General features: G+C 32.9%; 1 protein-coding gene across 2 annotated transcripts; it reads left to right on the top strand.

The window, feature by feature from the left end:
* Positions 1–204: 204 nt before the first annotated feature.
* Positions 205–23571, top strand: LOC127736820 (uncharacterized). Of its 2 annotated transcripts, XM_052247410.1 has the most exons (8): positions 205–461; positions 9703–10026; positions 11504–11611; positions 17370–17453; positions 18510–18599; positions 18870–18956; positions 19827–19883; positions 23009–23571. In XM_052247410.1, the coding sequence occupies exons 1-8, from the start codon at positions 419–421 to the stop codon at positions 23026–23028; spliced, it is 813 nt and encodes a 270-aa protein (XP_052103370.1). In that variant the 5' UTR covers positions 205–418; the 3' UTR covers positions 23029–23571. The 2 variants fall into 2 exon arrangements, with proteins under 2 accessions (XP_052103370.1, XP_052103371.1); XM_052247411.1 differs by lacking the exon at positions 17370–17453.
* The last annotated feature ends 37377 nt before the right edge of the window (positions 23572–60948 follow it).

Below are 60948 nucleotides of genomic sequence, written 5' to 3'. Positions count from 1 at the left end.
TAATAAGATATACTTACTGTAGACCTTTTTTCTTCATAACATTATGTATATTGTGGTAGTGAATGTTGTATAATTAGACCAATGAATGTTATGTTAGTATACGTCTGCTAACTGATCCATAACTTACAACGTACTCTCTTTAATTATTCTACCTATTCTATATACCCAGGTAAAGAGAACTCTATTTCCGGCATTGTGTAAATTTCTTTCGATGCACAGGAGGTAATATTTATTTATTCTTACAAGATATGATTAACCTGATCGAATGCAATTTTGCTAAATATTTTGAAAGAGACTGAGCTCTTATGGATACATTTGGAATTTGATAGCAAACGTTTTAAATAAAACTCGTAGTGCCAGATCCTTACTTAGTTGTCCAGTGTATGGAACCCGTTTTATCCTAGTATCCAGGAACAACATGTTTATGCATGTACTCGCCGCATCTATTTTGTGTATAAGAAGTAAGTTTGTTGTAAGTATGGATATCGAGTGGATATATACATGGAAATTATTTAAGCACTTTAAAAAATTATTTTCAATATGTTAACCTTCAAATCGGCAATACGTTTTTATAATAAATGTATTACATATCAATGCAGTAAAGTTTAATGTATATGTGTTTAGTTATACTCCTTATCTTTATCTGTGGTTCTACGTTAAGTCTTTTGTACACAATTGTGATCCATAATTGTCCTGAGGTAGCTAATTATTTCCTTATTATTAGATTTCCGTGTTATCTTTCTGTTCCAATACTTATCCATTACTAATTTTCCCAAAATATACATTTCCTTGAACATGTCCTTTCCAGAAGCCTTACAGACAAATTCATATATTTTTAAATTTAAAGAAAGAAACCCTAGTTCGATGACATCGTGGTAACGTCATCGCACCTTGGGCACTTATATAAATTATATATCGTACCTCCTTAAATGACTTTTTACCAGGCTCAATCAACACGACAAGAAGCACCACTGAATCCAGAATGTGACACTAATGTTTATTTGGAAATATAAAATATATAAGTACTTAGTAAGAAAGATTTTATTTTATTAACATTGCCGTTTCAGCCAGAGGTTTGGCTAGCTATTAAACCAGGTTCAACCCTCTAATTTTGTCTTAAAATGTCCTGTACCAAGTCGGGAATATTGCAGTTGTTATCAAATAGTCCGTTTATAGTATGTTGGCGTTTTTTGTTGTTGCACTTAAGTGTTTCTGTTGTTCTGTTGTTTTCCTGTTATAGTTGATGTGTTTCCCTCGGTTTTAGTTTTAACCCGGATTTTGTTTCTCTCAATCGATTTATGACTTTTGAACAGCAGTATACTACTGTTGCCTTTATTTATGAAAACACAATATATTTGAAATTGATTAGATATCAAACGTGCACTTCATTGTAATTTTAATATTGCGGCCATTTAGTATTATGGCAAATGGACACAGAAATAAAACATTTTGAACAACAACCATGAAAATTCATGATTTATACAAAGCGGCAAAGTGGTTTCTTGTGAAAATACAGATCAACCGATCAAAGGCATCGATGACCAGATTAGAAATTCAAAATTGTCATCATATCAACTTTAAAAGGACTATAATATTCAAATACAATTTTTATAAATTAATATTTAGCATCATTTCTTGTTATTATGAAAAAAGATAGTTGCGTCAATTGGGCAAATCCATGAAAATGATGATGACTAATTTGTGTTTAAATACTAAATATATTCATGCATACAAGCAAAATGAAAAGTAACCGGGATATAAAGAAGAACCCAGATGTGTACTAGCCGAACGTTCGGTGCCAAATATTTACGTGCTTTTTAACAGGGTAAGTTGAATCCCTATCCGGACACATTATTCTGACTCAGAATTGACAATTATTTGCTCTAACTGGTAATTTCTAACAACTTTTTTCAGGCCAGGTTAAACATTGATGAAATTTTCTTTAGAATTATAAACATTAACTAGGTCATACATACTTCAAAGGAAACAGTGCATTCCAGGAAAAGGTATGGGTTTGACATGAATGATTGTCACCTAAGTTAAACTTTAGACAACATAGCTATAAATGCTACAAATTGCAGAAATAAACACATTTATTCGTAGATGCATACTTAGCAAACACTTCACAAGTCAGTTTGCCATGTGTCTTAACTAATTTGTATTTATGCAAGACCAAAATATTTAAAACGAAACTTTTATAGTGAGTTTTTAAGGGGCATTAGATACGAGATAGAAAAAAAAGAAATATGATTTTTTTGTTCAGTCATTAAGGTGTAATACCACCATTGATTTTCCCCTATTAGTCTTTGGTAGATTTACATTTTTCAAAAAAGTGTGCAGAATGTATCTTTGTTTCAAATTAAGAAATACTTGGCATCAGTAAAGTTTTATCCTGTCCAGTACTATAGACAAAATTTCACATCACATTTCTTTGCATACCAAAAAAATAACCATCACTGGAAGTTAACCAATCAAATTTTCACTCCTTTTTTTCCCTGTGTACAAGCTTTAGTAACCATGAAACCTCAAGTTTCCAAAGTATTCTATAGAACCACCAAATAAAAAAAAATGGTGCTTTGAAACACCCAAAGAGATATGTTTATGACTCAGAATTTTTTTACTGCAATGAAATGTAGGATTGATTCCTTACAACTGTCAAATTCAAGGGAATATTTGTTTTACCCTTTTTCGTATGCAACCGGATGTGACGTACTATAATTCGGTGGTATTACACCTAAAGAAGACTTTGTTGAATGAACTGAATGTGATTTTTTTCCATAGTAATGCTGGTTATTTCAAACATTACTATCAAGTTTTGTCGTAATCAGTTTAATAGTTTGAGAAAAATCTAGTATAATGTAAGACGACATCTACATCGATTCGAGCAAAAATTCTTCGAAAAATCCAAGTCAAGCCGCATCATGATAGAATATAGTGTGTAACAATACATGATCAAATATTTATCTCTTTTGCCTACAAACAGTTGAATATGATACAAAAGATGACTCTAGAATGATAAATATCACTAATGGACCTCTTTGTTTTCAATATAAGATCCCTTTTGGTCCATTCATACTTCTCATTTCCTCAAAATTTCAATTTTTTAGGTCAAAAATAAAAATTTCGGGGTAAATTTCACTCATTTATGAAAGAAATGTGATAATAAATGAGTAATTGAATTATGCAAGCTGAATGAACTATCCATATAAAGGTTTACTGACTCCATGGAGGTTTCAATAAGTCCTTACGTAAAACTTAAATTTACGCCGCGTTCCAGAGAGGGACATAAAAATCTTTCCTTTTAATGAATTATCTGTTGTTACTGCTTCAAAAATAATTTCATTTACTTATGACTATATATTTATTAAAGTATTACTTAGGAAAAAGTTTTCTGTTACTTGCCACTCTCTCCCACTCTCTCCCCTCTTCCCCCTAAAAAAACAGCATTAAAAACTGAAGAGAAAGTATATTATAGTACAAGATTATAAAAGTGACGTGCAGAGGCGGATTTAGGGTGGAGGCTCAGGCCCCCCTTTTGAGGAAAAAATTTGGTTGGTTATATAGAGAATCACTGAAGCGTGACGAGAGCGGGTCCCCTCTTATGCAGTCAGTGGGCCCCCATTTATGAAAATTTCTGGATCCGCCACTGACTTGCTTTGCAATCGTAATTTAGGTGGGTATACTGTGAAAAGTTTGGAGAGGAACAGAAACAAACCCAAAGCTGGGGGTGGGTGGGGGAATAGGTAATATGTCCAGTCCTTTCAATCGTTTTGCCAAATCAAAAATTTCAAAATTATGGTTTAGTTTCTCTGTCTGGACAAAAGCAGTCTTTAATTCTAAAAGCCGTAAAATTGTCAACAGTCCGTAATAACTTTTCTTGCGATGTTTCTCACTTAGACCACAAACAGAGACAGGTATTTATGATTCACAGGATTTTATTTCCGAAAACAATTTGACCAATTTATAGGTAGCTGTTTACAAGCAATATTTATACATCTAAAAAATGTCGCCGGTAACTTGCAGCGATAACGTCGAAATTGTCTGCCAGCGACGTGGTGCATTTTAGCGCTAACGTTGATGTTCCAAATGGGGGACTCAATTTTTAGGATAACTCGCGTTTATCATGGAATCCAGCACGGTGACATATATTTGTTATTTAAGATTTGGAGAAAGCATGACAAAATGCAGTTTTTGTAGAAAAATGATAAAAATGACATTTTCAGAAACACATTATTTCCCTATTTTTAGGTTAAAAAAAATACCACTTTGAGCATCTGTTCCGCAATGTCAAGCAAGGCTTGCATAATTGTATAGTCATGCGTGTAGGGATTTATTTTTTTCCTTATTGTGTCTTATCACAGCTTCAAATTGAACCCGATCTTAATAATTTACGACGAAGAATATCTGCTCCAAAAATTTATAACATTGCCTAACTTTTTACAAAATTGCACAAATCCCCAATTTTCAGCCTCAATTTTCTCGAAAACAAGCATGATGACCTATGTTTTATTTTGTGTGTTATTTAAAACTCGCCAAGGCCTACAACATATTTCGAATTATAAAAATGACATTATATCGAGAAACTGTATCGGATGCCCTTAAGGTAAAGATCTTAAAAGATGTATCAAAAATAAAAAGGGTGTCACTCTATAAATTACAGTATAGGTTCAGTATCTTAAGCTTGCTTTTATTATAAACTGCACTTTAGACCGAATAATATGTTTTGTTTCCTTTTAAACTTCGTCTTGTAATCTATTATAGCAATATTTTTTATTTAAATTCTTTAACTGCATTTTTCAATATTGCATATTTTATGCACGTTTTGTAGGTCATTTAATCAATATAAGAAGGGGAGGACTATCAATCAACTTGTGCATACGCCTGTCCCAAGTCACGCCAACAATGAGTGGTAACCTGATATCATACTAGTATCATTATTTTTTTTTTTTCATTGTGTGATTATTTTTGGGGGAGAATTTGTCTTGAATGCGAATCCTTGAGTGTGTTTGTTGAGTTATCATTTTTTTTATAGTCTCGAGATGAGTTAAGACTTGACATTTTGTCACGAAAGACATTAGTCTACTTTGATTTCCTTTGACCTATGTATTTGTCTTCAAGATAAGCATTTATTAATTCATCAGGAAAGTTTGGGAGAACTACTACTGGTTTATACATTACAGATCAAACATGTTTATATTTCAAACAATAATTGTCATAGTGACCTGTTTACTCTTCAAAAAATATAAATAGGAATTTCAACAGGAGCAATTTTCGAATCGCGGATATGGAGTAAAAGTACAATTCACTTCCGAATTTCAAAAATAATTTGATTGATAAAGGTCTTATCATAAAATTAATTCGAAAGTTAAATCCACATATTTCAAAGAACTACATTCTGTATTTATGTTGTCTGCACTGCGATAGATTTTTTTTCACCTGGGTTTTACTACACGGCGACGCACAACAGATATCTTTATTCTTTTAGAGTGTGGCATGTTTAGCTGTCATACGTCATACGTAATGGTACGGGTAACGACATTATTCCGGGGTCGTCAATTAATCTGAATACGTTATAGCTATTGGTTCGTGGTATTCAGATTAATTGAAGACCCCGGAATAATCTCGTAACCCGTACCATTACGTATGACGTATTATGTATATATGCACTTGTCAAAGTTGTAAATATTCGGAATTTTTCTTTTAATCTTAAATAAGACCATCGTGGTATTTTATAAAATGAAATATCTATAACAGAAAAGTTGATGGCTGAAAATTTTAAGATGTTCTACGTTGGCGCTGATGTCGAATTTTGTCCTCAATCATTACAAAAATTGTAGATTTTTGACATTCTTCGTCGTTCGTAACCTTTGCAAGGTTATAAGTTGCTTATTTAAGATACTTTGTTGTTTAAGGCAGCCTAACAAAAACAACCAAAATTTATAATAAACATTATTTTTATTTTGTTTCTGTATTCAGCTGACCAATACATTTTCAGAAAGAGTAAAGCTATATATGACTCGTTATCATTTGGCAAAAGTCTTTTTTCTTAGTTGTGCGTGATCTGTGCGAAATAAGGGGGAGAGGCTAGCTTTTGATTGCTGGAATATATGCGCTGTATAATATTTGTTTCATTGACAACTCGCTTCAATTCATTTGACAAGAGGTCCACTGCAACGTCGTGTTCTACCTGTCATACAGGTAGGAGGTTTAGCTAACTCTAAAACCAGGTTTAACTCATCATTTCTCTCGGGAATGTTCCTAGCCATGAATATGACGGTTGTTTCCATTCGTTCGTTGATTGATGAAGTCTTACGTTTAATTGTGTCAGTTTTAATGAACTTGCCCTTTTTTAATTTACCTTGGAGTTGGGTATTTATGTTAAGCTTTTTTTTCTGTTATTTCTCTGACATTGTTCCTACACAGACAGCAGTACTCAGTTTTTTTCATTATTACTACGACCATTTGACCGAGATGGTATATTTTATCATAACTGCATCTGTTGACATGAAAATAAAGGTAACAGTAGTATACCGCTGTTTGAAATTCATAAATCGATTGAGAAAAAAACAAATCCGGGTTACAAACTAAAACTGAGGGAAACACATCAAATATATGAGGAGAACTACGACACAACAGAAACATAACATTAAAATGTAACACACACAGAAACGAACTATAATATAACAATGGCCATTTTCCTGACTTGGTACAGGACATTTTAAGAAAAAAAATGATGGGTTGAACCTGGTTTTGTGGCTAGCCAAACCTCCCGCTTTTATGGCAATGTTAAATATAACATTAAAATGACAACATTACATGACAGGACTACAATACAAATAAATGGGAGAACATATAGGACAGAGAAACATACGAATAATAGCTAACAAAAGGTACCAGGTTTAAAATTTAAGACGCGCGTTTCGTCCACACAAGACTAACCAGTGACGCTCAGATCAAACAAGTTGGAAAGCCAAAACAAGTACAAAGTTGAAGAGCATTGAGGACCAAAAGTTCCAAAAAGTTGTGCCAAATACGGCTAAGGTTATATGTCTGGGATAAGAAAATCCTTAGTATTTAGAATAATTCATACTTTTGCAAACAGTAAATTTATAAAAATGACTATATAATAGATATACATGATAACACCGAAGTGGTGACTAACTACAGAATAAAAACGGATACATAAAACAACATAAACCAGCACATAAATTCATGAACAACTATGAGTGCCATTTTACTTCATGAAAACCTTGTTTTGCCTTTGTTTAGGTGTCACTTCTGATCCTTAAACATTTTCCGATCGAATACAGAGTTTTTAAAAATTTAGAAAGTCAATGTTTCCTGTCTTCGGACTAGCTATTATGTAAATGAATACAATTTCGAAGATATAGTTTATCACTTAATATTTTTTATATGATTTACATAATAATATACAAATACTTAAATATGACTTAAGTTTGATTGAGCCGTTTGAGTTTTTTTCTTGGGTTACACTTTGATAAACCATGGTGCCGAAACTCCTTCTAAAACCTATATAAACAGTGTTGATTTCACTGTACACGTTATATATGAATAAAACTCAGAGTTTTCAAGAAAATTGAAACGAAATAAAACAAGAATAGAGCTCATGTCCCGCTAACACAAGCATATGTCCATGATCCATAAACTTTGAAATATGGCTCAAAATCTTAAAATCTGGATAAAAACTTCCTTGCAAAAAACAAGTGTACTAAAAGTAAAATAATAAAAATACTGAACTCCAAGGAAAATTCAAAACAGAAAGTCCTTTGTCAAATTGCAACATCAAAAGCTCAAACACATCGAACGAATTGAAAACAACTGTCCTGACTTGGTACAGGCATTTCCGTATGTAGAAACTGGTGGATTAAACATGGTTTTAAAGCTAGCTAAACCTCTCACTTGTATGACAGTCGCAGATAATTACCATTATGTTGACAACAATGTATGAGCAAAACAAACAGATATAATAGGTAAAAATGTCAAAAATTTGGGTACAGCAGACAACAAGTACATACAAAATTGACCATAGCACAATAACACAAAGTTTCCAGTTAATGTGACCACAACGTAATTCATGGTAAACTACATTTACCAAAAACTTTCGGAGAATATACCTTTTTCACACTATCGCATTTTTATGTTCTGTGAAATGTGAAATCGGGTCAAAACCGTTATTCAGTGCATCATTTGAAAAGATCACACCATAATAAACTTGTGAACCAGGTTGCAAGTAGATGGGACCAAACTTCATGGTTAATTATCTTAACAAAAAGTTTTGTCTGATACGGGACGGTCTAGTGGACGTACGGACAGACGCACATACCAGAAAACATAACTTCCTTAATCAAGGACAAAAAGATAAAACAATCTTTGAGTTGATAATTTTTTTTTAGAGGTAATTGGTGTGTTAACCTGGCTTCTGACTTTGCATAAAGGCGTCCGTATTTTATCATATAAGTAACATTATAAACGTTTAAAATATTCTTATCTTGAGCAGTCAAAACTGGTACCCTAAATGATATTATTTAAAACATGGAGTACATTGGTGATTCCAGCGGGATTGTCAAATCAGTCCATTTACTTATTTTGTCTTAAACTTGGGAGAAGGAGGAGATGTTCGGAAGGGGGCAGGATGTTCAAGTTATATATGAGGATAAGACTGCCCTTAATAGCCAAGCGTCAAACGTCCGTTTTCGCTACCATTAGCGTCAAATGAGCCTTAAGTTTTAATTGTCACTCGTGAAATATGCTTATCGTTAACGTTATTTTAACAAATATTTTACCGTCATTCGTCAGGTGTGGTACCCCATTCCGCTCCTCATACATAACAGTTTGATCTATGAAAACTATAAATAAATTGAAAAATAACACATTCATCCTTATCTAATCCTATACCATTTTAGGAATCAAGTGATTCTAATCATCTTGTTCAATCCATTAAAACCAAAGTGTGCCACATTAGCAGACAGCAAATTGAAAACCTGGAATACGAAGGTTCTAAAATCTTGAACCTATTCTTCCTACTCTTGTACAAATGAAAGCAGTGAATAGAAAAATGTTGGTGCCTTACATCATATGGTCATTTATTATTTTTACTAAACGATTTTCTGAGACAGTAAAAAGAAATGAACACGAAGAAGAAAGTCATAGAAATGATAAAGTAAATGATGGGAGTAGAATTGGTAATTTTTAACATGAGCGGACGCAAGTGCCACGATTATATTGCAAACAGTAAAACATTTTCTTCAAACCAACAACCCATACGAATATTGTCGTGGTACTCGCGTCCGCTCATAGCTAAATATTGCTTAAATAGACGCAAATTATCTCGATAAATAGATGCAAACGTTCTTGATAAATAGACACAAACATTCATGTTTTTCATAAAATCCGGTTTTTCGGGAGACAGAGAGAGGTAATGAATCATTTTGAATTACTTAGATTTATGAAAGATGAGTTACTTAACTTTTAAAAAAGTAGCATGGTATTTGACTTATATTTTTTCTAATTTGAACAAAAGTAGAAGGCCAGTTACAATAGCCTTATCATAGCTTGTCCTTTAAAATTATTTCTAAAATCTTATAAAAGCAAAGAAAACAGTATGCCAGTACTTTCTACTTGGCTGATGATTTCCTCTGGGACTAACAGTCAACCAGCACTGTCTATTATTTAATTTTTCAGTTATAATCTCCTGTGACGTCCACGTTTGTTTGACATGGGAGGCTGAAAACGAGAAAATAACCTTCAAATGTAGAGTTAGCCGACTAAAATGGAGACTTTACTTTTATAATCCTGATAACAAAGAAGAAGGACATTGTTTAAATCCAATACCTTTCCCTTTATGTTATTCGTCAAACAACAACGTCATATCTCAAGATCTTCGAACAAACACAACTGTACTTCTCATACATGGACATGTTAAAAAAAAACTCATTGGTACTTGGAAATGTGTTCATGGTACCGAGAGAGATAAGGCATTTGTTAATGTCTCCGTCATAAATACAGGTAGTGTACTTATAAACAGAAAATCTGGAGAAAGGTAATATTTGTATTTTTAACAAAATCATAATTGAATACAGTTATGATATATAAAGTATAATCACTTTACCCATAGGAAAACGTTTTAATTGGCCCAATTTATGTGATTTATTTTTAAATGCATCTCGAGGATGAAAGAAAACAGCTTAGTAAGAAAATACCAATGGTAACGAAATGAAACTGTAGCAAATGTCACCCTTATTTGTTCATATATTTTCAACTTTATGTCTTTAAATTCAATTGGTTTATCTCATTTATATATGTAATATAGTTGTAGTAGTAATATGTTGCTTTTGTGATCATTTGCTGAAGCAAAGTTACAATGTACTTCTGGGTTAAACATGTTAAAATGACACCTATTGTTTTGATGCATTTGTGTATTTAGAGTCGTTTGTTTTATCGGTAAATTGTCTTATGTAGACCTTTACCATATTTCCAATTCTTTCTATCCTAATTCCTAAAAGTCTGACAAGGACATTTATGTCCAATAAAAGTATGCAGATCTAATTAAAAAAAAATTACGTAAGAACTTGTGATGGGTTCCTGACATTAAATAGACAATAATCATATAAGTATTTTTACTTTAAGTTACTTTTTTCAGTACACAATTTTCTAGTAGACACATACGAAAAAATTAAAATGAAAAGATGTGATTAGGCAACTTTTTTTGTCTTCGAGGAAGATTTTTTTCCATCAGATACCTACATTTGTAAATGATATTTAAATGTTCCTGTTGTCTTTTAATGTCCTGCATTTAAATGCAAATTACAAAATTTGCGTTTCTTTGAATGCGTACAGCTCCCGAAAAATATGTAGAAAAGATCAAAACAAGCAAATTAATCCATAAACATCAAACGACAACCCTCAGATATAAATGTCGTGGACTGAGAAAGCATGCTTTTTGTGAGTTAAGGCACAGTAAAATCGTATATAAATGGTGATAAAAAACGTGTGTTGTACCTATTTTAGCTATTCTCACTCGTAAAACATCTTGAACAAACATTGATTTTAACACATCCCTGTTAATGATATATGTATAATAGGAATATTAATACATGTAACGTACCAAATGAAGTATACTAACGCCATACGGTGCGGTTGTGGGTGTGAGACGACACCAAAACGAGAAATTGACGACAAGAAAAACTGAAATCGTTCCGTTTTTACTTTAGAAAATTTTCGGCCAACTACATTGTTTTTAATTAATTGCATATACGGTGTGAACATTTGAACCACTCACCACTGATCTATTAACAAGCTCGAGATAGAACAAAAACAAACACAGAAAAAAAAAAGAAAACAAATCAAGCTTCAAGTATAATTCACATTATGCCAGTATGTAATGCATTATTTTGTTAAAATAACACAAAAAAGATCATGAAAAATTACCAATCTGTTTTACTCTTTTCTTTTTGTTGAACATTGTATATCATTTGGTCTACAGATCACTGTGTTGAGGAACATTTGGCTTGGACATTTATTGGCGGTATGATATGCGTAACTATACTTCTAATAATCAGAATAGCTGTAAACATAAACAAGGACAAGCTTGGTAAGTATTCTATAATTTATTTTGTAATGCTTCCTGAATTTAGTATTCTTTATTATTATTTGTTAACTATGTCCACCTTCCTTTTTTCTTTTGTTGTTTTCTACTCATTTTACTTGGGCTATGATATTCTCTGCGCATCTCTCAATTGTTATTATTATATCTTTATCATCTGGGATCAACTAGCTGTTTTATTATCATGACAGGACGAGGGGGAAATTTGCTTTTAGTTGGTCTCAAAGTTACTAAAAAAGTAACCTACCAACAAATTATGACTAGATTAGTCTTTTATCAACATTTGATTTTTATAGTTTGTTTCTATGTTATACTGTTACACCACTGTCCCTGGTTAGGGGAGGATTGGTGCCTTCAAACATGTTCAACCCAGCCACATTCTGTATGTGCCTGTCCAAAGTCAGGAGCCTATAGTTCAATAGTTATTACTGGTTTATGTCTGTCATATATGTTTTTCGTATCAATTAATCCGTTAGTTATCTCAATTATATTTTTACATATTATTCATATCATATCGGTGCCTTTCATAGCCGACTATACCGTATGGGTCTTTTACATTGTTGAGGCCGTACGATTGCCTATAATAGTTTACATCCACTACATTGGAACTTTGGTGGAAACATGTCTCATTGGCAATCCTCTCACATCTACTTATCTTGATATTAGTGTACATTTCGGATTGGACAAAAAATTGTGCACATGAACATAGAAACTGTATACTTTTTGAAATAATGTTATAAGCTACAAAAAAGCTTCTGAAATCAAAATATGTTGTTATTTTGAACTATACAAATGTGGATTTAAAGACTACATTAATGAAGGCGACAGTTATTAACCGATGTTCACATCCCTTCAATCGATTGAGAACAGACAAATCAAAACTATGACTTGATTCTTAAAGATGTTTTAGTGAGGGATAAATCTTACTTTATAAAAAATATATCTCTGATTCAAACAAAGCATTCTATAAAACTGACATTATCGTGAGTTATGATTGATTTTTTGATTGACAACATAATTGTTATGTTTGGAGGACGTGTTTTTCAACAAACAGTCGGCAGTCCCATGTTAACCAACTGTGTTCCTCTTCTTGTAGACTTATTCCTTTATTAATATGAGGCTGGCTTCATACAGGAGCTTTTGAATAAGAATGAAAAGAAGCTAGAACTATCCTTTAACTTGACGTTCCGCTATATAGATGATGTCCTCTCACTAGATAATTCAAAGTTTGGTGACTATATATATGTTGAACGCATCTATTCCATCCAACTTGAAATAAAGGATAGAAAAGATACAGTTAAGTTTGCCTTATATCCTGACTTAAATCTAGAAATAGAAATGCATGTCGGTTGAGCACAAAACTTGATGACAAAAGAGAAGATTTCAGCAGCACCTACATATGGAGTATATATTTCCTTATTGATACGATATTCTACAACTTGCATTTCCTATCATGATTTTCTTGATGGATGGTTGCTGCTTACAAAGAATGTATTAAACTAAGAGTGCCAAGTGGTGAAGTTGAAACCATCCCTTTGCAAATTTTATGAACGCCATCACGATATGGTAGACTTTTAAGGAATTTCTGTTTCACATATGACGACGAATATGTTCCAATTGTCGTAACTGCAATCCCGTCCCCTTTTCCTCAACTGTTATCTACCGAATTAAACTTGTCACCTTGTTTGTACTTACATGAGCAACACAACGGGTGCCTCTTGTGGAGAAGGATCTGCTTATTTGTTCGGAGCACCTGCGATCATTTCCGGTGTTTGTTGGGGTTAGTTTTTGCTCAGTCTTTAGTTGACTTTGTTTTGTTTTGTGTACTTTTTGCCTTTTTGTTGTCTTTTTTTTCTTTCTTTTTTGCCGTGGCATTGCCAGTTTGTTTTCGACTTACGAGTTTCAATATTTGTGAGATATCTTTCGCCTCTATTTAAAATGTACATTTTCACATTGACAACAGCTTACTATGTACTTTTCGACAAAAAATATATTTCGACAGGTTGTGGATGTTGTCATGGATACCAGTTGATTACATTTATTAACAAACTTGTGTATGTATGAACCACATTGTATTTCTAAACTCAATAAAGATCCGTCTAAACTCCATTTGATTGAAAAATTAAATAACTCTGCTGTCACCTTTAATTTATTTTTGCATTTGATATTCAAGAATCCTTCGACTTATGAATTTTTATATTCCTTTTGTTTCTTTGGCCTCCTTTCTGGTATGAGTATTCCAATTAACAAGGAATACGTTTCAAGTATACACACATTTACATGTACTTGAAAGAGACGTTTTTTCAATCCCTCCTGCTATGTGTGTTTTTTTACGGTATCAATTATTTTGACCCCTTCTAAAACGGTGGTTATAACCCAAATCATTTCCTTCATGTATGATGTGTTTGAAGTGATGTTTAAGACTGCAATAAACGTAGTATTTGCACAAATGGTTAATTATGAAATCACTACACGAAGTGTGTAATACGACAAGAAAATTCTTAAAATATTGCATTATCTGACTTATATACCATCAAAAAATATTATTTTCTCTAAATAATTTTAGGAATGTTATCCTGTGGTACTGATCATAATGAAGTGAGATATTCTTTTCATAAGGGATAAGGCATAAAAATCCCCTACGGATGAATTTAAATGATGAACAAAACTCATTAATTAATCTAGATATCAACGTAAGTAATCCCTGTCCACTTACAATATAAATGTTACAGTAATTGCGTCAAGTAAGAAGTATAATGAATTGTAAGATGATGACATGTACAAGTCACTTTGTAAGAAATTTAACAATTAAGCTAAATAAAGGGGTGCTATATTTTTTTCTCTTCTTTCGCGACATTTTAATCACGGAAAAGCAGATTACTTTTTCAACAATTTTTATAGAACTTCTCAGAGTACAAGTAATTGTTATCTCACTTATGCCTGGCAATACATTTTTTTTTCTTCAAAACTTGAGAATCTGTATCCAACATTATACCCCTTTCCTTTAAATGGCTGTTCCCCTACAAAAAATCGGAGGAAAGGATTGTTTCTGACTAAACTTTAGAAAAAATGTTCCATTTAGTATATTGTACAGTAAAAACATCAATTGGCAACAAAACACGATATAAATGTTTAAGTAATCTGTAGTTTGAATTTTTATCATGCTAAATAATGACCTGTCGCAGGACTTTATTTTACGCCTTGAAGTACATTACATTCACACTTGGTATCGTCCAGGTTGTTTCGTCAAAAGAATGACCTGTGGTTCTGAAAGGAAATAACTACATATAGGTACATAAGACATAAGTATTATAAAGTGTCGTACAGTGTAAAACCTGTGTACCTAAACTTATATTTTGTCATTGCAGAAGGTTTTCCGGATTATTTAAGAAGTCTTAAACACTATCCGTTCAAAGATGATTACTGGTAGTTTTTTAAGTCTGACGAAACATGATTCATTCATTAATAGCAATTGCATTATGCTTTAAAGTAGAATTCAGTAACTGCGAGTAATCTCACAGCATTCACGAACACATTAGATCCCGCACCATTATTCAAACCATTTTGCCAGCTTTTCGTTTATGAAAATATCAGAAATGCAGTCATTTCAAATCTCAATTGAATAGTTTTTTTTTAAATTTATTTATATATTATGGGTCTTGATATGAAAGTTAGAAGATGTGGTATGATACATGTAGGCAATGAGAAGATTCTCAACCACAGATCCAATGAAGCAGAAGTTAACAAATATAGGTCACCGTACAGCATTCAGAAATGAGGAAAACTCCTACCGCTTAGTAACATGAGTAAGCTATAATATGCCCCGAAATGACAAATGTAAAACAATTCAAACGAGAAAACAATAAAATTACAGGGTTTCGGATTGGGATAGGTACATACAGAATGTTGGGGATTTAACATGTTTGCTGGCGTCAAACCATTCCTAAACCTGCGACAGTGGTGTTACAGTACAACATAAGAACAAACTATAAAATCAGTTGAAAAGAGCTTAAGTTATCAGATTGATACAAAGCATAAAAAATAGAAAAAACACAGAAGACAAAAATTATTGATGACCAATCACTACTAACAGAGCAACGATTTATCAAAGACTAAAATATCAACCAGTATACATCAAGTATTCAATGTTTGGTCTACGATATTGGTTTGTTGAAGGTTATGCAGTGACCTTATGTTGTTTGTACTACGTTGTTGATATCGGGTTATTTCATAGCCAGTCATCGCACTTTTGATATATGATTCGATATAATTTGTTATATTTGTTTCGCTTAACTTTTCTGCGAATAATATCTGCTCAGTCTTGTATTGTTATGCTCAGTAAACTACGATGATATGAACATCGAAGTCGACATATATTTTAGAACTACTACATAAGATGCAAAAAAGTTTGACGTTCGTCATAGCGGCTGTTTTTTTACAAAATAAAAACACAAGCGGAGCTCAATTTAAAAAAAAAATAAAAACAACATTTGCTACAAAAAGAAACACTTGAGATAAAGGATACAACAGATACTGTTAAGTCTGCATCATATCTTGATTTACATCTAGATATTGACAATGAGGGTCGGTTGGAAAAAAAACTTTACGACAAAAGAGATGATTTCAGCTTCCAAATTGTGAACTTTCCGTTTCTATTTATGGAGCAGGATCTGCAGTTTGAATGTCCCTCTGGTATCTTTCGCTTTGTTTCTAAGTAATCAAGTGTTTAGAATCATAATAAGTTTTATATAACAGTCCGTTTCTATGTACTTTTAGCGTTTGTTTTCGTTGCAGTTCAGTGATTTTGCTGTTCCGATGTTTTCCTCTCTTAGTTTATGTGTTTCACTCGGTTTTGGTTTGTGACCCGGATATGTTTCCGCTTAATGACTATTGAACAGCGATACACTTCTGTTGCCTTTATTTAGAAACGGTAGATTTACAGAAAATGATCTTATCAAGGATATTCCATGTAAGCACTGGAGCGCTGGCTACTAAACTGGTGTGTTCCTCTGATCTCTGGATGATAACCTGCATAAATTTGGGTTGGTTTTTGCAACAATTTGTTTATAATATAGTACGTCACATGCGTCTTTCGTCGCTAGCGTGGAAACCGAAAACAGTAAAAAGAGAATACACAAAAAATATTCAAAAATGTTTTGTTTATACGATTATGCGATGTATGTCTTAATAAAAAGATCTTTGTGTTTTGGACGGTGCAAAACATATTAACTTTAGAGTTGTATAATTGACCATAAAAAAGAAAATAAATAGCTACAAGTCTAAATTTTCTCAATTGAGGAAAGTGTCTGAGGGAAAAATGTGTTAATCATTTGTCATATTTTTTTTATCTAGAAACGAGAAAAAGAGGCAAAAGGTACCACAGGAACACTTACTCTCATAAAAAACACTGACAACCGCATTGCAAAAAAGACCAAAAGATACGAAATATAACCATTTTAAACAATGTACAAATGATATAAACAGTTTATACAATATAAACATTTTATACAATATAAACATTTTACACAATATAAACATTTTATACAATATAAACATTTTACACAATATAAACATTTTATACAAAATAAACATTTTACACAATATAAACATTTTATACAATATAAATATTTTATACAATAAAAACATTTCATTCACAAACAATCACATTAAAACATAACAGCAAGTTCTTTTGAAAAAATTGTGACTTTTGAATGCTCCTCAATTGATTATTATTATGTAATTTAAGAGTCATTTCTAGAGGAAAGGGAATGTAGAAGAGATGACTTTTGTTGGAAGAACTTCTGTGTGTTTCACTCTAATGTTCGCTTTGGTAATTTATGTCATTACTTTCTCTTCAGTTCCACGATTGACAATGATACTTTAATTAAAACAAAAGGCCATTTGTAATATGTTAAAAACATTATCTAAGCGGACACGACGAACTGTTTGTTGTGAGTAAAAGCCAATATATGACACACATAGTTAAGCGTTAATTGATAGCGAGAACAGAGGATACAATTGGATAGTGTACTACTGCAGCAAGGTTCTGTTAATTCCGCCATCTTTAAATCGCTGAATTGTACTCAAACTTTCATAAATTCAAACATATTGCAGAAACTGATGGTTTCCTTGAATTGTTTCTGTAATTTCCAGATCCGTAATTGATATCAAAGTACAATATGGAATGTCAAAAATCAAAGACAACGATAAGCACTGAATTAAGAATAAGGCTTTTGAAAATATAAATCTGTAATTGATGCACCATCGAAAAGCAATATCGTTCTATAAACAATGCAGGTAATAAAGATATTTTGCAAACAGAGGCAGCAATAGCTTACTTATGTTCAAAAACCTAGAGGTGAGATCATTTACATCAACAGCGAAAGCATCTCCTGATTGGCATGCATTATCCGTCATGCTAGTCCTAGTTTGGTCAAAATGTCAAAACAGGGAATAAGTCATAATCTTTAGATTTTCAGATTACAAGTACTACTATTCCAAAATTAGAAAATTTCAGACCGGGTGAACATTCCTTCTGTTAGGCACATACCCAACGTATCGGGAAACTAAATTGTTTTCGTCCGTTCATTCGTTCTCAAAACCACACCAGGCCGCGAATTAATGCATTCAAAGACTAAAATAAAGAGAAATAATTAAGTTTTAAATAAATAATTACATATTTTATATTATGATAACAAATGCTAAATTAACATCCATGGAATGAAAGTAAATTTGTGTATTCGAAAATAAATTCATGTTTAATTCTTGAGATGAGAAAATGTTTACATTATTTAAAATTAATATGTATTTGCTTGTTGATAGTGAACAACTCATGATTATTATTGAAAATATTCACGTTTAATATTTTTTATTTTTTTATTTTCAGGTCTTTCAAAACTATTTATTGGGATAACATTGTTTAGTCTCGGCATTATTATTCCTTTATATATTGGACTGCTGCAAAAGAATTGCAAAGGTAAGGTCTTTAAAGTACTATATCTTATTTGCAAATGCGTATATTGTTTTTATTTGAAACCTATATTTTAACCATCATGATTTATGAAAACGAAGGGATATAATGCTTCATAAACAAGTATAACAGGAGTCAAAGACAATATACTACAGTTAAGAACCTCAACCGACGACACCCTACTCATACGTTAACATATATACATAAGTATAAATTCGTGAATTGTGTTTCTTCATACGCAATTACGCAATACATATACTGCAATTTTTATTACAGATAAATACTTTTTCCTAATTTATGGATTTTGGGTTGTTCTGATGTTTGTGCTATGTAATTTATTGCCAAGAAAAAGAAACAGATTGGGTTTGTATCTGCATAAAAATTATACGTATTTACAGCAGAATGGTTCAGCTTTGATTCATTTTTATCTTTTAAGTTAATATTACTTTTTTCAATTATGTAAACACATGTAAATAAAGCTATTGTTAATCAGTTTTTTTTGTTAATGTTCAGTCTTAATCATTGAAATTTAGAATGACATTATTTGCGTCCACTAATTGCTACATGATCAGATAAATTATATTCATTTCTAAATATTTATCAATACTTTATCAAAATCCATAAATATTTGACGGTCCGATTTTATAGGCATTTTGTAATATAAAACGTAATATTTAAATGGTACATGTATTATGTTAATAAGTCAAAGGACACATAACTAGATTAAAGTACAACTGCTGCTTTTTTGTTTTAACATAGACGCACTTATCTCAATAAGTGCGCATGGAGCAAATTATTGTAAAACCCAAAGTATATATCAATACAATAAAAGCTCATTAGAAAAACGCAAACCAAGTTCCTTATAAAACCCTTGAATCACAAGTATAGTATTAAAAATGATAGACTGCGAATTGCACAGATGTCAACAAAACGCATGCTTACCAAAATAATTGTATTTAAATTTAAGCTTGAAATTGATAATATAAAAATAGTTCATTGTATAATTAGGAAAACAAATGTAGTATTCATTTTTAATGCACAACTGTGCTCAAACATACATCCTTTGACCCCTTGACATTACGATATACAATTCTGGATCTCTGTACTTTCTGAAAAGTTTCGGAGATGGTTGATGTGGTCTGTTATAATATCAAATATTATTTTATAATTGCAGTAATATTTTCTTTTTTATAACATTCTTCATGTTCTTTGACGCTTGTTTCCTTCTTGTAGGTAAACAACCTGAACAATCTGAACGATCCAGTTTAAACATCGATCCAAATAGTCAAGGTAAGGAAAGACAAAAAATTTAAATGAAGGAAGAATTTCACCACAGAAATATATTGCTCTTATGTCTAACGACATTTTCATAAGTAACATAGGCCGGGGGACGTCCGAGCGCAGTTTATATAGAAATCATGGAAACATTGGACGGCACGTTTCCCTTTCAAAATTTTATTACATGAATTTTCTAGTAAATACGTCATACATCATTTGAGTCCTCAAGTAAACATACTTCCTATAGCAAAAACAAAAGCTTTATTCCATTTCACCGCAATCTTTGTAATCGTCCATTCACTGTGGACATTTTCTCACGTGAGTTCGATATATTCGTGCGTTAAGAGTTTGAGAGGTAATATTTAAATGTAATACCGTTAATCTTGTTGACCCTCTTCAATTATTAATTCAATTAATGTGATTTGCATTTTTGTTCAATCTGTTTCACACAGACACCGCTTATGATAAACTTTTTGCATAAATAAGCCTCCACGATTAAAAATACAGAGAGGAAACAACCTCAGATCACAATTTCTTGCTTAAAGTAAAAGTGACAGTGTGTCACTTAGATAGGTCGTTGTAACATAGCTTTCGTAAAAAGTTACAATTACCCAAATTGGAGTAAAATGACTAAGGAATCGAATAAAGTACGATTTACCTACAACATAAGACTTATGACAGTGACTGCTAGTAGTCTCAGACCTTTGTCTTTATGTTGTTGGGGTATGCAGGTGTCCAACAACGTCCACTGTGTGTTTTGGTTAGATGTATTTCTATTTGTATCCATCTGATGAGTTAGGCCTTTTTCAACTGATGTTTATAGTTCTTCTAAAAGAGAAGGGTTGGGATCCCGCTAACATGTTTAACCCCGCTGCATTCTGTATGTATGTGCCTGTCCCAAGTCAGGAGCCCGTAATTCAGTGGCTGTCGTTTGTTACAATGTTACATATTTGTTTTTCGTTCATATCATAAATTAGGCCGTTTGTTTTCTCGTTTAAATTGTTTTACATTTGTAATTTCGGGGCCTTTTATAGCTGACTATGCGGTATGGGCTTTGCTAATTGTTGAAGACCGTACGGTGGTCTATAGATATGATAGATGTTAATTTCTTTGTCATTTGGTCTCTTGTGAAGAGTTGTCTCATTGTCAATCAAACCAGATCTTGATTAATTCAGATGCGATCAAACTCAATAATCCTTTGAACAAACGTATTTTTTAAGGTAATCAATTTAACACCGTAATAGAATCTTTTATACGTTTTTTTATCGGTACCGATCCATTGAGTTGAGCCATTCGCAAAGTATTTTAACTCTTGTGTGTTTTTAAGAGCGAGGTTTTAGCGCTCACACTATAAAAATGAAAAGATGTGGTATGATTGCCAAAGAAACAACTATCCATCAAAGTGCAAATGAAGTGGATGTAACCAATTACAAGCCTTCAACAAAGAGAAATACCCATACAGTATAGTCGGCTATACTATATATAAAAAATATGAGAAATACAATTGAGAAAATTAACGGCCTAATTACAACAAAACAATTGCGAAAACAAATATGACGGACATGAACAAACGACAACCACTAAACTACAGGCTCCAAATATGAGACAGGGTCATACAGATTTGAACCATTAAATTTCTTGTTACCCTGTAACAAGTCATAAGCCTGTATTTCAGATGTCTTTCAGTGGCTCGTCATGAATTAGGACATTGGTTTTCTTGTTTGAAACATTTTTCTTATCGGAGCAAGTGAACATTCAAAAATAATTTACAAATAAAGTATTTAACACAAATCTTCAAAATGATTAGTATTTCCCCATTCGGAAATCTTTAGCGAACTCAGGTGACATAGAGGTAAAGTATGCTGTACTTATATAAAAAATCTAACAAAACAATTTTGTATTTTCTAAAACCGTATTCAAAACTGCCTTAGACAATAATTGTGCAAAATTGCATGTTTCAAAGTCAATCCTAACAAAAATTAGAGGATATAACCCAGCGTGTGTAAATTTGTCATGGTAGGAACGATAAATGTTATTAGCGTAATGCAAGATAGTAAAGTGTAAAATTGAGAATAGAAACGGGAAATGTGTCAAAGAGGCAACAACTCCACCAAAGCGCAGAAAACAGTCCTCGGCCAACGATAGTTCTTCAACACAGCCAGAAAATCCCGCATTCGGAGGCGTGCTTCAGCTGGCTCCTAAACAAAAATCACACATACCTCCGAAACATATAAATGAACCAAAATGTTAAAAATGGTATAGTCTAGGTCACATTTTCGTTCAATAAGCATGGGAATAGCATTGAACGAGATAAAAAAAAATAGGATAATTGCTGACGAACATCATTCAATTTCTTCGTTATCATCTCCATCATCATTTTATTATTTCGAAAGTCGTCCTCATCATCCTTTATATCAGAATAATGACGTTCCTGTGAAATTTCTATTAACTCTAGATATTGTTGATTTGTTCGTTCGTAATCATGTTCATTATTGTGTGATTCTTAGGCTGAATGATATCTGAAATTTAAGATATAGCAAAATGAAAGAATTATTTAAGAAACTATATCGAAATGCAGTCGGTATTTAATCTTATTATTAACATTTGATCGTTTCTGTTCCAGCACTTCATTTGGTCTCAGTTGGATAGTTGCCGTGCTTGCAAAAATACATCTCCCCTCAAATAAGATTGAACCAATGTGCTTTAAAAAAAAGACACAAGACATGCATTCTCTATAAAACTATTGTTATCTGTGTTGTAACTGAAACAAATATCAATCAGGCGACAAGTTGCCTTTGTTAGGTCTTACGTCTTGTGCCAAGTCAGGAATTTGACAGTTGTTATCTACATTTCGTTTACTCATTTAGATGTGTTTTCCTTGGTATTAGTTTGTAACCCGGATTTGTTTTCTCTCAATCGATTTATGACTGTTGAACAGCGGTATACTACTGTTGCTTTTATTTAGAAATTCTGTGAATCCGTGTCTAATAAAAAATATAAATTATTTTTAAAAGATATCCATATTCTAGGTGTTTAAACGTAACTGCAAAAGTTCTTCGTGTGCACAAACATTGTTATTTGCATTTACAGTTCAACGTTATATTAAGTTTATTTGAAAACATATTTTTGGTTTTCAGAAACTGACGATAAAGATTAAAGAAGAATGTAAACAATGTACATGATGTAGCCGGAATTTGAAGAAAATTGACACGTATCTATAGTTCAATTAAAATCCTTCATAATTGTAGTGCTATTTTGTCTAGAATGTGTAACTTAGATTAGAATTATATTCTTTATGCTGAAAGTAAGTTGAAAAAATAAATAAGTGAAAAGACATTGATTTTATTCAAAAGTCATGACCAGTATTACACAAGTTTAAATGGCTGAAAGATTAGTTCTTGCACATAAACTACATTATCGCCCCTTTATTGTTTTGTTACAGTTTATATTCGAATCAAAATATCGACTCCCTATTCAATTGGTTTAAACAGACTAACATGTTGGGTCAAAAGTTAAAATTTGTCGTCGGCAGATCATTTCTACAAGATTTATTCATAAACAGAAAGTCACAACATTGAGGAAGTGCCTTTATGGTACATACCTGACATATTATTATTTATTAGTTTTAATCCTTTAATTCAATTCTTTAGACAATCTTATCCATAACCTCTTAATCAAATGTAAATTTAAATTCATAAAATAATGCATAAGCTGGATGTCTCAAAACATTCTTCGTTTATATTTGATATTCCTCTGTTTTGCCATTTATCAATTAATTATGAGCGTTTGTCTTTGTATTCACTTGTGTTTGACTATATGATTTTGATGTTGATTTGGAATGAGCATAGGAGTTAAATGGATCAGTGTAGAAAGCGATGCCCAATTCAGACTAAATGTTTACGAAATATATTATACAGTGAATAATTAAAGCAAATTGTTGTTTTCATTGATGGTAGTTTTAGTCTTTCGGGTTAATTTTGCAGTAACCTTGTTTGTGTGTTTATCCGATGAAATTCAGTATAATTTTTTTTAAACAATATTACTCAATCATCGTTTAATTGAACGCATAAATATCTATTATGAATTTTTCTATTGTCATCGTTAGCGTATTGTACTGGTGTTGACTCCTTTTGTCCTTCTTTCCCGTTTCAAAAGTTAATAAAAAGAGAACTGTGCTTACTTTTTCAAATCAGTTCAAAACCAATCTCCTATGAAGATTTGTCTCTTAGGCAATCATACTGCATCTAAGTTTAATCATAATCACATGTATTTAAACTGATAAAAACTAGTATTTTTAATATTGAATAATATGTAACATGTGAAACGTACTTTTTTAATTATAAATGTACCTCAAATAAAAAAATGCGAATGAAGTTTACTCAGGATTTTTTCTGAGACTTTCAGAATAAGAGGACTCATATACAATAAAATTTTTGACACCTTCCTTTACAAAATACAGGTAACGGATAGAACACTTTCAGTTTATGTAATATGTGCGAAAATATAAATTTGCAAATTTTAAACAAATCATTTGTTTTTTTTATATTGTCACCATCTTTATTATCATATGTCACTTACAAACAAAATAAAAATAAACCAAACATACGACCCACCAAGGAAAGTCCAGCAAAACTAACACAATCATACGTTATCAAACCACAGAAGGAATTGAAAACAACTGACTCGCTTGCTTCAGACATTTTCTTGGGACAAAACTGGGTGAGCAAGTACATTATTCATACACACAAATAAATCTAACAAGGATGGAACAAACCAGTTGTTGTACTTGAAGGTGAGTTTGACAAAGACGCCAACAAAAAATTGTACAGTTAGTAGTAAATTTGACGAAGACACCAACAAAAAAGTTTCTGTGGTTGATAGTACATATCACTTTTAGTGTTTAGTTATACTTTCTCAATATAGAACAAATAAGGTCAAATATGAATACAATGGTAAATAATATGAAAAACAAACACTGTTAAAGCATTTTGTGTTAGAAGCGCACCTAAAAAAATATTGTTTTGGTGTAAATGTTAAATCTGAAGGCTAGATCTAAAATGTAAAAAAAGTGACATATGTAATAACGTAAGTACAACGACGTTCTTATGGCTTCCTATGTCGGTTTCATATGGTATGGTTTATTGTTCCCTATCGATTATTTTGCTCTTTTTGGACGGGATGTACCATCGGTCCATAATAACGATGTGTACATTTCAAAACTTGCTCATTACCATTGTCACATTCGTGTCTGTTGTGACGTTTTGGAATTCAATGATTGTGTAAAAAGTTAAAGCACAAAAATACTAAACTCCGAGGAAAATTCAAAACGGAAAGTGCCTAATCAAATGTCAAAATCAAAAGCACAAACACATCAAACGAATGGACAACAACAGTCATATTCCTGACTTGGTACAGGCATTTTATTATGTAGAAAATGGTGGATTAAACCTTGTTTTATAGCGCTAAACCTCTCACTTGTACGACAGTCGCATCGCATGTTTGTGTGCAACTGGTAATTTATTAAATTTGGGATTTCGTCACCAAAAAATAACTAATACTGTTACTATATTGTTTCATAGATATACATATTTGCTAACAAAATATGGGTTGTTTCTGTAGAATTCTTCTGAATATCAGTAAATAAAACTTACTTTTTATATTGATGTTGTTAATAGAATCCATTAATTTAGATGCGATCAAACTCATTAATCCTTTGAACAAACTTATTTTTTAAGGTAATCAATTTAACACCGTAGTAGAATCTTTTATACATTTTTTTTATCTGTACCGATCCATTGAGTTGAGCCATTCGCAAATTATTTTAACTCTTGTGTATTTTTAAGAGCGAGGTTTTAGCGCTCACACTACAAAAATGAAAAGATGTGGTATGATTGCCAAAGAAACAACTATCCATCAAAGTTCAAATGAAGTGGATGTAACCAATTACAAGCCTTCAACAAAGAGAAATACCCATACAATATAGTCGGCTATACTATTTATAAAAAATTTGAGAAATACAATTGAGAAAATTAACGGCCTAATTACAACAAAACAATTGCGAAAACAAATATGACAGACATGAACTAACGACAACCACTGAACTACAGGCTCCAAATATGAGACAGGGTCATACAGATTTGAACCATTAAAATTCTTGTAACCCTGTACCAAGTCATAAGCTGGTATTTCAGATATCTTTCAGAGATTCGTCATGAATTAGGACGTCAGTTTTCTTGTTTGAAACATTTTTCTTGTCGGAGCAAGTGAACAATCAAATATAATTTACAAATAAAGTATTTAACACAAATCTTCAAAATGATAAGTATTTCCCCATTCGGAAATCTTTATCGAACTCAGGTGACATAGAGGTAATGTATGCTGTACTTATATAAAAAATCTAACAAAACAATTTTGTATTTTCTAAAACCGTATTCAAAACTGCCTTAGACAACAATTGTGCAAAATTGCATGTTTCAAAGTCAATCCTAACAAAAATTAGAGGATATAACCCGGCATGTGTAAATTTGTCATGTAGGAACGATAAATGTTATTAGCGTAATGCAAGATAGTAAAGTGTAAAATTGAGAATAGAAACGGGAAATGTGTCAAAGAGGCAACAACTCCACCAAAGCGCAGAAAATAGTCCTCGGCCAATGATAGATCTTGAACACCGCCAGAAAATGCCGCATTCGGAGGCGTGCTTCAGCTGGCTCCTAAACAAAAATCACACATAACTCCGAAACATATAAATGAACCAAAATTTTAAAAATGATATAGTGTAGGTCACATTTTTGTTCAATAAGCATGGGAATAGCATTGAACGAGATAAAAAAGGTAGGATAATTGCTGACGAACATCATTCAATTTCTTCGTTATCATCTCCATCATCATTTTCATTAATTCGAAAGTCGTCCTCATCATCCTTTATATCAGAATAATGACGTTCCTGTGAAATTTCTATTAACTCTAGATATTGGTGATTTGTTCGTTCGTAATCATGTTCATTATTGTGTGATTCTTAGGCTGAATGATATCTGAAATTTAAGATATAGCAAAATGAATTAATTATTTAAGAAACTATATCGACATGCAGTCGGTATTTAATCTTATTATTAAAATTTGATCAGTTATTAAACAGATTTTTAACATTCAATAAAAAAAACATGTACATATTTCATTTAATACAGCAGATACAACTGATTTGTTCAACTGTGTTTCCATCTTGCTTTGTCATTCCAGAAGGTTTACAATTTTGGAAGAGATATTCCTACTTTGAATTATTCACGCTTTCCATACGTTATGGTGTTAAACCGCCAAATCGTTTAACGCTAATATACTTCCATTTATTAAATCGTTGCATTTCTTCAGAAACCTTGAATCAGTGGAGTATCTTCCATTCAGGTTTTATGGCAAATATCTCACAATTTCTTTTTACAAAAAAACAACAGAAAAGGACCAAAAGATGAATATGTTACTTTCGTTTCTGTTCACAATTTAATGACTTCTTACACAAAACCATCCCCAACAAAGTAACGAGGACGAACGGCTGTATTCAAAACTTTATTATAAGTTATCTACGTTCATATCCGTAGATAACCAATTTATCCCCGGTCTTAGTATAATCTGGCGATTTTTAGAGAAATTCGACCACAGGGTTAAACGTGAAAGCAACGTTTTTTTCATTTTTTAAATATCTTTTATTGAAATTTGGGAATTTGACATATTTTTAACGGGGTGTAGGGTACTAGGGTGGTAGAACCCTACAGGTAGACAAATATAAGACGTTTCTAAACTAGAGACAGAGAAACTGAAATAGGTCGAATTTGGCGCGCAATGTTGTGAGAGTTACATCATAAACGGTGTGACGTCAACGTGGGTCATTTGCATAGCTAAGTCAGTAGTACCATTCATTGACAATGTGGCTGTATAGTGATGCATTTACTAAAATGAGTGCAAATAATCGATATAATAAGATAAAATCGTTAGTGGATTAAATATTTAATTATACAGACATCATGGAAAATCTACAGAATTCGATATTTCATAAGGAACAACCATGGAACTAAGGAAAACGCGCGTGAAATTCCCCTATGTAATGGGTAGCAACGTCCGGGGATATGGGTTAGCAACACCCAGGAGCTATGGGTTTTGTAACGACGTGCGTTAACCAATCAGAATCCTAGAAATATACTAAGCCGGGGATAAAAGTATATATATGTCACCTTCACGGATGGTTTGGTCTATACAATTGACTTTACAAATCTCTTACGACATACGTTCCCGGTCTTAAACCTTTAGATACCAGAAATGGCATCTGACCAGTAGTTTGACCCAGCTATTTTTTTCATTTTGTGTGTAATTTTTTGACCTCAGTTTTTGTATATTACCTAGTTTTGTACCTTTATAATCCACTGATTAGATTTAAACATAGGATAACTGATTTTGAATACTTTATTGCATAGTTTAAAATTCAGCATTTCCTATTATTTGATATCTACCTTTGACAAACGAATTCCCCATTATCAACTTGAAGATGAAGCAAAAGAATTAATTTCACTTTGTTTCACAAAACTTTCTAACAACGTGACAAATATATAGGAAAGGACAAATTATACTTTGTAAGAAAACAAAAGGTAAGACCTATCAGATTGATAATATGCTTGATATTTTTATTCGAAGATATCTGTTACGTAGTTTGCATATTTACTATGGAACCAAAAGTGCTCCTCTTTTTCCCCCACGTGTTTTTTTTTTTTTTTTTTTTTTTTTATATAAGGCAGTATTTATATTTCAGCAGTTACTAGTATAATACGTTCAGTCGTTTAAAAATATAGCATAGTGTTGATAGTACTCCTGGTGGACTGTTAGTTCCTGTGGACATCGTCAGCTAAAAAGTCAGTATTTTGGTACTGACGGTTTATGACATACGTTTCTCTCTTTTTCAATTATTAAAATAAGAAGGTATTAAGAAATTTATAACATCAAAAGTATATTTTTTTCCCAAATTTTAGCTTTTGCTTTGGTTCCTGTTTTCAGATTCATATATTGGTTTTGTTAATTAAAAGGTGTTCATTTGCTAGTTGACGCAAATGCTTGTGAACTTATCGTCACCGTAAATTTTCAGTTCAGACAAATTTACCTGGGTTGACATGAAATGTTTTTAGAAAGGTATTTTTTTACAAATTAACCTATTGCGTACCTTACTGTCTTTTTCTTTTTTCGACATTTAATGAAGCACTGCCATACTTACAATACGGGCTAGTTTTCGTCATTCGATGTTTCGTTTATTTAAGTATAAAGAAGATATCAATAGAGATATCAAAAGCGAAATGTAAAAACCTTTTGAAAATATGTTATAACTAACACAAATTGAATGTTTGTATACATTAATAGTTACATGTAATAATCAGCTATAATTATATAGATTATTGGATATGACTGACCATGCTCACATCTTTAAATCTTTCTTCTGCTTGTCTTATTTCGATATTTGACTTATTTAGATTACGATTTTAATTTCGAATTTCAAGGTTCATTTTTCATATTTCAAATGTTGAATTCTTAATGGCGGATTTCAAAGCTTGAATGATTCTTTGGGGTTGTAAATGTATACGCTATGATTACTCCAATGGCAGTGTGTATTAAGAATGTAAACATTATACTGGCAGAGGAATAGTTGGTGATCGTTCTAGTGAACCAACAATATGGACAACACCTATTATTATAAAAGAGATTTTGCTAGACATAAATGAAACGACAAAACTATAAATTAAAAAATAACAAACATAAGATATGTTCCATAAAAAACTGGATTTTACATAAAATATGGAATAGCTTAAGAAAAATCACGTGAATAGACAATTACGTTTGATTATTTGTATTGCACATGCATATAAAACAGGACGTACGAATTAAAAATGTTACCATGCGCTTATGATAAATACATCAAATTTTGGTTACTAGTATAGTTTAATTTTGAAAATACAAAATGGGAATTATTCTGCAAATGTATACATCAACCGTAAGAAGGTGCCAAAGGAACATCACCGTCCAAAAAGGAAAAATCGTTGGTTGTTCAAAACAGAACTGATTAAATACAATTTTTCAAAATAACATATCCGTGTTAACTTGAACAAATTGAAATGTGGGAAAGAAAACCTGTTTTCTAAAATTACTTTAATTTTAAGATTAAAACTGATATGATTGTTGAATTAGCGACAGATGACGAATATATTACATGCGATAATCGCCTATTGACAAGCACAGTCTCAGTTTTTTTTTCTTAATTCTAGTCTTGTTTTCGGCATTATACATTGGCATATGACCTAGATGAGCATTTACAAACACTATTTATATTACAGTTAACAAAATTAATGTTTGTCCATTTTGAGGATTGATTTCATAGGTCATCCAGATATTAAACACATTCAAGCAATTTCCAATCTTAATCCGTCTTTTTTTCATCAGCAATGGAACAGTTCAACTTTTTTCTACAAATCATTTGCTTAAAGGTAGAGAATTTAAAAAAAAATAAAACATAAAAAACATACAAAAAACATGAGATAGTTCTTACATATACTTCGACAGCAATTGCCTAAGAAAGATGTAGCGGTATGCTGAAGATATGCAGTCTTTATTACAGTTACAGTCTTGCCTCATATGGCAAGTCTCTATTATTCAGTATCGTTGTTTTGATATTATTACACTTTTAATATGTCGTAAAACACAGAAAGGGTATAACTCAAAAAGTGTGAAATACGATCCAAATTGTGATGGATATTTTCTTACCTTTTTTAAATGAGAGGTCGCCTTGTCGGTAATGTGTTTTACATGTGTCATTATATGTAAAAGGAGGAGTTTGGTTAAGACGATAAACCTGTTTAGCTTCACTGTATTATTTTATCAGAGCGGAACGAGTTACATTTGTAGATGCTAATCCATACAATTTAGACTATCAACAAATCAAATGATATATAATTATAGATAAACAACTTTATAATACTATCGGTTTATTTATATTTTGACTTTTGAATCTTTTTAATCATTAATATTGTTATGTTTATAACTTAACTGTTTAAAAAAACTTTGAATTATTTAAAATTCAAATGAGTGTTTACCTTAGGAAAAGACTACATTAGCTATCTTTGGAAAAACTTTATAGGTATTCTTGGTCCTTATTTTCTTCAACTTTGTTATTTATTTGATCCTTTAAAGTTTTTGATTCGGATGCCACTATTGAGTCTTTTGTATACGTAGACAAAACGCGCGTGTGGTGTACACAATTATATGTATGATGATTTGTTTATATATATTTTTCAAATCTTCAAACGCCAGGTATTTTTTACAAAAATATCTGCTAAAAGTAATCTCTCTCTTATCAGTTTTTTGTGAAAAGATGTTGATATAACACATTTCAGAAAAATATCTGTATACAAGATAATAATTGTTGAAAAATGTGAAACAATTGAGACAATAAAACTAAAGGTCTGAGTATAAAACAATTGACGAAATGCAAATAAAGCAGACACCAACAAATGAAAGCACTGACACATAATAATGCATTTAGCTTAAGATGCTTGTAAGCTTTAACTGTGTTGTAACAGCACAACATAAAAACAACCTGTAAAAAAGTTCGCGACTCATAAAAAAGGGACGAAAGACACCAGAGGGACAGTCAAACTCACAGATCGAAAACAAACCGACAACGCCATGGCCAAAAATAAAAAGACAAACAGACAAATAATAGTACAGATGACACAACATAGAAAACCAAAGACTAAGCAACACGAACCCCATTTAAAAACTGGGGGTGATCTCAGGTGCACCGGAAGGGTAAGCAGATCCTGCTCCACATGTGGCACCCGTCGTGTTGCTTATGTTATTACAAATCCGGTAAATAGTCTAATTCGGTAAGTCACATTCGTGAAAAGGGAGGGTATTGTAGTTACGACATAAGGAACATATCCGATATCATCTGTGAAACGGTTATTCCATAGCGGTCAACCAACTCGTGATGGCGTCCTCAAAATTTACGAAGGGATGATTTCAACTTCCCCATTTGGAACTCTTGGTTTAATAGCTTCCTTGTGAGCAGCAATCCTCTATTTAGATCATAAGATCGGTACCTAGCATAAAAACACATATAACCACAAGACAAAAGATAAAAAATTCATATCTTAGACTTTCCCAGTGCCTCAATTGATTCAAGACCGGTGTAAACAAATAAATAAACTAGAATCTCCCTATCTAAACATGTTATATGTACGTCTGGAACGGAAGTGTTAGGATGTTAAGAGCAGTGCCCTGGTTAACTCCAATATATGAATATTGACAGTTATCTTTTACAATTTACATATTCGTGCAATGTTGTCATTTAACCTTCTCATGCTACTTACTTTCCTACTGCCTTCCTCTTAGAATGGCAATTGTCATAGTGGTTGCAACCAAATATACGCCAAAGATCGCCAATCCAAAAATCCGAATTCGAAAGTCAAATGACAATATCAGATCTACAAATATTTAAGGATGCAGCTTGCTTTTACAACCATTGGGACGATGCCGCTGCTGCTGGTTATTAAATATCTGAGGTTAACCCAGTAGTTTCCACTTTCGTGTCACGGTTAAATGCTAAGTTAATCAAAACACTTCCCGAGGCATACATAACTTTTATCGTATTTAGCTCAACACGGAATAATTGATTTTAATTCTCTGTGACTTCTCCTTAAAGCATTCCATATCTTTTGAATCGAGTGCCATTGATGACTCTTGTTCAGACGAAACATGCGTCTGTCATAACAAATTATGCGCATGGTATCTTTGAACAGTGTATACAATCAATCTCTTGGTGCGTTCCGTTATTTTTTTTTATCGCGCATTTCAGTGGGTAAATTCTGTTTTGATTGTTTTTTTGGGTTTCCTCGTTTCCATTGCTGGTGAACAATTATCACAGATGGCATAACAAGACCAGTATTTAGCAATTATTTGTTGACACGAAATTTAATGAATATGTTTATTTTCTGTATATAAATCATCTATTATTTAAACATTTTCAATCATTCAAAACACTATACATGTTCTACTTCAGACAAATGGTTTTCAACTTTGTATTCGATTTAGCTTGCTTTTTGTATTGGTGTTTCTGTATTGATTTGAGTGCTAGTGCAGTTTTGTTGAATTTTATATATGCTTATAAGCTGCTATTAACTGAGATTTTTTGAAATGTGTGCTTCAACTGAAATTTCTTTTTAAACTGTAGTATATCTCTGCATCAAATGTAAAAAAAAACATCTAATGGGAATTGACCTTTTTATTTGTTCCCTCGGTTTTAGTTTGTTACCCGGATTTGTTTTCTCTAAGTCGATTTATGTCTTTTGAACAGCGGTATACTACTGTTGCCTTTATTTACGTTGTTTTATTCAGTTTTTTGTTCTGTATATTCTTGCATTTTTAAACCAATACAAGGTGATATATCGCTAATAAATGCCGATCTTACCTGGAGACAGTTTGAAGCTTTTTCTCGTATTTCCAAATGTATTTTTCATAATGTATATCTCATGTCTTTGAGGATTCAAATAGACAAATTTGCAACAAAACCTTTACAAGTTATTGCTCGGTTGTGTACTGATAATGATAGAGTTGTGTATTCATCCCTGCTGTATTATTTATTGGTTTTGACATGAGAAACCAAACTGGTCTTTCAATGTCGCTTGTTGAATTGAAATTGAATGTGATTGTTACTACAATATCTCTCAAAATCTTTGACGACACAATTATTGGTGGACCTTTTAAACAGAAAAAAAAATGAAATAATGAGTATGTGTATTTACACCATTAAACAGTCAAACTATGATTATGTATGACATTATTTAGAAAGTCGTTTGTAACATTCTTCCAACTACAGATATCAACATAAATAAAATATTTTTATATAATAGATAATAGATAATAATTACGACAATACTCATCAATGATTCATTTGATTTTCAGCAACATCTTGTTATTAGAACTTTTAACTTAGGTTTTTGTGAGTTTAGTACCATTGAAAGTTAGTGTTGTACTGCTGTTGGAATGGTATACTTGGTTATTTAATTTGTTCCATGCACTGCAAAGGTATATTCCAGCATCTTGGTAGGAGCATGAGGAGATGTTTAACATCGACATATTCCAATACGTTACTCCGTGAAGAACACGTACATCTATACCATTAAATAGATGTGTCCATGAATGGAACCTAAATGAAAACATTTCGCTATACAGTGTACAGGACAGTTGTACGGATGATGATATATTACAAGTTGCATTCTTTGTTGAATTTAATATAGGCTTATCTGAAACAAAAAGGAGAATGTGTAATAAGTTAAACATGTGTTTTAATCTTTCTTTTTATTTCCAACAGTATAGGAAGTTCAAAGATATTTACAGGTAAATGCACCACCTAATTTTGCCTTCAAGATTATAATAAGTGAAAACGCTTCAATTCATACCAAACATGTACAGTTCGTCTTAGTCTAATGGAGAACTTACTGAAACTTAGGGATTTTACCATTAATGGGTAAACAGAGATATGAAATTTGTCAACATATAAGTTCTTATTACTGTTCCGTCTTTCATGCGACTTGTCTTGTTTGAAGGTAATAGTGAGAAATAATTTAAAAAAAACAAACATGGCTAATGGTTACGGTTGAGAAGAACTGAACGAATATGTTACGGTATGATTCCTGTTACCCGGGTTGTCTGGACACTAAAACGTAATGTTTAAATGAAGAAAGTTTTTCTAGCAAAATTTTAAGTACGCAAGGATAACACATCATCCTTTTCTAGACATGAACAGACTTGCAAAATATGACCTCTCCACATTAAAAGATATTATTTCTTTAATTAAGGAATGACTGTAATATTTTTTCTGTCTATGAAGAAATAACATCAAAAATGTGGTGCACACTGAATAACCCGCGTAGCGGGTTATTTTAAAGTGTGCACCACATTTTTTATGTTATTTCGAATCGACAGAAAAAATATTACAGTCATTTCTTATAATTTAATTCTAAATTCCATTTAAAACCGGAGTAAACCATGAAAAAACGTTGATGACGTCACGGTCACATGACAAAATTATGTCTATGAGCTGATAAACAAAACAACGTCAGCCAATCAGAAGACGCGTTACATCCAAAATTAAATTATTACCAAATAACAAGTCAACTAAGGCAAAACATTGGAAAATACCTAGAAGTGACGTTCAAACTCATTAAACTTGTCAAATTTGAAAAACTACATTAACATACAATAAAATATGAAATTGTCATTATGTAAGTTAATCGAGGTATACATGTTGCTATTTTGATTATATAAATACCCAAGTTTGAATAATAATTTTGATATGCTTACTGTCTACATCCAATTGTATAGTCGATGAAACTTCAAATTCTTTAAACCTACCAGTACACGTGCAATAAAAATTTTGATGTAACGATTTTACTTTAAAAGTTAACACTGACATATATGTGTGAGATGTTCTTGTTGTGATCAAAATGTAGATGTAATGTTTAAATTAAAGCATTTCATCATTACAATTTGATTGAAAACCCAGAATCTAATGTACATTGTAATATATAATATCGAGATATGCGCAATTCAAGTCATTATAATTTTTTTATTGATACAATTTCCGATGTAAACGATGTATATGTTTATCTGTACATCTACTCCTAAAGTCTATTTCTGTAATTTATTATAATAATTGTCTCAATTTCGCTTACTTGTATCGGTATTAACAGTAACGGTACCAATTTTTTTTTCTGCACCAGATGCGCATTTGACAATAAATGTCTCTTCAGTGATGCTCGAGGGCAAAATATTTGAAAATCCAAAGCTTATTTAAAAGGTGAAGAGCTATAATCCAAAAAGGGCAAAACAGTATAGCCAAAGTCGGTCAAGGATTCAGAGCTTTGCTATCTCTGATTACAAGTGCATACCTATTATTTTGATAGAAATGCTGTCGGCTCCTAATTCCATTACACAAGTTATAATCAAAATATCATTACATTATCTACATTCACATTGTAGGTGTGTGATAACCAATACCCGTTTTATGAACAGAGACAAAAATCTAATGCACAGTCCAATCCTTGCACTGCAGAAAAACATGTGTTGTTATGAGTTGTCATATTGGTGTAGGTTTTTGAATTGACTAATATATCAGCTTCTAACCCAATAATCGTAGATTCCGTTGAACATGTTGAACAATTAAACGTGATGATATCGTTCCTTCTTGTATTTATTGGTCTTGAAACATCAGTTTTATTGCAAATGTCGCACCTACATTTGGATAAAAACAGGATTAGTCCAAATGCTAAATAAAACAACGGATGTAAAATTAATCCCATGGTTCTCTCTGCTTTCCATCCGATGAATAAGATATGTTTTTTATAATTATAACATTGTTGTCACGCATTCATTATATCAAAGGAAGGAGACGATACCAAAGGAGTCAATCAAAGTTAAGAAAAACAAAAAAGAACATACAAAACAGTGGCCAAATCGATAAACACGAAATGAGAAACAGCCACTAAAACTAGTGTATATTTGGTGCTTAAACACATCTTTCTTATCACATAACATAATTTCGTAGGAGTTGAAAATTAAAGAAAACTAGGCGCATTGAAAGAAGTACAGTGTTGCATTTCTTGTTTACAATACTTGTATGACAGCCGATCATCCTCGCTCTGAGTTATATTTTACATTGATTCTGGATAATGTGAGTATAGAATAATGTTAGTATAGAATAATATGAATTTAGATTGAAACGTGCGATTCAATGTGATTTTTGAGACAATCTGTGTGCCCTTTTAGAAATTCCATTGTCGTTAGCTTAGTGAGTAAGCTGTACTGTGCATCATCAACGAGTTAGTCTACCTTATAGAACGACGATATGCAATTATTCATCTGATTAAATAATGTTTTATAATTCTAAGATATTATTGTTGTTCCTAGTATTCAATTCACGCAAGTTCTGTTATTTACAAGTTAGACAGTGAGTTAAACATGATCCTGCCTTACAACGGACATGTATACTACATATATAGCACTGCAACGTAGCTATACCCTGTTGCATTGTCTACTTCGGGAAAGGAAAGAATACGTGTGATATTAAAAGTTCGATTTATGCGATTTTTTCAACAATGCTCTGAAAACATTGTTTTTGAAATTAATAATCGTCCATTTAGCTTGCAGTATTGAGATTAAAAATTTAAAATATTATGATCGTCGCATTTTTTATAAGATAGATAAACTAGTCTCCTAAGTATCAAGACGAGATAATCATTTGGCGCTTATTTTCTCGTTGTCTAGCTCAAAAAGCGTTTAGCTATATGTTTAAGATATACAAAATGGACTTGCGTTGTTCCGTATGCCATATTTATAAATCTTTCCATGTATGAATTTTCCATTATGAGCATACAGGTACTGACATTTTTTGAAACGTTCGCAGCGTCCAAACAATGCAAATGTCCAAAAAGAAAAAAATGCATAAATCACAAGGGAAAATAGCAAAATGTTTAAACTTAATGTAAATGTTAGATTCCAGAATTGTTTTAAAAATAAATACATTTTATGCAAAAGCCTTGCTTTTAAAACATTTAAATGTAAAAGGACCGCTATATTTTCATACAATTCAAATACATGTATGTCGATTGTGACTATCGGGACTATTCAAAATCCAGAGTGCAAAAATACAAATATTGCAGTATAAATACGAATATGAGGTATGATTGACAATGGGACAACTATCCACCAAAGTTAAAATAAAGTGGATGTAAGCAATTATAGGCAACCGTCCGACCTTCAACAATGAGAAAAACCCATACCAAATAATCGGCTTTAAAAAGCCCCGCCATGAAAATTATGAAACAATTCAATTGAGAAAACAAACAGCCTAATTTATAATAAAACAATTAACGAAAAACAAATTCCGGTATGAAAGACATGAACCAACAACAACCACTGAACTACAGGCTCCTGACTTGGGACAGGCACATAAAGAATGTGGCGGGGTTAAAAAAGTTTGTGACCGCTCACCTGGCCCCTAACCTGGGACAGTGGTGTAACAGTCCAACATAAGAATAAATTATAAAAATCAGTTGACAAAGGCTTAACTCATCCGATCGATACAAAGCAGAAAAACATCAAACATAAACACAGACCGGACTAGGCATGTTTGCAGAAGATACATTTACTGGACATACTGCTCCAATCCATGATAAATATAGATTTACAAAAGATTAATTCCTGGGCAAATGATCAATCCAAATAAAACTAATATAAAAACGGGATAGGAAAAATTAAAGATAAGACAGGAAGTTAAAAAATCACTCTATTTTTGCAAAGTTATGAATGAGGATGTTCCAGAATACTTATTAGAGTTTATACCTCCTACCGTGGCAGAAATAAACAATACAATATAATATGCTTTATTAAAAACCAGTCTGTCACATTGACATGTGAAACAAGAGGTAAACATATACAAAATACAATCACATACGATCATAGAAATGAATAAAATAACTCTAAAATGAAATGAAACAATAACAGTCTACGAAGAAGTCAAAATATATACCAAACTCCCAGAAGATTGTCCCCGTAACAAAAATATTTTATTCCATCTAGTATCAAGCTGTGGAATTCTCTCGATATAAGTATGAGAAATAAATTCTCTTTGAATATGTTTAAATTAAAAATTATTCAGAAATATTATACAAACAAATCACCCCCTACATATTACACATTTTGCGATAGATATTTAAATGTTTTGCACAAAAGATTAAGAAATCAGTGCAGTGCGCTCAACATGGATCTGTATCATGCAAATATTAAACCTAAAGCAATGTGTCAATGCATTTGTTCACCACTGTTTAATTAGATTGCAATATATTTGTACATTTAAATGATTCTTTTGTGCATATTTCTACATGCATTTGTCAGATATTTATCTTTGAAAAAAATAATTTTTTATAAAATAAAAACTCTATTTTATACTCTGTGTTAAATTAAAGCAGAAGCAGAATAAAAAAAATGTAGACTCAAATCAGTTACATCAGCTTATAAATAAAGAAAGGAAAGGTCATGAAGTCTCTTCAACATTCTTCTACATTATTTTTTATCAAATTGCAAGCTACTGAAATACAATAGCAAAATTAATCATGTAATGAGTACAATTTATCGTAAAACATAAGTACATGAGTACATGTAATCATTTGTATCTGATGACATGGTAACGGTTTTTGTTGAATTAAAATGATTTTTAATCTGTGTTACATATTTTAATTTCAGTCATTTCAATTTAAAATAGAAATTTTAATAACTCGTAATCATTTAAGATAAAACAAAATATTTAAAAAAGTATTCCTAAGAAATCAAAAAGTATACGTTACCAATATTTAGCTAAACACAATCACAACATTAAATTTATAAGATTCCAACCACTCAAAACGATTCAGAAACAACAAGGACAATCGCATAAACAATTTGAAGATTCCCTTAAAGTTATCGAACTGTCTTGGGTCTAAATGACAATATCCTGGGACAAGGGAACATATCTTAAACTTCTTCTATTGATATCATGAATATTGTTGATAAAAGACAACGTCTCATGGCAAACGTATCAATCGAAATCAACGAATTAAACATCGTATAAATTATACACATGATGATCTCCTATCTATATTTAAAAACAATGGTAGGCATCAATTATTATGTAAACCGGATCAAATACCAATTAGTGAATTACACGATATTTTCAAGGAGTGTGACACAATCTCGTTCTTCAGACCACTCTATGAATATTCGCGTATAATTACAGCGTTTTGCCACCATAGGCTGTTCCCGCGTATCGATAAACCTGTAGATCATAAACGGCACTTTCTGAAAATTAAATATATTAACAGAGGTATTGATTTCATCAACTTATCGAGGATATTTAATGACACTACCATTCAAATCTGTATACCTCCCTATTTTGATAACACAGAACCACCTATTATTTTGTATACATACAAAAAAACCAGCAGAAGTTTAATTTTTAACTATACGTCAGTAACAATTTTGTTATCAATAAATTAAAATCAAACTAAATATTATTGTTATATACATATGCACATTCATGGCTCTACAATCTGTCGATACCTATACCTTGGCATTGCACAAGGTCATGTTTTTCTCTGACTGTTTATGACGTCTTTACGCTAAATCCATTGGATGTTAGATTTGTACTGATTGATCATTTAGTCCTAGATGCATACTTTTTGTATTAGTTGTTATTGGCTTTGACCTAGCTGTCATCAAGTGCGAGTACTCTCAGATCTGTACTTAGTGTCTTTTTGTTGTGGGGATGTATAAGTACTCGTCCACGTCCACTCTGTGTTTTTGTTAGATGTATTTCTATTTGTATCCATCTGATGAGTTAAGCCTTTTTCAACTAATTTTTATAACTTGTTCTTATGTTGTACTGTTACACCACTATCCAAGGTTAGGGGGAGGGTTGGTGACTTCAAACTAATTTAACCCCGCCACATTCTGTATGTGCCTGTTCCAAGTAAAAGGCCTATTATTCAGTGGTTGTCGTTTGTTGCAGTGTTACATATTTGTTTTTCGTTCATTATTTTGTACATAAATTAGGCCGTTAGTTTTCTCGTTTGAATTTGTCATTTCTGGGCCTTTTATAGCTGACCTATGTGCTTTGCTCATTGTTTTTAGCTGTACGGTGAACTATACCTGTTAATTTCTGTGTCATTTGGTCTCTTGTGGAGAGTTGTCTCATTGGCAATCATACCACATCTTCTTTTTATATTCCAACAAGAAGGAAATTAGCGACGACTGCGTATGAATGAGTGGCCTATATTTTGTTCGGATACACAATGAATCGATATAAGAAGATGTGGTATGGGTGCTAATGAGACAACTCTCCATCCAAGTCAAAATTTGTAAAAGTAAACCATTATATTTCAAAGTACGGCTTTCAACACGGAGCCTTGACTCACACCGAACAGCAAGCTATGAAGGGCCACAAAATGACTAGTGTAAAACCATTCAAACAGGAAAACCAACGGTCTAATCTACATAAAAAACGAGAAACGAGAAACACTTATGAACCACATCAACAAACGACAAGCACTGAATATCAGGTTCCTGACTTAGGAAAGGTGCAAACAAATGCAGCGGGTTTAAACGTTTTAATAGGCGCCAACCTTCACCCTACCTGAGACAATAGTGTAACATCACAACATAGAAAGGCACACTATAAAATATCAATTGAAATGGCTTAACTCAATCAAAAGACATATTAACAAAAACAAGTGAACATACATTTGAAGGAATTGAAACATTAACTTGTGCAGAAATAATCACATGATATTAATCATATTTCAATTTATTATGCAAAATGTAAATTATTTGGGATACAATTTCCTTTGGCACACAGGCTATGATTGTTGGTGGTTTTATTAGAAGGCACCTGCTGGGAGAGATGTACTTATCCTAACCATTTAACAATATATATAAATAATCAGTCACACAGTTCCAAGGCTTTATGTTAGAGAAAAATCGGGTGCGTTCGATAGAGTAGTATAGTACAAGGCTGAAAAGATATAAGAGTAGAGAATATACATGATATGCTTAAACACGCTATCTTTACAAGTGTTTTATGCTTTGGGGGGGGGGGGGGGGGGGGGGGGCCTCCAGTCATGCTTCAGTGAGTCCCTATATAATCAACCAAATTTTTCCTACGAAAAGGGGGGGCGGGCCCAGGCCCCCACCCCCTTGGATCCGTATATGATGAATATAGTTGTCAATACCATTTATAAGTTTTCGACTGTAGTTACTAATTTGTCAGTTAGAGTGTTCCTCGTCATCTAAATGTTTACAAACTTTACCATTGCTATTATGTCTATGTTCTCTTGAACATTTTCTTTAATCTACTGGCACTAAACAAACAAAGCTTAAACTCTTTTCTCTAAACCTTTCTTGAACTGGAATACAAATTTTACTCTTTTTCTAACCAACACAAAATGTGTTTATACACTTTGACCGTATTGTATACAGCTATATACATCTATGCTTTGATTGATATATTTTATTTTGACCTTTTTCAAATAACGATATAATAATAAGAAGATGTGGTATGATAGCCAATGAGACAACTCGATCTCCACCAGAGTCCAAATGACTTAGAAGTTACATGTTACAACTATAGGTCACCGTACGGACTTCAACAATGAGCAAAACCGATACCGCCTAGTCAGCCACAAAAGGCCCCGAAATGACAAACATAAAACAATTCAAACGAGAAAACTAACGACCTGATTTATGTACAAAGCAATAAACTAAAAGCAAAGATGATATACAACAACAAACAACAACTACTGAATAGCATGCTCCTGACTTAGGCACATACAGGATATGGTGGGGTTGAACTAGTTTTATGGCGCCAAACCCTCCGTGCAAGACGTACAAAAATGTCTTCCAATATTTTATTTAATTCATCAGTTTACTATAAAAATAAGGTCAAAAATAAATTTTATCATTATTTTCTTTATACATGTTATAGGCGATCGCCTCTTTAGTTTTTAAATATATTTACTACTTCAGGATTTCTGAAATCATCATACAACGAATTATATAAGTTTTCGACACCTAAAAGTACCAGATATAGTAAGTCTATAAATATGTAAAAAGTGAAAATAAAAACAGTTATAAAAGATTTTTAAATAGCTACCGGTAACTGCAAACCGCAATATTATTAGTTACATAGTGTGCTAGTGACCAAATGCGATATATATGGGGTCAGTAAATTCCATATGGGGTGAGAGCGAAGCTCGAATCCCCATATGGAATTTACTGACCCCATATATATCGTATTAGGTCACTAGCACACTATGTAACAAATTTATCTTACCGACTATCTTAACATGTTGTATTTAGACTAGAGGCCTATCAAAGTGATCAAGTCTTCAATACCGTTAGTATTAAGAACCTACTTCCATTGGTCTATACAAAAACAAATGCCATCAATAACAACCTGTTAGCTTTAAATGAGTTTTAAGAATGTATTTCAATCGTTCATTATCAATTTCTTCGTCTGTTGCAACCTTAAAGATTTTTCCTAAGCACCGTGTTGTTTTAATAAAGGGACGTAACACCACTACTAGTCGTGTATTGAAATAAGCCCCGCCAACTAACCTTATATGGAATATACACGGTCTCCACGCGGTTGCTTTTAACCAATCATGTTCCTAGAAATGTATAGGAGGTAAGATAAATATATATATTTACCATATTCAAATTTAATTGGAAGTCTTTGTAATAATACAGGGGACATATACTATGAGTCTGTATATATTTATCACATCCCAAAACATATTCTCTTAAAGTTTAGGGGGACCATTAATGTATCCAGCAATGAACTGCAATCTTCTTTATTTTAACATAGAGGTATTATAGAAGTGATTCTAATTGAGATTCCAAATGCATTCTTTATATCCATAAAAGAAAAAAACATTTTGTTGTCCCAAAATGTGTGAAATATTTGCCAATAGACGTTAAACAATCAGCATTGAATAAACTTATGGCTGACAACATGCATATTTTACAAGAAAGTACTTTTTTAAGAACTGTACACTTGAGTGGAAAAAAAAACGTTCAACCGAAATATATTAATAGATTAAAAACTTGCATGGTATACATTTACCAGAAAATGGAAATGTATGACTCGATCATTTGGATTTGGTCAATTATTGCTTACTAGATATATGTGAGCCTTTAGCAAGAGAATACGGAGATATATTGTCGGGATGAAATTCCATACCATTTATATCATATTTAAGAAAAAAACATACACATTCTAGAGTTCGTGTGTCCATTCATGTATATTTTGTAGGAGGAGTTCCCCAACCCGTGTATAAATGTCTGATGTCATTGTCCACTTAATTACATACCAATGCGTTATCCAGTTCTTTCATTGGGACGGGAGACATTTCCGTATTCTCTTGATATAGGCTCACATGTATTTACATCACCTTCACTTTATTCAAATTTTGAATTTTGGCATTTTTTTAATGTTTTTTGGGTTGTTTTTTTTTTCCTTTCTTTATTCGATTATGTAAACTTCTGATAAAAATTCCAATGTTAAGGTATACGGGAAAGCGACCTTAACAATAGGATCGAGGGGTTTGTTGGGCGTGCCCCTGCTTGTAATGATCTTTTCAGATCATTAAGGAAAATAATTCACATACAGACAGACGACACGAATACCATTTGAAAAACAGAATTTTGCTGGAGCTGTTGGTACAGATGTAGCCATCTAAAAAAAGTGGTAAATAAAACTATACATAATAGACTTAAAGGTTTTCTTTCATTCTGGGTCACATATCTACAAATTCTTTATAATCCTCAGACATAACAGAATGCAATATGATTGATTGATTGTTGGTTGCTTAACGTCCAGTGGCAAATATCTCATGCATGTTCAGAACGAGAACAAATTAACAGTACATGCAATAGGTATAGGTCCTGTATTAGAGGCCGTCCACCTATAGACCCTTAACAAGTTGTTACATGTACAAGGGATTTCAACGTGCAGAGAGCGTGGCACTCTCCCTACACGAGACATCGGAGTTAACATCCCCATTCTGACCGGACGTAGCTGCGTACTTGTACATTCTGCACAGCTTAACGGACGTCTTACTATGGCAAAAATTTACTGCCGGTCGGGAGAAGACCTGTAGTGACCATATTTCTATTCCCCAATCACCCTTGGAGTGCAGAATGCAAAATGCCATTCTTAAAAATATACAATATAGTACACCACAAATGGATCAACTGGAGAATATGGAAGAAATAGTTCCTATCAGCAGCGGATTATTAATGAGAGAATCGGCATTACATTCAATAGTTAATCTGGAAACATCGACACATTGACACATTAACACAATGACACAGTGACACATCGAAACATTAACATATCAACATATTGACACATTGACACATCGACATATCGACACATCGACACACTGACACCGATTTAGGATCAATCTTTCCCAAAAGCTAGGCTTTGACAAAGAACAATACAACGCCTTCGGCATTTATGGTCCTCTGACACCATCGTAAGTGTAATAAGAAAATTTACCGCCCTGAGGCTGTGTAAAATAGTAATCTACTGTAGTAGGATGTGTCAAATAGAAAGCTAACGCCGTAAGCTGTGACCAATGGTAATCTAGGATCCTAGGCTAGGGTTGGGGATTAGGGTCACATTTACGGTTAATGTTAGGGTTTAGGCTTAGGCTTAGGGTAAGAGATAAGGGTTAGGGTTAGGGTAGGTTGAGAATTATAGTCTGGGGTTAGGGTTAGGACCAGTAGGCAATCTAACGCCGTAGGCTGTGTAAAACGGTAATTTAGCGCCGTAGGCTGTGTCAAAGAGCAGTCTAGCGCCGTAGGCTGTGTCAAACAGATATATAGCGCCGTACGTTGTTTAAAATGGCATTTCAGTGCCGTAAAGCTGTTTCAAACGGCAATCTAACGCCGTAGGCTGAGTCCAATATCAATTTAGCGACATAATGTAATGGTGTGGGTTTAGGGTTAGGGTTACAGACATCTATATAGAACCTATATGTGTCTAAGTGTAGATGTGTCGATGTGTCTATGTGTCGATGTGCCGACCTGTCGGTGTGTTTATGTGTTTTTAAAATGTGTCTATGTGTCGATGTGTCAATATGTCTATGTGTCTTCGACATCGAATCAGTATTCCATGCTATCGGAATTATGTATGAGCTACAAACAAAGAGAAGACGGTCACGAATCACATGAAACACACATCGAAATGATCTTTATAGACAACAATGATGCCACAGTTGACATAATTATATATGACATCTGGATCAAGTAATACAGACACTTCTGTAGAAGAATCGGATGCCGATTTAATTTATGCTTCAAATTAATTATCTATTCTGCAGGTTTGAAATACAGAATTTCTAAATTTTGTGAATATTTTCGATTCCCCATACCCGAATCTTAAGTAGTGAAAAATGGGATAACCCCGTTTGATTCTCAAAAATTGGCATGACCCCTTTTAATCCCCCCTCCCATTTGAGTTACAAATGACCAGTTCCTTAAGATATATTTAATTTGATAAGGAGAAAATGTCACTGCTTCATATATATGACCGCTTTGTCCTCTTTATGTTTTGCCAATCGAAACATAAACATTACGTCTGTTCTCTGACGATAAAAATGTGTTCAATTGTCAAGAAGTATAATGATAAATAAAACAAATATGTACTTATACCTTTGGAAGATCTTGTAACACTTGTTTCAAATAAAAGAATAATTACCTTCGGAAGATCGTGTAGCACTTGTTTCACATAAATAGTACATTACTAGCATTGTTGTTCCTTCTCATTTTTATTTTTATTTTCTAGCATGCCCTTTGAATGAACAGTATCTATAACACTTGGTCTAGTGATTTCGGTCTGTTCCTTACATTATTTGTATAATAAAGCTTTTTACTCTGAATCGATCGGCGTGTTCCAAGTATTAGATATAGAACAAAGATAACAAAAACAAACAGGCTGGTAACAACCGTTGCCTTATATTTTTTTCGGCACGAGTAGTCAGGTCAAGTCCTAGGCGAAAGCCGAGGATATTGACCTGACTACATGTGAAGAACAACAATAAGGCTGGTTGTTACCATCCCGTTTATTTTGTTACTTTTGTTTTGTATCTGACTTGTACGACGTGTTTAATTAGAAAGTAATACATTGTGCATTTAAGACGATTGCATAATTAAAAAGATTGAACACAAAACGTTGCATTCCGGTTTATGTACCACGATGTTTGGAGATACGTAGTCTTTAATAAATTAGGGATTTTACGTTAACACTAGCACTTCTCAATTCAATCAGTTGTGTGCGAGTAAAATTATTGCTTATTCCTTTGATGAATATCAGTAAAGTAGGAGTAGATTGAAAAATAGAGAAAAAGTGACAAGCAAAAAAAAAAGACCTTTAATCTACATTGTGTATCATAACAGTCTGCAAGAGTGGCGAAAAATACCAAAGGGACATTCAAACAAACAAGTCGAAAATAAACTGACAACGGCATGGCTAAAAAAGAAAAATACCAACAGACAAACAATGGTACACAAAACACAACATAGAAAACTAAAGACTGAGCAACACGAACCCCACAAAAAACTGGGGGTTATCTCAGGTGCTCCGAAAGGGTGAGTAGATCCTATTCCACATGTGGCACCCGTCGTGTTGCTCGTGTTAGTACAAACCCGGTTATTGGTCTAAATCGGTAGGTCACACTTGGGGAAAAGTAGACGGGATTGTAGTTACGAATTTGGAACATATCCGCTATCATCCGTGAAACAGATATTCCATAATGGTCAACTAACTCTTGATAGCGTCCGTAAAATGTACGAAGGGATGATTTCAACTTCACTATATGGTTTTTGGTTTAAAAGCTTCCTTGTGAGCAGCAACCCTCTATCTAGAAAATCATGATAGGACATACAAGCCCTGGAATATCGTATCATTTGTGAGATATATACTCCGTATGCAGGCGTTGCTGCAATGTTGCTACATAGAAATGAACACTTCACAATTGGGAAGCCGAAATCATTTCTTTTGTCGTAAAGTTTTGTTTTCAACCGACTGTCATAGTCAATTTCTAGATTTAAGTGAAGATATGAGGCAGAATGAACTGTATCTGTTCTATCATTTATCTCAAGTTCGATGGGATTGATGCGTTCATCATAGTCACCAAATTTTGAATTATTTAGTGAGAGAACATCATCTTTATAGCAGAAAGTAAAGTTAAAGGATACTGCTAACTTCTTTTCTTTCTTTCTAAGAAGTTCCTGTATGAAGTCATCCTCATATAAATAAAGGAACAAGTCGGCAAGAAGTGTTTAACTCATTGACTGGCATAATCCTCGACTGAATTCATCAGTATTTTGAAATTGCCTTTTCAATAGATGAATTTAGGATCACAATATTCCCGGCCTTTGATAACACATTTCGCAGAAAAGTGTAATTGACAATGTTTAGGTCACCAGTAATAACGTGACCAGCCGGATTATATATGAATAGGTAACTAGCACAGGTTCAATCAGGAAGATTAGATTTGAAGTCGTCAATATTGAGATCCTGCAACACGTGTTTGTAATTGAAAATTTTAGTTGCAATTGGATTGGTATAGGTATAAGAAATGATAGGTAAAGACTGATCTTTAAAATAGGGAGGTATTTTCGAGTGACCTGATTTATGATGACGAATATTGCCCAAGTTGATGGCATCGAGACCTTTGTTGGCAAAGGAAAGTTTAAAAAAAGATCGTTTCTCCTTTTCATTTTTTCCAATGCGAACTGGTTTGAAAAGTCTGTGAGTTGCAATATCTTAATGATAGCTGTAAGTTTGTATTGGTTTGAGTGAGGGTTTGTAACAGTGGTTTACAAACATAAGTTGAAAAGAGAATGAAGTTTTCAAAGGGGTAATGAATAAAGCTTTGTGCGAATTTGATGAACACCTAACGGCTTTTGTATAAATGGCAGCAGGTCATTACTAGAGACATCATCGAGAGTAGGTGATATATAATGACGATGACCATGACTGCGTCTATGTCGAGGAGAAGAGCTAAAAATGTTCATCTCATTCACCGAGCTACAGGAAGGACTAGATAGAATACCTATACCATCAATTTTGTCATTGCAATCATACGGTTTCGCAGTTTCAAATTGTCGAGTCCAGCAGTCTTCTTTTTGTCTACGGATAGGTGTTGCAAGATGAAGATTGTTAGTCCTGTGGTATATTTTCTCGATAATGCGAACTTCCATAGAAAGGATTGAATGATCAGGATGGTTAAAATACAGGTAAACAATGTCGCTTGCATTGTTGTTGATGTCTGATCTATGGCCGCACATACGTTTATTTAGCTTTCCTTTCGTTTCACCGACGTATAGTATACCAATCCGCACAGGTTACACTCTAAACCGACATTTGTTGATTTACAATTCAGATCATCGTTGCTTCTGGTAAAATAAATCTGTTCAGTTAAATTGCTAGTGAATTCAGCATCTGTTATTAACATTTTACAAGTTTTGCAGTTTTTGGTTTTAAATTTCGAAATGAGACAGTGTTGTTCATAGTCATTAAAATCCAAAACGATTGTAGAAGAACCGAACAAGGATGCGTACTAAGATTATTAATGTCATTAGTATGATGATCTGAATGTGTCATGTTAGTATATTTGTCATGTCTGGTGATGAGGGGACACCTGCCATATCAGACGACACCGTGTCAAATGTTTCGGACCTTTTTATACTGGGCGACGTCCGAGCCAGTATTCTTTTTGATCTTCGTAAATTCATGCCTATTATGCTACTGGGTTGATGATGTCCTTTGGGACAAAATATCCACCAGCAGAGACATCGACCCAGTGGTTGTAAAAGAGAGGCGAACGATACCAAAGGGGCATTCAAACTCATAAGACGAAAATAAACTGACAACGCCATGGCTAAAAAATAAAAAGACAAACAGACAAACAATAGTACACAAAACACAACAAAAAAACTAAAGACTAGGCAACACGAACCCCACCAAAAACTGGGTGTGATCTTAGGTGCTCTGGAAGGGTAAGCAGATCCTCACCACAAGTGGCATCCATCGTGTTGCTAATGTTAATACAAACCCGTAATTAGTCAAAATCGGTAGGTTACACTCGAGGGAATATGGACGAGATTGTAGTTACGACATTTGGAACATATCCGCTATCATCTGTGAAACGGATATTCCATAACAGTCAACCAACTCGTGATGGCGTCCGTAAAATTTACGAAGGGATGATTTCAACTTCACTACATGGAATTCTTGGTTTAACAGCTTTCTTGTGAGCAGCAACCCTCTATCAAGGAAATCATGATAGTACATACAAGCCCTGGACATTTGGAACGTATCCGCTATCATCTGTGAAACTGATATTTCATAACGGTCAACCAACTCGTGATGGCGTCTGTAAAATTTTCGCATGGATGATTACAACTTCATCACTTGGAACTATTGGTGTAATAGCTTCCTTGTGAGCAGCAACCCACTATCAAAGAAATCATGTTAGGAAATACAAGCCCTGGATTATCGTATCAACTGTGAGATATATACTAGTCTAGAAATTGATTTTGCCTCGTTTTAAAGTTTTTGATCCGCTTATTTTGGAAAGCTAACTTTTTTTTTAATTCCATGCTCATTACAGTAATGTGATGTTCGAATAGACCCAAGTATTGCTCACGTGACACAATATTTTTTTTCATTTTCCATCCCTGTATCCAATATGGGTGGTAGTTTATTTGACGTTGAGACTTAGTTTGTGGTATCACAATTTAACTTAGGCAAACTCCTTGAACACGAAGAGAAAAGGTGAAATCCTCCGTATAGTTCGATTTAAAAGATTTAAAAGATTTCAGCTTAACTGCTAAGCAAACCCACAAGAGGGTTTGTACATGGTAACTATTTTTGGTTGCTATCTCTCTTGCAGTCAGTAACTTCTTAGATACTTTATTTGAATTCAGCGTTTAGGACATAGTTAGGTTTTTTATGAATATAATTTGTATAAACACTTTTCATATAAATTATATTTACTGTAAATTCAGAAATTATTGCGATGTTTTTATTATTGCGAAAAATGCGACAGGGTTATAATCGCAATAATTTAAACTCGCATTTTGAAATTTTTTATATGAATTGAACAGGATTTTTCTCAATATCGCAAAAATTAAAATCGCATTTTAGTCAAAAATGACAAAATCGCAATAATAAATGCACGCAATAATTTCTGAATTTACAGTATTAAACAAGGTAATAGGTCACAAGGTGTACGATAAAGTGCCTATGAACTCACTAAATGCATGAGTGACCTCATAAAAAGTGTCCGTGTAACACCCGTTATTGTTCTGCTTTTCTATAGCTCTGCTGGAAGGCAAAGTCGTACAACGAAGTATGCAGCTAATTGAGAAATATAAAAACGAAGTTGGTACGAGGGGAATGTATTCCAAAAGCAACATTTCAAACAAAATTAAATCTACACAAAAATTATAAAACCTGACATTTTCCGTTGTTATATAGAAAGAGAAATAATCAAATTATAATACGGTAATTCTTTTTTTATTTGAGTTTGTTTCATTCTGACTATTTTTCAGGACATTTGATCATAATCTTCTAAACGGTAACGTCCTTCTAGAAAAAGTACAAAACATTGAAGAGTTTTAATTATCAGTGTTTGCACGGGAGGAAATGTTTTGCCACTATATTTTCCACTGGATTTAACAAAAAAATATTTACATTAGTCATTGTTATGTATGTCGAGGAAAAATAGCATAATATCATAAAAAAAGCAATATTTCCTGATGGCCGATATGATAAACTTATTTCTGGTTAGCCGGAAAATATAATTTCATCTATTTTTTCGGCTGACCGGCAGAACAGCAACTACCTATTTTATAGCCGAGTTGGCCGGGTGGTCTAGGAAGAAGTAGGGGTCCCGAAGAACAAAAATGTGCAAACCTAACATATACAAACTAATATAGACCAGGATGAAGGCCGTAACATATGTCAAAATTTCGAGCCATCATTTTGCATCATAAATTTGGTAGTTTCTATTGAAAATAAGCCATAATATTTCATGAACTACAAAGTGCATGACAATCTGTGATACTGTGAGTTTGTTTTAAGTACAGACTGGGCAATATTTTGAAAATGACTATACCATGGCGAGAAACATATTCAGGAGAATTTGAATGGTCCTACATTTGAACGTATTTTAACTGCTACTTAAAAAGGGTATACATGGAAGTTTTACATGGTTAGATATGTTCCATTGCAATAGGCCATCTACATGAGTTGTTAAAATCGTTTTATACGCGTGCAGTACTTAGTAAACCAGAATTAACGATCAGCCATTAATCAGTCAACGTTATTAAGATCATGTTAGTAACATATTAATTCGGTTATACAACGGTTGTATATTCGAGCTATTTAAAGAGTGTAACTAGGACATTATAACCCTTCCCTTACAGAACAGAAATGTTTGCAGCAGGTCTGCAGCAGACTTGCTGCAGGTTTGCTGCAAACAAAAAGCTTGCAGGAACCCTTTGAATAAATTTTGCAGAAGTTTGCAGCTAGCTGCGAACCTCCTGCCAACATTGCAGCTTTTTGCTGCAAGCTTGCGGCAAGTTTACAGAAACAATTATGTTTGCAGTAAGATTGCAAGAAAAACTAGAATATAAGGGAGGTTCGCAGCTAGATTGCAGAAATCTTTGACAATTCTATATGTTTGCAAGAGCGTTGCAAGAATTACATAAAATGAATGAGCATGCCTATTGGTAACTTCCTGGAAGATAAAGATTTGAAATTTGAAAATGTTGATGGTGTTTGAGTCATGTTATCATACAATGTATTAGTATTCAGGGAGCATTTAGGTTAGAAATTAAAAGTTTAGTTTTCAAAGACATTATTTGTAAGTATAAATTCTTCGTAGAAGTGTAAACATATGAAATTCGTCCCCTCCACAAATACCTGCATGAAGGTTTGAAAAACATTTTCAAACATGTAACAAACATATAGTACGTACACTCAAGTATGTTTGGAGATTATAAATTATAATTAAATATTATGTTGTTATAATTCAAGTTGAATTCTGTGACAATATTAATTAAATGGCAGTATATATGCACAAAATACATTTCAAATAAACTTTGTTTTGTATTTTAGATATTCATCAATTAATTTGAGCACGTACTTGAACAACAAAAAAACTTTAAATTAATTTTTAATTTAAAAGGTATAAACTTTTGCTATGATAATTTTGCAAATGATAAAGTATTTGAATTATTGTATGTATGTATGTAACCTAACTTTTTCAGAATTTGCTGTGTAAGATAGATAATGTGATGTGTACACAACATGACATATGTATAGATTGTATAATGTATGTAGTTCCTGCAAGTTTGCAGCAAACACGCAGGAGAAAGATCAATTTGAATACAAATGTTTGCCGCAGGTCTGCAGCAAACACGCAGTAGGTCTGCTGCAAACACGCAGGTGAAAGATTAATTTGCATAAAAAAGTTTGCTGCAGGTCTGCCGCAACAACTCATTTGCATATAAATGTTTGTAGCAGGTCTGCAGCAAACACTCATTTGCATGGTAAATTGTATGCAGCAGACCTACAGCGTATTTGCAGCAAACATGCCGCCAATACAGACTATGTGTTCGCTACAAGTCTGCAGCAAGTTCGCTGCAGACCTGCAGCAACTATATGCAGGAGGCTGATTTTTTCAGTAAGGGTTATCTGTTAAATTCATTTATTTCATTCTTTTTAATTTTAATTTTTGTATCGTAGTTATCAGTAGTGTATAATGTATTCGATTTCATAGAGGTCATAGCCTTTTGGCATGTGTTAGTTTAAGTAGAATGTTATATATACACTAATAGGTTGGTGCATATTTGGTGCTTATTTGTTGGCAATTTAGTTCAGATAAACAAGTAGAGTTTATGTTAAATTCTTGGTGCATTCTTGGTGGTAATGGGTATACAAGGGCCCTCTGTTAAGTGTTGAGAAGGATTGAAGATTAGAAGGGAATGATACGATATGACACGTTAAAAGATTTTTGTTTTTTTAGGGTGATGCTTGATAGATTTTTAGAAAGTTGTGTTATATAACTATTGCTTTTAATGCTATTTATTCGTACAGTATTGGTCACTGTAGCGTGGTTTTTGTCCGCACAGTATTGGACACTGTTGCGTGGTATTTGTCCTCACAGTATAACACTGATGCGTGGTTTTTGTCCTCACAGTATTGGACACTGTTGCGTGGTTTTTGTGTGCACAGTTTTGGACAATGTTGCTTGATTTGTTATACGGAAGGTAATGAAATCCGTTTGTGTAACTTGCGAAAGAAACGTACCGAGAGTGTGAAAGAGTGTAAATAAGACAATATTACTCTTATCTGTTAAAGTCATTTATTTAATTCTTTTTACATTTTATTTGTGTATCGTAGTTATCTGCAGTAGTGTGTAATGTATCCGATTTCAAAGAGGTCATAACCTTTTAGCATGTGTTAGTTTAAGAAGAATTATATATATATATATATATATATATATTAATAGGTTGATGCATAGTTGGTGCATATTTGGTGGCAATTTAGGTCAGATAAGCAAGTAGAAATTTAGGTCAAATTCTTGGTGCATAGGTGGTGCATTCTTGGTGGCAATGTGTATATAAAGGCCCTCTGTTTCAGTTTTAGGAGGAATTAAAAACGAGAAAAATTAAGGAACGATACAATATGAAACGTTAAACGGTTTTTGTTATTCTACGCAGATATTGGAGATTTGGCAGATCTTGGCAGATCATTGATAGATTCGGAATTACTATTATTGTTGATATTTTCGCCGCAGAGTATTGGACACTATGGCGTGGTTTTTTTCCGCATGATATTGGACACAATGCGTGAATTTTGTATGCACAGTATTGGACACTGTTGCTTAATCACGGAATGTAATGAAATCCGTGTGTAGTAACTAGTGAAAGTGATGCACCGAGAGTGCCTGTGTACCTATTTCATATTTCTATATGAATCTTCGAATCATATATTTTCTTAACTGTATATTATGTAGATATTCACCATGAATGGAATTATAATGAACTATAGATTCGTCTATTTACTAGTATATTTTCATTAACAACACTACGCATCACTGGATTATCTGTCGTCATATTTTCCGTCAATTTAATGTACCCTGACTTGAAAGTTTTGTTAAACTCGTCCGCCATGGCAAGTGCCTGCGTGCCTATAATTTCGCTAACATTTTTTTTCTATGTGAGCCTTCGAATCATATATTTTGTAAACTGTATATTATGTAAAAATTCGTCTAGAATGGAATTATAATAAACAATAGATCAATCGATTTACTCGTATATTTTCATTTAAAAGACTACGCATCACCGGTTAATCTGTCGTCAAATTATCCACTAATTCAGTGTACCCTGACCTGAAAGTTTCGTTATACTCGGCCGCCATGGCACTTTTTTTATATTCGGTTTTAAAAATGACCTTACTATTAAAATTATGCATAGGTTCAAATAATTGAAATATGATAAAATGTAAAATTAAATGTGTTATAGAACTGAGCAAAAAATCAACATGCATGCATTCCACGATTCGCAGTTCACAGTTGCTTATTAAGTTTGTTTCCAGTAAACATTTGAAAGTTGTAAGCATCCGTTCTGATTCGTGCATATCGTTTGTTTATTGATTGATCGGTGACTGTTGTCCGGTCAACTGTAAGAATTTCAACAGGTCAAACTTGTTGCTTCCATGCTACGTCACCAATCAGTCAGGGGTTCGTTACCGATCCATCACCGATACGTCATCGATCAGTCAAATAATAAAAGCTACGAGTACATGTACTGCTTCCTGTACGAGACATCTGATTTAACGAACGCATTCTGACTGTACGTAGCTGCGTATTTATATATTCCGCACGAAACCGGACGTTCCTGACTTGGGACAGGCACATACAGATTGCGGCGGGATTAAACGTTTGCTAGCACCAAACTGTCCCCTTAACCTGGGACAGCACAACATAAAAACAAACTATACAAATCAGCTGAAAAGGGTTAAACTCATCAGATCGATACAAAGCACAAACAAAACTAAACAAAAAACCCAAAAGACACAAAGTACAGATCTGAGAGTACTCGCAGATACTGAAAGCTAGTTCAAAGTCAATAACAACTAACACAAACACAAAAGACACAAAGTACAGATCTGAGAGTACTCGCAGATACTGAAAGCTAGTGTTTTGCCAGGGGCACAGGGGCACAGGGCGATGTCTATTCCCCCTGATCTCTCAATCTTCCTAATATCATGCAGATAGTTTGTAAATATAAAGATACAAATGAGACCTTAGGAAGATTGAGAGATCAGGAGGTCTAGACATCGCCCTGTGCCCTTTGACCTGATTTTTCGACGATTTTTAGCTGAAAAGTGACAATTTAAGCCCTCCGTAGATATCGAAAATGACATTTTTCTGGGAAATCCTTTTGATACCATCTGTATATATACATAGTCTAAAAATCATCGAATGTTATGGACATTGAAAGACCAGGGGGGGGGGGGGGGGGGGGGGGGTCTCACCGTCATGTAAGCGGTCTTCGGTAGGTTTTTACTATATATTTCTTTTCTTTTTTTGGCTTTCTATAATTATTTCTATTTATATTTTTAAATGTTACTAGAGTGTTCGTTTTTTGTTTTTGTTTCTAGAAATATCATATATAAAAGTACATCTTTGATGTCGTTTTATTGATAAAAATCTATATTTCATAAAGACAAATGTGCGATTTACATAAGGGTTTATATTTGAAACGATTTCCTACATATCTTTTCACTCCTTTTAACTATGACTATCATGCTTTTAATGTTATCGAATATTTTAACTTATATAATTTTCAATCAAATTTTAATATCGAACTGACTGCTAGCAGCCGGTTGGATATTTATAATCGAATATCGAATAACGAACCGGCTGCTAACTTCACATTTATCTTTCTTTATGTTTTTTGTCTATTTGACAAAAAACGCACCAACCTAAATACAATCACATGGCATTGAAAGATCTCTCAAGTTCAACTCAAAAATGGTTAGACGCCTCTTAATTGCTATTGATACGTCTGAAAGCCGCTAAGCGATTAATTTCACACAAGAAATCTTACGAGAAAAATACTAATAAGTCATGAACATTAAAGTATAACTTGCGATCATTATTTGTAGTTAGATTTTTTTTGTGAAAAATAGCCCCCTCGGGACACTTTATGATCATCGTATATGCACACAGAAAAAATAAATAAAACAGTCTCAAGCTGTTTAAATCAGTGAATTTTGAAAATGTGGTTTTGACAAACCGGTAATTATTTAATTATTTTTTTGTCCCTTTTCTTAACAATTAGGACACGTGCCACTGATTATACGACGGAAAAGGGGGGGGGGGGGGGATTGGGGGGTAACGATCTTGACTACCCATGCACGGTCGACTGATTATACAACAAGACAACTATCATAAATAGTCCAAACAACAAGTTTTTGATTGGTTTGTTTCTCGTTTTTTTTATATAGATTAGACCGTTGGTTTTCCTGTTTGAATTGTTTTACACTAGTCATTTTGGGGTCCTGTATAACTTGCTGTTAGCTGTGAGACAAGGCTCCGTGTTGAAGGCCGTACTTTGACCTATAATTGTTAACTGTCTATGCATTGTGACTTGGATGGAGAGTTATCTCATTGGCACTCATACCACATCTTCTTATTTATATTGTCATAATTGCTTATCAATGTCATATTGTTTTCAGCAATAGTGTAACATAAGGGTTTATCCTTCAGTATCAAAAAATTTATTCGGTATCATCAGAGACATATATTCACTCTGGTATCATTTGATTAATGTCATTCTTGTTGTACACACAGTGTTCTCCATTTTTCACTAAGGTAAGGTGGGTGTTTTGAAAAAATCACTTGCAACCGGATGTTTTTTTTTTTGTCTTAACATTTCCAAACCGGGTTTTTTTACTGTTGGAGGGGGTCATAAAAAGAAGGATTAGTATGGTATTCATATTTAATAAAATTGAATTGTTCTTCTGCTATCACTGCTAGCCATTTATTTGACAAATTAGTTTTGCGAATCTCGGATAGCAGATATGGCTTTTGTAGGACTCCCTCCTCCTGCATATGCATAGCTTATCGATCCAAGTTTCTGTCCTGTTCCTCGCTTTAGTGCTGTATTTTTTTAACACAGACTTTCGTGTACAGTACACGTATAATATTTTTAGATTGATAACATTTATAATTTCATCAATTTTTTAAGCATTATTTATATAATTATTCAAAATTAGTTTAGCAGTGCATTATTGAATTTAGCAAAATCAGGATATAGAAGATTGCAAGGTTAAATCATAGGAAAAAAACCTTGTTGTTATTTTATTGTATGTAAAAATACGTTTCTATCCTTCATACTAGAGACATAAACTGATAGAGTGTAATTATATATTGAGAAGAAGAAAGTTTTGTTGTGTTGAAAGAATTATAATTTTAATAATGATGGACTAAATTCTATTTCATTACCGCGGACGTCGTAGAAAAACTCGGTTTAAAAACTTTTATAATTGTATTTCCAATTCTAAAAGATGATTTTGCTACCTAACGCGAACTTCGTTGAGAGCGCACCTGGATTGAAAATTTTACAAATGATCCGATCAATGAAATTCTTTGGAATATGTAACGCGAACCTCAACGAGAACACCTGGATTGAAACATTTTGTCTAGATCAGCCAATCGAATTTCATCTTAGTATTTGATTTTCACGTTTTGTTTCACAAATGCTTGAACAAATAAAATTTAAGCTTTATACAACTGCTCGGGCTACCAATTATTAAACAGAAAAAGTGTTCTCTTGGAAGTCCTCGTTATCGAAAATATTTTAATTCATATTTTTCATCTTCAATGCGTATGAAATAATTCGATAATGCTGACTGTCAATCTTTAAAAATTATTATATTACTGAGTTGTAGCAATAAAAATATTGCTTAGCATGGGTATGTCTCGTGTATACATAATAATTGCAAAAATGCGATAAAAGAGAAATTCAATACAAAACAAAGTTTAAAACCTTTTGGACAAAAGACAAACCTTAAGACCCCGAATTAACTCTTGTAAATTATTAGATTAATTTAGAATTCCATCAAAAACAAATTGTTCATTTAGGTCAACAGAATGTGTATACCTTAGGCTATTTTCAGAAAATGTTATCCGAATATCCTTTAGACTGCACTTTACCCGCACATTCACCAAGTACGTATTTCCACGGCTAACAAAAATTCATCCAAATATCCTTTATTTACATTAATTTCAGTATTTATTATTTTAATAATTTTTGTTTATTAATAAATTTGGATGAAAAATCAGATAAATTATATATTATTGAGTTATAACCAAAAAAAAAATGAAATATCCCTCCAATCTAAATGATAAGCTTATGATTACCTATATAAAAAAGATATTGTTGCAGATTCTAACAGAACACAATTGATTTTTATTTATAAATACCGTATACGCTAGACGAGACTATGTGAGCTAAAGAAAAATTATATACGCTTAACGATACGGTATACGCTAAACGAAACGATGTACGCAAAACCTTAGGATGAACGCTGAGAGAGCGCTTATGGTATCGTTTATGGTATAGTTTATGGTACATGGTTTCGTTCGTACATCATCCGTTCAGCGTCCGTACAACGTTCGGTCAGCGTTTCGTTTGCATTCGTACACCGTTCGGGAAACGTACGTACATCGTTCGGGCATCGTTCGTATTGTAAACTTTTACGTTACAGGGACTGTACGTTGTGTGAAAAAAAATATATTGGTATTTATTTGACTTAAGTTGAATTTATATTTTGAATATGACCGGGCTTTAAAACCTTGATGTATGTATCTAATCTGTTTTTATAATTATAATAGTTTATAACAATGCCAAAAGATAGAGGTGGGCGTCGCCGACAGGACCAGTTTGGAGGTCTGGAACAATTGCCACAACGGGTTAGGAGGGCTCCGCGGGAAGTAGCACAACAGCCACAACCAGTTGCTAGAAATTTGAGAAGGCGTCTTCCTATTGATGTAGATGAAACACCTATAGAAAGGAGACGACGGGTTGACCATGAGTTCCAGCTCCTTGAATTAAACATTTAGGTGGATGAACCACAATTAGCTGCCCTGCACCCTGACGTTAACATTTAGGTGAATGAGTCACAATTAGCTGCCTAAGGTGAAGTTAATGAACTTTTTGATGAACCACTTACGTTACCTGGTTTCAATGAGGTTGATATATTCATAAGTCAAAAGCTTAAGGATAAAATTATGAATTTTGAGTACATTGAGTACATTGATTTGTTCCTAATGCATCGTAACAATTTCAACAGTCAAACAAATAATGAAAACACCATTGGCATTAATGACAGTATGTTGGTTATACAAAACAAAGTTAAAAAAACTCATACTATTAATTCTGTTGAAGATTGGACTGATTCTTTTATTGCACATGCCCAGGTCCTTATTGAAAGGTATCATGAAAAGGCAAGTGAGCTTTTCTCATATATGTCCAGAATAAGGGGTGTAGCTGCTGATCATCATTTTGAAAAATTGTATACTTATGACCAACAATTCTGTTTGAGTGTATTAAGGGATCATACAAAACAATTGTCATCCATAGATACGTATTTGAACCACCAATACTCAAAAACAACAATCTAATCATTTTTGATAATGTTGGTTATAAATGCTATGATTATAATTTCAAGGGTTTTTGCAATAAACGCAATTCCCAATACAGGCACGCATGTCTTAAATGTGGTTTTAATAATCCTCTGCTTTAAGATGTCGTAGATATATGGACAATGAAGTTAATACTGTAGGTTTAAGAGGAATAAAAATGCACCTGATAATGTAAAAAAAATCAGCTGTTTGTAACTATAAAATTTTCAAAAAATGATCAAGGAGGGAGATCCACAAATGTTGTTGTAGAAAAAAAATGTAACAAATCAGATTTGTCCCCTTTATGGTCCTCTTGTTTGCCATATTAATTGGAAACCATGAGCAAGATTTCAGTGTCAGACTTTTAAACAAGGGACTCCAGTTTTTGAGTTTAAATATCAGATTAAAAGTATGAGTCGCTGTATGTCGTCGTCAACATAAGAATTCCTAATATTTAATTTTTGTTTCATCAAAAACTGACATTTGGATTATTGGTTCATCTTTGGTAAAAAGGGCATCTGAACACACACAAAACTAGTACAACTGGCATTCAGCTGGGTCTGGATGAACTTGGTTACGCTATTGTTTGAATAGGTCATTCAGGAAAATTTTGACATATGGTTCCTTCAATTATGTCCGCATTGTTGATTTGGAGAGGACAACCTTCGAAAATTCTTATTCATTGC

The sequence above is a fragment of the Mytilus californianus genome, unplaced genomic scaffold, assembly GCF_021869535.1.
Source record: "Mytilus californianus isolate M0D057914Y unplaced genomic scaffold, xbMytCali1.0.p SCAF_38, whole genome shotgun sequence".
Taxonomy (NCBI): Eukaryota; Metazoa; Mollusca; class Bivalvia; order Mytilida; family Mytilidae; genus Mytilus; species Mytilus californianus.
The sequence above is the reverse complement of the archived record's forward strand: the minus strand, read 5'-3'. Positions and strand labels throughout refer to the sequence as shown.

What these genes read in the sequence shown, in the direction of transcription:
- LOC127736820 (XM_052247410.1), top strand. Translation starts at nt 419, where the DNA reads ATGTTTATGCATGTACTCGCCGCATCTATTTTGTGTATAAGAA. An exon ending in ATCTATTTTGTGTATAAGAA is followed by an intron (nt 462 to 9,702) that starts GTAAGTTTGTTG and finishes TTAATTTTTCAG; the next exon opens with TTATAATCTCCTGTGACGTC. An exon ending in TCACTCTAATGTTCGCTTTG is followed by an intron (nt 17,454 to 18,509) that starts GTAATTTATGTC and finishes TTTTATTTTCAG; the next exon opens with GTCTTTCAAAACTATTTATT.